At 34.2% G+C, this 72,089-nt stretch overlaps 3 protein-coding genes across 3 annotated transcripts; 1 reads left to right on the top strand and 2 right to left on the bottom strand.

Annotated features, from left to right (window-relative positions):
* Window positions 1–6,269: 6,269 nt before the first annotated feature.
* Window positions 6,270–7,937, bottom strand: LOC114262896 (NAC domain-containing protein 104). The gene is made up of 3 exons (XM_028203323.2): window positions 7,394–7,937; window positions 6,651–6,931; window positions 6,270–6,547 (listed from the first exon to the last, which is right to left on the bottom strand). The coding sequence occupies exons 1-3, from the start codon at window positions 7,554–7,556 to the stop codon at window positions 6,413–6,415; spliced, it is 579 nt and encodes a 192-aa protein (XP_028059124.1). The 5' UTR covers window positions 7,557–7,937; the 3' UTR covers window positions 6,270–6,412.
* A 21,122-nt stretch (window positions 7,938–29,059) lies between these two features.
* Window positions 29,060–29,859, top strand: LOC145813624 (L-type lectin-domain containing receptor kinase S.4-like). The gene is made up of 2 exons (XM_082909305.1): window positions 29,060–29,648; window positions 29,756–29,859. The coding sequence occupies exons 1-2, from the start codon at window positions 29,060–29,062 to the stop codon at window positions 29,857–29,859; spliced, it is 693 nt and encodes a 230-aa protein (XP_082765431.1).
* A 6,058-nt stretch (window positions 29,860–35,917) lies between these two features.
* Window positions 35,918–58,327, bottom strand: ARC5 (P-loop containing nucleoside triphosphate hydrolases superfamily protein). Its single transcript, XM_028203321.2, has 17 exons — window positions 57,837–58,327; window positions 55,531–55,695; window positions 55,309–55,431; window positions 54,829–55,050; window positions 41,675–41,808; window positions 41,477–41,569; window positions 41,180–41,243; window positions 40,865–40,913; window positions 40,550–40,632; window positions 39,128–39,285; window positions 38,954–39,014; window positions 38,276–38,338; window positions 38,026–38,126; window positions 37,730–37,787; window positions 36,866–37,213; window positions 36,322–36,486; window positions 35,918–36,235 (listed from the first exon to the last, which is right to left on the bottom strand). Exons 1-17 carry the CDS (start codon window positions 58,314–58,316, stop codon window positions 36,161–36,163), a joined length of 2,442 nt encoding a protein of 813 aa, XP_028059122.2. The 5' UTR covers window positions 58,317–58,327; the 3' UTR covers window positions 35,918–36,160.
* Between the last annotated feature and the right edge of the window lie 13,762 nt (window positions 58,328–72,089).

The raw sequence follows: 72,089 nt of genomic DNA, 5'->3' as shown, positions 1-72,089 counted from the left end.
TTCTATCTCCTTTCAAAGCCCAATCCATCCTCGATTTTTGCACTCACATCCACTCATTTCTTTTGCTAAGCTTCCAAATCAAACCCCTTATCTCCTTTCTTCGTCCTTCTTCCACCTCAGTCAGCACCCTCAATTCAGATTGTAAATCCATAGAAGTTGCCAAAAAATAAAGCGAGTAAAGTAAATTTATTTTAGATGTGGTTCACATTTATTTATTAAATTTAAATCTATATCATACATTTTAATTTTTAGTGACTTGCTTAAACTGCATATCATTTTCCAAAATTTAACATTACAGTCTTAAGCATTTAAATCTTATCCCATTCAAATAGTGTTCGTTTACTCGTATCTAATATTGTCTACATGTTAATGATTGAAGTAAGATATTGTTTTGAAATTAATTTTACACAACATATTGACCAAAACAGGACCTAGAACACTTGTTCAATGCATATAATGACATTGATATAGATATAGAAAGGTTATATTTATATCATGAATTTATATATGAATTTAGAAAGAAAAATAAAAAATATAAATAAAATATAATTATATTTTATTTTTTCTTTTTAAATTCTTATTAAAATTCATGATTAAAACACAAAAAGATAAGATTTAAAACACAAAAATACTATAAAAATTTTGCCTGCATGACTAATTTGAGATCATTGTTCTTACATTTATCCTTTCAGAAAAGATTAACAAGAAGCAACTTGGAATGATTAGACAGTTTAGACATGTCATATTCCACTGGTAAGAGAGAGTGAGAGGTTTGGCTTTCTCTCCACTTTCCAAGTCCATTATATAGAGCACTTCACAATCATTCCACATCAACACCAAGTACCTTTTGTATGATCTAATGTAGTATAATTGGAGTGGAAAAATAAAAAAAAATATATTATCCAAGTGATTTATAGAATCAAGTTGTATACATGATCAAGATTAAGGTTATTTATGAGTTTTGAAAAAAATGTCTTTTTGAATCTATAAAAAGAGGTCAGATTCATTGTTTAATTTTTTTTTTTAATCTGATCGTGTGGTGGAGAGAAATTTTGGAATAAAGAAAATCTCTTACCCTATAAAACATATACCTTATACATCAATTGTATTTTAGTTCAATTTTTTATTACACAATTAACCATCATTTCATAAAAGGTGGATTTACATAATTATATAGACTGTATTTCATTTGGTTGTACAGTTTTAATTATTTTTTCTACAAATGAAACACACAAAGCTCCAATGATTTAACTTTTTAATCACATCATCATGAAAGAGTAAACAAGACATCTAATACTGCAAATATTCAATTGATCAAAACTCATTTAGGTTTTGAATTTTAAGATCCAAAACATAGGACCTAAATAGTTCATTTGAATATGTTCTGTATTTACACTGGTGTGAGTGAGTGGTTGCATCACACATGACCCAATGCTTCTCTAAGCATACGCCCATATAAAAAATAAATAAAAATAAAATATTTAGTTCCTTGCGTTGTGACACAAGACAACAACAACTACCAAATACACAGCCCCCCTCTCAAAATCTCATCAAATGTACAAAAAAGAAAGCCAAAAGAATAATGTTAGGTATCATGAAAAAAATATTATAAAATATTTTTTGTCATTAAATTATACATATAAAAAAACACCACACGCTAATCAAAAAATAAATTTTTTCTATAAAATAATTCATAATATTTTTTTTTTATGATCCCTAATATTATTTAAGCTAAAAAAAACCCGCTACTTTGTAGATAGCAAAGGAAAGGAATTAATGCTCAAATGCTCCCCAACATACAGTGCTCAATGGGCTCCACACACTTCTCGAAGGGCCTCACCACCCCTATCCCATCCTTATTCTCTCCCCTCAATCCCTACACGTGAGAATCACCCAAATTGAAAACATTAATCATGAAAATTGTATTTGGATTATAAATTTAAATAAAATTTTTATTTTTTTTTGGTTTTTTTGAAAAATGTGAATGAAATTTAAGTTTATTTATTTATTTTTGGATAAATTACACAAACACCCCCTGAAATTTATATTTATTACAGTTTTCTCTCTCATTTTTTAGAAATCACATCTCTTCTGAGGTATAAAGTTTCATTAAAAATCCCCCCCTTAGCCCTTTTAATTTTTTTAAATACCAATTTTACCATCATTTGGTAAATTACATTGACACCCCTCACATTTTAGAAATTACAATCCTCTCCCTAAGGTTTAAAGTAATATTACCAATTGACCCATCGGTTAGTATTAGTTGGAAAAAAAATTAATTGAAAAAAAAAATTTAATTGGAAAAAAATTAATTGAAAACAAAATTTGTTAGTAAAATTTTTAAATTTTTGTTTAAAAACCAACGTAAACTCATTTTTTGAATTTACGTTTTTTTCTCAAATTTACAAACTGAGACAACCATTTATAAACCAAAAAAATTATCAAACAAGTTTTTATGACAGTTTTTAAAATTTTTGTGAATATAAATTGAAAACTGAAAACGAAATGGTTACCAAACAAGCTTCAGATGGTAAAAATGTCGTAAAATTAACAAATAATTAAATAAATTACCAACATAAGAAATGACTTATCAAAAGATTCTTAGATTATGCATGGTTTGATTTTTAGAAATTTTTTAAAAAAATTAAAAATTAATTTGGTTAAGAAATAAAAAATAAAAAAATAATTTTTATTTCGTTTAAAAAATAATTTTTTTTTATTTTTTATTTCTTAACCAAATTAATTTTTAATTTTTAAATTTTTTTTTTCTAAAAATCAAACCGTATATAGCCTAAGAATCTTTTGATAAGACATTTTTTACGTTGGTAACTTATTTAATTATTTGTTGATTTTATGATATTTTTACCATCTGAGACTTGTTTGGTAACCATTTCGTTTTCAGTTTTCAATTTATATTTACAAAAATTTTAAAAACTGTATATAGCTTAAGAATCTTTTGATACGTCATTTCTTACGTTGGTAACCTATTTAATTATTTGTTGATTTTATGATATTTTTACCATCTGAGACCTGTTTGGTAGGTGTGTTTGGTAACGTTTACGTTTTCAGTTTATATTTACAAAAATTTTATAAACTGGTTTTTGTTTATTTTTTGTTTATTTTAAAAAAAATATAAACTACAAACGCGTTTGGTAATTGACAAAATATTTTAAAAATATTTAAAATATAAAAAACAATGAGAAATGGCAAGTGGAAGTGACGGCGGAAGACGGTGGTGGAAAGTGGTGACGGTGGATGGTGGGTAGCTGGTGGTGGTGGGTAGTGGCGAGTGGGTGGTGGTGGTGGTGGTTGGGTGGGTGATGGTGGCGGGTGGTGGTGGTGGGTGGTTGGTGGTGGTGGCAGGTGGGTGGCGGATGGCCGGTGGTAGAGGGTGGTAGCGGGTGAGTGGGTGACAGTGACGGGTGGTGGGTGGTAGCGAGTGGGTGGTGGTGGTGATGGGTGGTTGGTGGTGGTGGCAAGTGAGTGGCGGATAGCGGGTGGGGGGTGGTGGCAGGTAGGTGGCGGGTGGTGGTGGTGGGTGGGTGGGTGACGGTGGCCGGTAGTGGGTGGTAGCGAGTGGGTGGTGATGGTGGTAGTGGCGGGTGGTGGTGGCAGGTAGGTGGCGGATGGCGGGTGGGTGGTGGTAGTGGTGGTGGGTGGGTGGGTGACGGTTGCGAGTGGTGGGTGGTAGCGAGTGGGTGGTGGTGGTGGTGGGTGGTGGTGGCAGGTGAGTGGCGGATGGCGGATGGCGGGTGGTAGCGGCTGGGTGGGTGGGTGACGATGGCAGGTGGTAAGTAGTAGTGAGTGGGTGGTTGTAACAGTGGTAGTGGTAAGTGGTGGGTAGTGGTGGCAAGTGGGTGGCAGATGACGGGTGGGGGTGGCGGCGGGTGGTGGTGGTGGTTGGGTGGGTGACGGTGGTAGGTGGTGGGTGGTAGCAAGTGGGTGGTGGGTGGTAGTGGCAGGTGGGTGGCGGGTGGGTGGTGGGTGATGGTGGTGATGGTGTCGGTGACTGCGGCGGCGGCGAGGAGTGGGTGGTGGTGGCGAGTGGGTGGCAGGTGGGTGGTGGTGGTGGCGGGTGGTGGCAGGTGCGTGGTGAATGGTGAGTAGTAGTGAGTGGGTGGTTGTGGCGGTGGTAGTGGTAGGTGGTGGGTAGTGGTGGCAAGTGGGTGGCGGATGGCGGGTGGGGGTGGTGGTGGTGGTGGTTGGGTGAGTGACAGTGGCGGGTGGTAGGTGGTAGCGAGTGGGTGGTGGGTGGTAGTGGCAGGTGGGTAGCGGGTGGGTGGTGGGTGATGGTGGTGGTGGTGATGGTGACGGCGGCGGCAATGAGGGGTAGGTGGTGGTAGCGAGTGGGTGGCAGGTGGGTGGTGGCTGGTGGGTGGTGGCGGTGGGTGGTGGCTGGTGGTGGCAGGTGGATGGTGAGTGGTGGTGGCAGGTGGTAGGTGGTGGGTGGTGGTGCCGGAAGACGGTGGTGGAAAATGGTGGCGGGTGGTGGCTAGTGTTGGGTGATTAAAAAAAAAAAACTCAAAACTCAAAACGGAAAAACATTTTTTGTGTTTTCATTTTTTGGCCAAATTTATAAACTGAGACCACTGATTTATAAATCAAAAATTTTACCAAACAAGTTTTTATTTGAGTTTTTTAAATTTTTGTAAATATAAACAGAAAACTGAAAACGTAAGTGTTACCAAACGGCACCTAACTATTTCGTTTTCAGTTTTCAATTTATATTTACAAAAATTTTAAAAACTGTCATAAAAACTTGTTTGATAATTTTTTTAGTTTATAAATGGTTTTCTTAGTTTGTAAATTTGAAAAAAAACGTAAATTCAAAAAATGAATTTACGTTGGTTTTTAAATAAAAATTTAAAAATTTTATTAACAATTTTTTTTTCCAATTAATTTTTTTTTTCAATTAATTTTTTTCTAATTAATATTTTTTTTCAATGAATTTTTTTTCTAACTAATACTAACTGAGGGGGCAATTGGTAATGCTACTTTAAACCTTTGGGAGGGGATTGTAATTTCTAAAATGTGAGGGGTATCAATGTAATTTATCCAATGAGGGTAAAATTGGTATTCAAAAAAATTAAAAGGGCTGAAAGGAAAATCTGTAATGAAACTTTAAACCTTAGGGAAGAGATATAATTTTTAAAAAATGAGAAAAAAAATTATAATAAATATAAAATTCAAGAGGTATCAATATAATTTATTATTTATTTTTTATTTTCAAATTCCTATCTAAATGCATGATGTAAACATAGCCCACGTACACACAATTTTCACAGAAGAAAGGTCCGGCGACTGACACTTGTAATAGGCATAAGGCATAGGATCTTCTCTAAAGCTTCGTTTGGGAAGCAAAAGTTGTGGTTTTTTTTGGTTACTTTAATCATAAAAAATAAAATAGATTTTTTAGTTCAATAAGATAAAATATTACATCTAATTCATAATTATTACGTTTATTCTCTCACAAAAAAATTAAAAAGCCTAGAGTCCTTTCCAAACTAAACTTTTTAACTCCAAATTAAAATAATTAAAAAAATCAAAAAATTAAAAAGCCAACTCACTTTCCAAACGAATGCTAAAGAGAGGCCCATCGATCAATTGTCTTTTACCTTTTGTCTTGTGCATTGTAGCTACACATGATTTTTAACTTTACAAGAATAAGATTATGTGGTTATAAATGATAAAAACAGGTACATTTTTTAGAGACAAAGATCCCAACTAAAGCACAAAACCGTTCAGTTTTCTCCCATTTTGATTCACCCAATATCCTTCTCTGTCTCTGTGTGTGTGTGTGTTGGGGGGGGGGGGGTGTACACCTCATCATCCGTTTTTAAATTTCACTCTTCTCTTATTTTAGTGTATTTTTAAATTTTATATAATTTAATAATTATAAGTGCAATAAAAGAGAAGGATAAAGAAATTTAAAGAGAGCTTCAGACTGTGGTAGGCTTGCATGGTGTTGCCTTCTCTTGTTTTTCAAGTGTAAACATTTTGCCTTCAAAGTGCATGTAATCTCTATGTGAGATCAATAATCCAAGATTTCCAAAACATAAATTGCCCAATTGAAGTGCCAATATTTTATGTTACAACATTTTGCTAGTAACAACAATAGTGGCATGTTTGGAAATAGATTATTTTACTTATTTTTTGGTTATTTTAGTTTGCCTAAAAATGTTGTGTTTAGGATGATAGTTGATTTTTTTTTAATTGATTCGATGGTAGGAGAAAAAAAAAAGTGAAATAATTATGATTTGAATATGAAATTTTATCTTATTGGCTATTTCAACTTATTTTGTTTTTATTGACTATTTTAACCCAAACCACACCTCCCAAACAGGCCAGTGTAATGCTACATATGAATAATATTGGAGAGCATTACAAAAGCCTAACTAGATATTGGATCTAATTAATTTGGCAAACTAATTTCATCAAGATCATCCAACGACAAGAAAACTTCATCTAAGCACGAAAGCTCCGTTCCATCGTCATCGTCGTCGCAATTTCGCTCGTACACTCGACACACTACCCATTTACTATAATCCTGAAATTTACAACAACAAAAAAAAGTACAAAAAAACATCATATTCAACTCAAATTTCACATTTCTTCCAGACCGATATGTTAGATCAAATTAAGTTACTCACCACTTTTGGATTTCCTCGTCTTTTCGATGAAATTGATTTACTACTACTAGTAGAACCGCTATCGGATAGCCTGTACTCTTGCATTATCCAATTAGTTTTGCCTCCAGCCGGTGATTCACCAATGTAGAACACATAGTGTTTCTTCATACCAACTTTCTTGCTAGCACTATTGAAAATAGGTTCATCAACACCTAATGGCTTCCAATACCCATTGCTGGTAATCCGGTTCTGCGTCTTCCGGCTAAAGAAGTACCACTGGTTCCCCTCTGCCATAGCTTTACCTACAAAACTCAAACATACATATACACATGTACGTATCATTTTAATGTCATGAAATTAAAATTTTTATAATTTTTTAAAGAAAATATCAGTAAGGATGAATGCACTGCTGGCATCATTTTTTGTGAAATTTTGTGTGTTCGTGTCACTTCTATTTGTGTACATAAATCAATAAACACATGTTTGTGATTAACAACTTTAATAGAAATGATATTTGTTTGTGTTTATACAATAAAACACTATGTCTATCACTTTTATTTGTGTACATAAAACATTAAACACTTCTTTTGTGATTAACAACTTTACTATAGAAATGCTATTTGTACTTATTTATATAATAAACACTATATGTATTTTTTAAATTAATCATATTTAAAATTTATTGAGAAGTGTCATAACATATGAAAAAAAAAGTCAATAAAATATTTCAATGATATATAACAATATTGTAACTAAACACGTACCATCTAGTTCCCAAGGATCATAAGGATAGAGATCGAGATCAGGGATGACATCAGGATGGCACGGTAAGAGAGCGGCCTTGCGATGAAGGAAATGGACGACGAGCTCTTCATCGGTGGGATAGAATCGAAAGCCCGGTGGGAGGTTGGCATTGTTATCACCCATATATATGTATAATATGAAGAAGAAGAAGAAGAAAGAAAGAAAGAAGAATAATGTTGGGTTGGAAATGGTGTTCTTTTGAAGGTTTGGTTATGGGATGATATTTATAGAGTGAGGGGGAGAGGGGAAATTATAGAATAATTTGGGAGTATTAGGTATCTATATTTTCTAGCCAATCATCATTGAATATGTGCTATCATATTTTTCAATCAGCCAACACAATATCCTACTTATTCACTTTTTTCACCAATCACAATACTATAAAATATTTATATTTTAAGATTACTGAATAATTAGCCGAAGGAGAAAGAAGTGACGTGAGATGGAAGGTGTGTTTTGATCACTCCCATTCACGAACATGTGAGCGAGTTTTGATTTATAGGTAGTGTTGGGTGCATCTACTACGATCGGTAAATATAGAAATCCATCGTAAAATTAGATATAAAATGTTAATGAATGAATAAGATTTTTTTGAAAGGTATATTCTATTGGCAAATTTTACTAAATTTTTATGTGTATAAATAAGTATAAAGGGTAAATTAAACTAAATTTCCAAGATTTTAAAACAAATATTTAATGTAGGCGTTTGAATATAAATATAAAATATATATTTTACTGATAAAATGATTGACAGTAAAAGGACAAAAAATATTATATGAATTTAAAATTTTAATAAAGTATAATATAATTATATTATGTTTGTACAACTTATTTTAAAGAAATTTTGAGTAAAACAAAAAATATACATATACCGTGATGTGTGGGTCATCATCACACTTCATGCTTATATCATCACAAGTTGCCATGAGTCATGGTTGTGGAATGCGGGTGATTATTTAATATTTTTAAAATATGGATATGTGGTATTTCATAAAGTTTTAATTGATAAAAAGGGGTAGAGATTCATAATTTATATCAGGAATAACATGAAACTAAATAATTAGTGATTAACTTGAAATATCATCACATAATATTTCAAAATTATTAAATAATTTCCGTTGTTGAAAGATTGGGTAAAGTTTCATATGACCCACTCTTTGGAGGGCCCAAAGTATCATAATTAAATCAATAATATCACATTTATTATATATTTTTCAATATTTTATTTTTTATTTGATACGATACATTAGATATTGATGAATAAGAAAAGTTGTGAATATGCCTTTTTTATTTGTAAAGATGGAAGTGAATTATTGTAATTATATTATAAAAAAAAAGGTAATTTTTTTGATTTTTTACCATAAAAAGGATAAAAAAAATGATTGTATGCTGTAGATGAAGATTTATTACGTTTTGGACCATACCTATAATTAATTTAATCCACACAATTTGAATTTTGGGTAAGTTTTTGTTTTATTTTTTCTTATTCTGGTTTGTAGTGTTGCAGTTAAATTCTCTAACAATTGATGTATTATTATTATTATTATTTCATTTTTAGTTTGACTCATTTTGTTTCCATGCTTAAGCTTATTTTGAAAAGCAAGTTAAAAATTAATTTTTTTATTTTCATTTAAAAAAATATGTAAAAAAATAAAGAGACGAATTGACTTTAAAAAATCAAAAAGTCAAAAAAATTAACTTTTAATTTAGTTGCGACCTTATTATAATCACCAGTTTGGTTTATAATCAATGGATAACCCCCATAGAACTATCATAATATAAAACTCTTTAAATGAAGATATGGATTAATTTTTAGTTAAACTACAAAATATTACTGTTTTAATGAAAAACGATATATAAGTCTACTTTGTAGATCTATTTTTTAGATTTAATGATGTATAAGTGATATAATTGATTGATGATTAAAGAATCTATGAATAATTATTATTTTTAATATTCTAATTAATTGTCACATTACTAAATTTAAAATTTTAATCTAATTTTTAGTCTTAAATAGTAGGGCTTATTTCAAAACCTTATCTCCTATAAGCCACTCATTTTTTTTTTTGTATAAATGATAATAGAATGGGTTGATTTAGTGGAGTATCACTGTAACTTTTCGGCTTGAGTTTAATTGTAGATTAGAATTTATTAAATGATATTCACAATTATACGGGATAAACTATTAATAAGTCATAATAGTTAGATTTTAATTTTTATTAAGTCTTGTTAAAAATAAATTTTAAAAAAATCATCGTTAAAAATATTTTTTTGTGATGATTTTTTACATATATTGCTAAAAATTGATAATTAGTGACTTTTTTGTTACGATTTTTATAAATTGTTGCTAAACCTTACAATTAGTGACGCTTTTCTTTGACAAAATTTTGAAACTGTCACTGAAAGTTAAAAATTAGTAACATCTTTTGTGACAATTAAAACTTATAATTAGTGTCATTTTTTGTGATAAAATTTTCAAACTGTCGCTGAAAATTAACAATTAGTGACTTTTTTAATAGTATTTAATGAAAAAATCATTAATTCTTATAGGACCTATTGGACAATAAGTCCATTTATTAGGATCTACATATAACTCTCCCAATTATAAATTGTGAAAATTAGTGCTCTAGGGGGAAAAAAAAAAAAAAAACTAGAAGTCTAAAAAAAAATAAATGGTAAACTACCAATATGTCATAGTTTGACTTAATTCCCATTAAGTTCTATTGAAAATACGTCCTAATAAAATTGTCACTAAAAATAATTTTTTGTGACGATTTTTTTATATAATCGTTACAAAAAATTGACAATTAGTAATTTTTGACACGATTTTTATAAATTATTGTTAAAATTTACAATTAGTGACGTTTTTCTGTGGCAAAATTCTCAAACTATTGTTGAAAGTTAAAAATTAGTGACTTTTTTGTATTTTTTTAAACTGCCGCTAAAACTTATAATTAGTGACATTTTTTGTGATGATTTTCAAATAGTCGCTGAAAATTAAAAATTATTGACATTTTTTAATAGTAATTGATGAAAAATGCCATTAATTCTGATGGGTCGTTTCACACACCAAAAATAAATACTAAACTATACCAAATTTCATAGAATAATGGTAAGTCCTACCCATAGGGACAAACCAAAAATTAAACTAATTTAATTGTTAAATTCCTAAATTAATTTTGATGAAAGAAATGGTTGTTCATAACCTAATAACAATTAAATTAAACAAAGTGAATAAACTGACAATTATAATTAAAGATGACGTTATTGATTTTTGGAAAAAACCTAAGGTAATGAATTCACCCTAGTTACATAAATAAAGTTTAATTTGAGACTCAATTTTATTACTGTAGACACCCCATTTTTGATCGCCTTTAAGACTTGGGCGCCACTGATTGTTTACTTGGTGGTGAAAGTTGTGCAGTGTAAATGTTCGATTTCTTTGGCAAAGAGAGAGTCAAATCCCAACCTCACACCCCAGTTGTGGACCAAAACTATTTTGACCAAAGATTTTAGACATTAAAACCCTTTCTTTCAAAACATTTTTGAAAAAGAAAAAAAAAAGTTTCTACACTGTTCCGAGGCTCGCATTTCGTTAAATGTTGCGTTTTTCGATAAACCGAGTAAGGACAAAGAGGAAATGCATGAAAGAGAGGTGAAATGTTTTTGAAAAAATCTTTAAAACACCATATTTAGGGGTTTGAAGTTGAAGAAAATGGGAGGAGAGGGAAGAAACCAAGTTGGGGGAGAAGCTGGGCATGAATCGTTAAGAAAAAGTCGAGTAGCCCTCGCTAAGTCAGGCCTATTCATTTGCACACTTGGATTTTAGTTATGAGGCCACCAATGTTGGAAAGTGGACTTCCGGGGCTTCATTTTTCACTTAAGAATCTCTTAAAGCTGAGTTCGGATGGGGAAGATATGGCTGGTTGAAATTAGGCATGAATCCAGTTGGACCGAAACTGAGCAGTCTTCAATAAAAGTGGGATATCTCTTAGCACACTTGGAATTTTGATGTGAGGCTGCCACCATTGGAAACAAGACTTCCGGGGCTTCCGTTTAGGCTCAAGAATGACCTAAAAAGGAGTCCAGATGAAGAAGTTATGCCTGATTAAAGTCGGGGCCAGAACCAGTTGTTGCTGTCGGCCTCTAGGGGAGTGTGCCGGCCACAAATGGAGCTTGCCGGCCATAGGTCGGCCAAAAGTGACCATTATCGGCCAACATTAGTAGCTGGTCGGCCAACAATGTGGCCGGTCGGCCACAAATGCCCAGAAAGCTCAGAATTTGCAGATATTTCTCCTCCAGCTGTCCTACACTGCTCCAGATATTTCTAAATCAGATATTTTCGACCAAGGCTTGTATTTTTTCTATATATGGAGGCCATATCTCTCATATTGGAAGGTTGGAGAATTTTGGGAGCTTCTCTCTCTAAAAAGCTCTCTCTCTCTAGAATTCTCTCTCTCTCTCCTCTTGTTTTAGGCTTGAAAGCTAGAATTCTCATACAACCCCTTAACCAAATTGGACCATCTTGGAGCTGAGGCATCTTGGGACCTATTTTGGGCTATTGAAGGGTTATTTGAGCCAAGGAAGTGGCTGTTTAAGTGTTGTGCTTCAAAGGTATAAATCTTACCTCTTGTAAGCTCTTTGTACATAGTTGTTTTGCCATCTTTCTATGCTGTTTTGAGCTTAGTTTTCAATTACAAAAAGTTCTGATTTTTGGGCCTAAACATGTTAGTTTAAATCCATTTTGTGCTAAGGGGTTGTATCCCCCTTCTTGTTGCCTCTTTGTATGTGCCTTTGCATAATCTCTTAGCATGTAAAAGTCAAACTTTTTAGGCCTATTTACCAATGAAATTTAGAGTTATTTCAATGGTAAAAAGTGTGTTTTGAGGTATAAAATAAGAGGGGGTGGCCTCCCTTCCTTGTCTCTCTCTTCCATGCCTAGTTGGCATTACAAAGTAGCATGTTTTTGTGGCTTGTGTTAGGTTATTTCAAGCATGTTTTAGGCCTTATTTTAACATGTCTAACCTTTGTTTTTGGTTGGTTAGAGCTCTTGTTGCTTGCTTCTTGCACTTGTAGTGTAATTATGCTTACTAGTCTAATATGCCTAATGAGTTAGCCTATTATTTTAGCTTATGTTAGCTTGATTCCAGCATATTTTAGCTACTGTTTTGACATGATTTAAATCTGTTTTGGGTCGATTAAGTCCTTCGAGGCTTGGTTTGCATGGCTATAGTGTAACGGTCTTCACTAGTCCATTGCTTTGAGGTCTTGAGCATGAAGTGTTTGAGTTATTTGCATGTTATTGCCTCATTTTGCATGTAATTTCAGCACCATAACCTTTGTCATGTGCGCATGTATTTTACTCTTTCATTGCTTTTGAGAGTTGTACTTTGAGCCTTGCTTGCGAGCTGACATATGAGCATGTTTTTCTTGCCTTCTATGCTTGAATCTCAGCATGTTTAGCCACTGTTTTGACATGTTTAAGCTTTGTCCAGAGCTAGTTTGATCATTTGAGCTTGATATTGCATGTCTCTAGTGTAGTGCTCTTCACTAGCTTTGATGTTTTTAGCTTTGAACATGTTGTGCATGTGTTGCTTGCATGTTGTAGTCTTATTTTTCATGCCATTTCAGCACTGAAAAATCTGAAACCTCCCTCATTTCTTCATTTTTCTATTTGTCTTGAGGGTTGGTTAACCTTATGATTGTGTTTAAGCTTGAGATAGAGCTTGTGCTCAATGGTTTTAACTCTCTTTTGAGGGTTTCCACTAGTCAAAGGCATGATCTCTCTCATATCTTAAACCATCCTTTGGTTGGCCTCTCTTTCATTAGAGGACAATCACATTGGATTTAATCGGTTAAAGGATTAATCGGTAACGTAAAATGTGTAAATAAAATGAGCAAAGTAAAACATGAACAAGATAAGTATTTGTGTTGCATTGCATGTGTTTGGATCGGACGTTAATCCAAACACAAGAAATGTGGGACGTTTCATACTCAAAGTGATGAAACGTGTCACATTTTTTGGTCGTTATCACCCTTGATCATGCATAATAGGGTGGTGACCCTTTGAGTCTTATGTGTGCATTCATTAACCTTGTTCAAGCTTGACTCTTTGGCCATCATGCATGAAAATGCTTGATTGGTGGCTTGAGAGCCAAGTGCCACACTCCTTTAAGCTTGAGAAATGATGAGGGGGTATTAGTACACACATTTTCTATAGCGATCCCGGTTTTTCCTTTTCTTGTTTAGTTGTATTCCGGACTCGGTTCCGTGGATGTGTTATGGTCATATTCTCATTTCTATCCTGTACTCTTTCTATTTGAGTCTTGGGTTGTGTTGGGCAGGTTGGAAACAGGTTGGTTGTGTTTAGAAACCAAAGGTTGATGCCCAGATTTTGGCCTTCACGCTCGAGCGGGCCTTTTGTTGTTGCTTTTCCGCTCGAGCGGGTGTTTTGACGCTCGAGCGTAATTATTCATCTCTCAGCATTTTGTTCTGCAGGTCATCGGACGCTTGAGCGTCCACTTTCACGCTCGAGCGGGGACCATTGTCTGTAAAACTTCTGGTAGTGTGCATTCGGCGCTCGAGCGGCGCTTTTGACGCTCGAGCGTAAGTCTGTGTTTAACGCTCGAGCGGGGAATCCCACGCTCGAACGGACCTGTTTTTATATCAGTTCGGGATTTCACTTTTTGGATCACTTTTTGGCATTCTCTCTCTCTCTACCTTTTCAAAACCTCCATTTGAGAGCTTCTCACTCTAGACTTCAACTTCTCTCTAAGGTTTGATCTAGTTTGAGTGATCCTCTTCCTTAATTGCTTTGCAAAAAGTGTAGGGTTTGGCTTGCTCTTCATTTTGATCCGAAAACTATTGGGTTTGGAGCACCTTCGAAATCCTTCATCTTCTCCATTTGGTCTGTCCATTTGAGGTAGGGATAACTATTCATTTTTATGATCTTTAACATAGATGTTGGGCATTTTGTATAAATAGTTTGATTTGGGAAGTTAGGGTTCAAGATTTGAAATATTGAAAAGAGGGGTTTTGTTCCTTTTGAACTATATATGTGTATATGGGTCTTAACATGAGGTTGTGAATGTTTATTAATGATATTTGGACCATTGGGTCAATATTGGAAAAGAAATGAGAAAATGCCATATTTGGGTTTTATTGGGTCATTAGTGTAATTAATGACTTTCGTTGTGAAATATGAAATTGGGATGGAAATGATGAAACTGGCTTAAGATGAGATCGAATGGTGGAGTTGAATATATTAATCGCTCATTTTTTTGAAAATGTTGATAATTTATCGGTTGATGCATTTATTATCTGTTTAGAAATAATTGTTTTGGGCTATCAGTGGAGGATAGTCTTGATTGTTGTAGACACTGCATGATGATTAGGTGAATTAAAACTAATCGATTGAATATGTCATTGAATATTACGGTTGGAATAATACATCAAATACGTGTATTGATTGATCATGTATATGATAATTATTTATATACATTGTATTGTGTGGGAGGAGATATGGGATGTACTTCATGGTTCGGGAGGAGATAAGGGATGGACTCCTAAACCGGATATTATTTGGGAGGAGATAGGGGATGGACTCCATTGATACAGCAAATATGTGTATCTATTGTGAAGTATAGAAGTGTTTTAATATGACATTGATACAGCAAATATGTGTATCTATTGTGAAGTATGGAAGTGCTTTAATATGAGTCGTAGCCTCTTTAAATTGTTGGCTAGGTTCTAAGCCATGTTATGACTTGAAAATTTGATAAGTAAAGGAAAATGGAATTAAATGTGGACATATTTGTCGTGGAATTAAATTGTGTTGTGCGTTGGTTTTTATGAGTTAAACATTTATCAAATACTAATGTTTTAGTTATTGCTCATATTATGTTTAACATATCTCTACTGGACGTTGGCTCACCCTATATGGGACATCATTTTCAGGTGCAGGTGATATGCCGCCTCCAAGGATGTAGCTTGGAAGGTTGTAGAAGCTGAAGGCTTCCCTTTTGTGATTATTTTGAGTACTACATGTATATCAAGCCAAGGGCTTATTTTGTGTAAAGAGTTAGAACTCTATTTTTGTTGAACCCAAGTGTTGACTTGGAAAGTTGTAAGCCTGTAGGGCATTTACTTTTGTTGTCAACATGTAATATTTCTTGTAAGAATACTCTGATGTTGGTAATATGATATCTCTTTTTGTATCATGAATGTATGATTATGGGTTTATTTTGAGGTTTTATTGGGTCATTAGTGTAATTAATGACTTTCGTTGTGAAATATGAAATTGGGATGGAAATGATGAAATTGGCTTAAGATGAGATCAAATGGTGGAGTTAGATATATTAATCGCTCATTTTTTTGAAAATGTTGATAATTTATCTGTTGATGCATTTATTATCTGTTTAGAAATAATTGTTTTGGGTTATCGGTGGAGGATAGTCTTGATTGTTGTAGACACTGCATGATGATTAGGTGAGTTAAAACTAATCGATTGAATATGTCATTGAATATGACGGTTGGAATAATACATCAAATACGTGTATTGATTGATCATGTATATGATAATTATTTATATACACTGTATTGTGTGGGACGATATAGGGGATGTACTCCACGGTTCGGGAGGAGATAGGGGATGGACTTCTAAACCGGATATTATTTGGGAGGAGATAGGGGATGGACTCTATTGATACAACAAATATGTGTATCTATTGTGAAGTATGAAAGTGTTTTAATATGACATTCATACAGCAAATATGTGTATCTATTGTGAAGTATGGAAGTGCTTTAATATGAGCCGTAGCATTTTTAAATTGTTGGTCAGGTTTTGAGCCATGTTATGACTTGAAAATTTGATAAGTAAAAGAAAGTGGAATGAAATGTAGACATATCTGTCGTGGAATTAAATTGTGTTGTGCGTTGGTTTTTATGAGTTAAACATTTATCAAATGCTAATGTTTTAGTTATTGCTCATATTATGTTTAGCATATCTCTACTGGGCGTTGGCTTACCCTATATGGGACATCATTTTCAGGTGCAGGTGATATGCCGCCTCCAAGGATGTAGCTTGAAAGGTTGTAGAAGCTGAAGGCTTCCCTTTTGTGATTATTTTGAGTATTACATGTATATCAAGCCAATGGCTTATTTTGTGTAAAGAGTTAGAACTCTATTTTTGTTGAACCCAAGTGTTGACTTGGAAAGTTGTAAGCCTGTAAGGCATTTACTTTTGTTGTCAACATGTAATATTTCTTGTAAGAATACTCTGATGTTGGTAATATGATATCTCTTTTTGTATCATGAATGTATGATTATGGGTTTATTTTGAGGACGTTACATTTCCTTGCAAATACATTACTTTGCCTCTGTTACTCTCTGTTGCAGGAAAAACAGAATTTTGGAAAAAGGTTTGGCCGACCGGCCACTTGAGGTAGCTGACCGACCAGTGTTTGTGGCCGATCGGCCACCAGTCCATTTTTGTGCAAAGTGTTCCTGTCTTGGAGCAAAAGCAGTCTGGAATGTGGGTTCGATGTTCAGTAATCAAGGCGAGTGCAAAAAGAGGCAACTTGTGGAAAGACGATGGATTTTCGGGAGAAAGCAATCGAGGATGCATGTCTCCCTCGCCCGCGAGGCCACTTTATCGCTTTATTAGCTAGTTGTAGCTAATTATCACATGTATTGTAATTAATTAGTTCAATTCATTTTTGTAATATTTTAATTAGTTTAGCATAACTAGTTATTCAAATGGTTTGTAATATTCTAATTAGCTTAGCATAGTTAATTAATTTCGTTTTGTAATAATTAGCTTAGCTTAGATTAACTTAGCTTATTTATTCGAACCCTTCTTCGAGAGGGCATAATGTTATAATAAGCGTGCGTGTATGTGTGTGCATTGTGAGAATCCGAATATAAAAATTAAGTAAATAATTAAATAATAATATTACAATCTCAAATATTTTGGTGGTAAATTCTAAGGTGCAAATTAAATATTATTGGAGGATCTTTTAATTAATTTTAAACTTAAAATAAATTTATGGTGAACGTATTTAATTCAGAGGCAAGATTTATTATTTAAAAAAAAAAATAGAGGGTAAGTTTGTAAGTATATTTTGTTATATTAATAGTTATATTTTATTTAAATTAATGGGTTAGAAAATAAAATAATATAAAGAGATAATAAACTAGAGCCTTTTTGTGTAGATACATATGTAATCCTAGGTTGCCTCATACTATTCATAACAGCATCAGGAGCCACCACGGGAGAGAGAGAGATTGAGAGAAAAGAAGAAGAAAAAAAAAAGGGGTTGCAAAGAAGGATGGATTTTTGGGTGTGTACTAGGTCTTTATCTTTCTTTTTCCTTAAGGTTTTGTTCTTTATCCTTACTCTATGATTATTTAGTTCATTGATGGAGAGGTTGTAGGTGTATGTATTGCGTATATAGATATCCTATTAAGAAACTTGAGGAGCTAAATTTATGTGTAAAGATTGGGTGTAATGTTTAGTCCAAAAATTCTACACAGAATCACAAACTTTAAAAATCAAGAAAACATATCAAACAGATGAATTTTGGATTGAAATTTTTACATTAGATCAATTACATATTGAATTGCATATATGAATTTTTTCATAATTTTTGGGAGTCAAAATCTATATAAATTGATGCATTCAAATCTGTCCAGAAAACTAGTTTTAAACAGTACATTCGGGAGTGTAATTCTTTTTGGGTATAAATCCAAAAATTATCAAATTAGTGTCATTAGAACCGGTTACGAGTCTAGTTTCGTATGTTTTTGGCCTTGCATTGATTTCTCGTGTATATTAAGAGAACCGTCAATTTCTTTAAAGTGCTACAGAAAACAACCTGTTTGGATATAATAAATTGTAGATAATTATTTTGATAAGCAAATCAAATGAAACCAATTGGATTTGAAACTTAGGATATATTAGATCATATCTGGAGGTTTTTGGAATTTTTTGAATAGCGTCGAGTGGGTTTTGTAATTTTCAAAGTTAGCGAATAGATTGGGAAAACTTGTTTAAAACTCTGTTTTATCTTAAAGTTATTTTTAGTTAAGTTTCGATTGAAACCCATGTCTTGGGTGATTTTAGACCTTGAAGAACATGAACTTAGGTAATATTTAAGAGTAGTGGTGAATTGGGTGGAGCCGTGTTAGTGCGTTTTAATTTGGGGGTACTTAGTTTATTATTCCTTTTAGTATGTTTGAATTAGTAGTGACGCGCAGTTTTTATACTTGGTTTAGGGCACTAGTTGGACTTTTATACTCTATTCGAGGATTATATTATTTCGTTTTCAGGTGAGTAGTTTCATGCTACATATTTTTATAAATGTTTCTCTACCCTGAACTATAGGAAAATTAAATTGTTGTTTCAAGACTAAACTGTTTTGATAAATTATTATATTATCAATGGAATCAAATTATTTTTGAAACATGTGTGAACTTGGCATACTGTAAACTATTTGTTTTGGTCTCATGTTTATAATGATGAACTACCATGTTTTGCGAAACTGATGTGTATTGATTATTGAGACCATGTGTGTATTTAGTCCAGGGAAATTATTCCACTGTGTGTGGTGACTCTGGCCACTAGGGAATAGATTTGGGTTGGGCCGTGATGACTCTAGTGCTCAACGATTGTAAGGAAAAGACCTTTAAAAATAACTAGGTGACCTCCAATCGGATCGTCTTTGAGAAAAGGCTCAGGTGCCACCCTGAGGATGACTCTTAGTTCGGTATTGGATCCAACGGGGCTTATAGCCTTGAGAACTGTGTGGCATATTATTTGTTTTTATTGGTACCCAGAAAATTATTAGTGTTCATGTTATAATCTGTTTTAAGTGGAAAATGTCGTTTATCATGTTCGTGCGAGGCATGAGTATTTTAAGTGTTGAATTGTGGAACCTTCTTTTTGAAACAGATTGTATTTACCAAACTGTATGCCAATCTAGTTTCTGTGTTATATATATCTTATTTTGGAATTGAACCCTGTTTTCAAAACTGTATTTACTATCCATGTTGCTACTCACTGAGCTATCAGCTGACTTAGTTGTTTACCATTTCCAGGTGTTAGAAGGACTTAGAGTGGACTCATGGCGTAGCGGGGACTCAATTGCATGGACCTCTAGGGCATTTATTTAATTTGTTTTAGGTTGCTTTGTTGAGTTTCGTGCATACATTGTGGTTGGATTTTATTTAGAATTATTTTATTTTGTGGGTGGTTTGTGTCCCATTTAGTATATATATATTTTTAGGAAGTTGGTTATGACTTGTTTTTCACTTGTGGTATGTCACTGGATTGAGTGTTGATTTATTTATTTCTGGGCTATCATCACATTCATTCTTTATGGTTTTGGATTCATGTTTAGGCTTACGTGTGCCTTGGGCTAAGTCTCTGTGGGTCACGGCCGGTCATGCCCGGATTTGGGGTTTGACATGTATGTCTTCCAACTCCACATCTTTCTCCCTTTTACTTAACTGCTTTCGATGGTTAGTTTTAGGGCATGTTTTGATTAGCATACCTTATGCTTTGCACGCGTGCATCATTCATTTGTAGTGCATGCACCGGGCTCGGCGCATCATTCAAACTGCATCGTATTTCAACACTTATTTGAATACGTGTATCAAATCATTGCATTCATATGCCATCTTAAATAGCCGAGCCTGGTAATTGCATATTGCATGTGTTGCATTAGGCATCTTGTATAGTTAGGATCATGCATATTTCTAACTAGCTTTTGTTTTGGCTCGGAGTACACTGTAAGCTTTACGCTTTAGTATACTTGCGTTAGTGTGAGTGTTGCCATGATAGCATGTTTGCCATGAGGCTATTTGCTTAAGTGATTAACTGCATGAGTACCTATGGGTGAAGGCTTTGTTGCTTGAATTGGAACAATTTGATGATTGTGAGTTTTAAGCCCACTTTGCGAAATGGCAAAATCATGTTTTAAAGCCCACTTGAGGGTGACAAATCCGCGCTTTAGCCCACTTGCGAGTGGCACTTTCAAACCATTTTCGAAAACAAACATGAGTCGATTTCGTTCCAATTCTCGCAACTTAGTTTATACTTGCTCGTGTGCGTCACATAGTAAAGTTAGATTAATAACCGGATAAGAACACATGAAGTTTATAAAACAACATATCATGCTTAGTAGAGGCCGATCCTTTGATCGGACGAGCGGGGGTGCTCATTTTAGGACCTTCCCGTCTCGTACCCAAGTTCTCGAGCTGAGGCAACTTTGGTGATGACGGACACGTGGCCTTTGGCATGGGTCAGAGTTTCCTAAATTTTCTAAAAATAAAATATTTAGGTGGCGACTCTGTAATCTGGCAAAGCTCCCGAGCAGAGGCAACTTTGGTGATGACGGACACGTGGCCTTTGGCATGGGTCAGGGTTTCCTAAATTTTTCAAAAATAAAATATTTAGGTGGCGACTCTGTAATCTGGCAAAGCAGTCCAGTTTTTGGCATTATTTGATTCAAAATCGATTTTTCAAAATGATTTGCCGGATTGGACTCTTTGGTGTTTATCAGTCTTACATTGCACTTTGTAAGATTAGATTAAAAACTGTGACATGAGTTCGAACTGTAGTAAGACCAATTCGCGCCTCTCCAAAAGGGGGACGCGCGAAGAAAGTTGGGTCTATAGTTACGGTTCGAACTAAACAATACTTCGCAACTACAAATTCAAAGCATTTATCAAGAGAATTAACACGTTCAATGTATAGGTACGAACCATCTTAAGTAGTACCAATCGTTCGTTCTAAACTAGGGTAGCAACTCGACTCGTCCCTCATGATTAGTCTCATACCTTGAACATGAAAGAATAGAAAACCATTGTATGGAAAGGATTCAACAATCATAGAAAGCAGAATATTCAAACAAAATAATGAAAAATTATATTAAAAAACTTTTTGAGAACCATGCGATTGTTCAAACCATTACATAAAAGAAAACCAAAAAGAAAACCATGCGATTGTTCAAACTTTTTGAGGAGCCTAGCCACTCATGGAGGAGTAGGAAGAAGTGGAGGGAGAAGAAGCCAACATGGGAGACATTCTTCAAACTTCAAGTTCTTTTTCTTCCAAACCCTAGCCTCTCTCTTCCTTTGAAAATTATCAGAATTCTAATCCAGTTTTTTTTTTTTTTTTTTTTTTTTTTTTTTTTGTGGTCTTTTTATACCTCTACTATTTTCGTCAAATTCAAAATATCGGGCATGCTTCCCGAGGTAGGGCCGCTTGTGCAGGAAATTCTAATGGGCCTCCGCATGTGCAATTTTTTCAGGCTTTGTCTTGTTACGATGAATGAGCCGCACGTACAGGAAGCAATTTTTTTCTACAATTGCTGCATTTTTGCTCATTTTATGCTCCAACCGCATCCAACCTACTTGGCATTAAACATAGATAAAATATACAATTTGACTGACAAGTAAAGTTAAGAGATCCTAATTATCGACCTTAGTGTTGCACCATTTGGCCTCAATCAAATTCTTATAAGACTTATTAGATAACAAATTCACCTATTAACACTTGCACATAAATCCCCCCCCCCAAAAAAAAAAAAACATGTTTGTCCAAAAATGAGTACTATGGTCTGGCATCAAGCTGAAAAAAATGGTTTAAATTTTTTTTAGTGATTTTGTTAATTTATGTTAAAAAAATTTAATTTTCTAATTCATTTTGTATAGAATGATCTAAAAAGTAAAAATCAAAATTCTAAAAATGTCTACTAAAAAAAAGTCAACTCTTTTTAGCTATTTCTTTTTCTTTAGTGATTTTTTTTAATTTTTAATTTTTACGTTTTTTTAGTCGAGTATAACTTAAAATGTAAAGTTATTTTTAAAAAGTTACTTAAAAAAAATCCATTAAAAAAGTAAAATCTCAAACCACCAACGCACAAAATAATTTTTTTAACAATTAGATATCTAATAAAATATATATTTTTCTCTAAATTAATCATGTAGCAACACACTTCTATGAATATAATGAATTTATGATCATTTTTTAAAATTATTTTATCATGTTCAAACTTTTCTTATCTTAGATTTTAGTTAATTGATTCGTTAAATTTATCATTTTAAAATGAAAATGTATCATATTTTGAAACGTATATTTCAAAACACAATTTGTTAGAAAAGTGTAGAGATTGAGAAGTGTAAGCTAATATCGGTTAGGGATAAGTGTTTTTTTGATAACACTGGGCAAAAATGAGCATAATTTGGAAACATATTCTATACTAGTACAATAATTCTAGGTACACAACCAATCATAGAAAAGTGTATAGTTTAAAAAGTCAAAAAAATAAAAAAATTACACAATTTTAAGAGAGAATTATAATTTAGTGACTCTTTCACAAAATAATTATAAATTTATAAAAATGTTAATAACTTTAATTATTAATATTCATAAAGTTGATCATTTATTTGATTTTTAAAAAAAAAAAAAATAATTACACTGAATTGTAATTTTTTTATAAATTTTAAGACAATCATTAAAGACCCAAAAAAAAAAAAAATGTAAATTACAGTTTGCCCTTTTATGTTTGGTCATTTTCTCATTTTGGACCTTCATATTTTAATTTTTTTTTCTAATTTACTCCACAAGCTAACTTATGTCCAAAATTAGACAAAAAATGGCACATTGGTAACCACATGACATAAAAGGATTGTATTATATATAACTCACATCTTTCACACAAACCAATCCCAATATAATACTATATTTTTCATGTCATATGGTAGCAAACGTGACATTTTTTGTCTAATTCTGAATATAAGTTAGTTTTAGGAATAAATTGAAAAATTTGAAATATTAAGGGTCAAAGTAAAATAAAAAATAAAAAATTAAACTTCAAGAACTAAAATGGAAAAATGATCAAACATAAAGCGAGCAAAGTGTAATTTAGTCATTATTATTATTATTTATTTATTTATTTTTAAAATTTTAAAAGTTAATCCCAAACTTATCGTGAGCATGTATGAAATGCAAGAAGTTACTTGATACTTTTTGGAGCGATACTTCACACTATTTATTATTTGACACTTTCCCTTCTTTTTTTTTTGAACGATGTCAAGTGGTCTTCTCAAAATCAAATAAAAATTACTAATGTTATATTTAGTTGGAAGATTTGAGAGAAGATTTAGAAAGGAAAAGAGAAAATGTGTGTGAAACTAAATGAAATATATGTATATTTTATTTATATTTTACTTATCTTTTTCTTTTTCTTTTCCAATCTCTTCTCAAATCTCCAAACTAACACAGACATAAATCCCAGTACTTCGACCAATAAATATCGAATTAGGCCAAATACCACACTGCCTTGTCCCAAGACCAGTAAATGATTTTTCATGGAAGGTCATAGTGGAGAAATAATGAGAAAAAGACTAGGAAGTTGAAAAACAGGACAACGACTTCATAGCATGAGGCCAAGTTTCTGCAGAAACCCCACATTTCTCACTAAGGAAACCTACTGGTTGGTGGGGTTGCAGTAGGACAGGTACCCAAAAAAGAAACCCTAGGAGAGGAAGCTGCTTCTCTTCTCTTCTCTTCTCTCCTCTCCTCTCATCATGTCCTATTACCACCATTTTACATTGGTACATTGTAACAAAAAGACCCTTCTCCACTTTGCAATACATACTCATTGTGGTATATATATGTCCCTGTCATGGCCAAAACCGATTTGTATTCTACTTTTACAAATTTGTACTGTACCCTGAAGGGTTGTTTGGTACGGCTTATTTAATCTGTTTATAGTTTGTTTGTTGTTTTTATTTTGGTATTCCGTACTTGACTGTTTAGTGCAAAATAATATAAAAGTTGATAATCAAAGCATAAAAGTCAAAAACACCATTCCTCAATTTCCAAATAAGCAATTTTTTTTTTTCCTCCCATCTTATTTAACTTATTTCTACCTATCAATACTTAAACTGCACTAAACAGTCAGACATAAACTCTAAAAATAAGAAAAAGCATTAAGTGAGCTCTACCAAATAGCGCAATTGTACCTCTTCTTTTATAAGACCACTTCTTTCTCTCTCTTCTTATATAATAAGACTTACAATTGACATGTTGATTTGATTTTTTAATAAAAAATAGATAAATAATATTTACACTATTAAAACAACATTATTAAAATATAACATTTTTTATACTACTCATTATAAAAAATTGGCTTTAACTAACACTTTTACAATGCATTAATTGAAATGCGCATAGCAATATTATACAACCAATGTCAAACTACTTATGATCCTAGATTCACCAAAACTATATGCATCTAAGTTCAAATGTGAAATCAATTGAAGAAATGTCAATTAGACAATGTCAAATCGAACTTTTCATGCACTATGTTCATAAAGGAAAGATCCTATTAGTGTCAATCACACTCCTAGTGTATGACATGGCACCTTCTAACAAACTCTTTAATAATTTACTTCTAACAGTTAGCTTTGTCACCGACTATATGTATAAAAGCAAGGACCCTAGTTGAAATCCATGAATGAAGAATAAAATATGCTTTCATGTATTAAATAATGTAAAACACAAGAAAATGTTTCTACTGCAAACAAAAGAAAGTAATAATTACATTGTCGCGTATTGAGAAATTTTCTTTACAAGATTATTTTTTAATTCAAGATTGGAAGAAATTCACAACAAAAAAATAATAATAATTAGAAAAGTGACAAAAATTTAACTTATGTTTCATTCATTTCTTCCCCCCCTTCCTTTCAAAAATCCATCCTCAAATCTTAAATTAAAACATAATCTAAGAATTTTCATAATGCAATGTTGTCAGCAATCCATTCATTTGTCAATTTTGCATTATGAATTTTTTTTTGTGAAAAATTTGTGAGTTCTTAAACTTACTTATAATGATATCTAGAGTTATTAAACGAACCAATCTATTCAAACTTAATTTTTCTGTTCGTTATATAAACAAAAGCTTGGACACAATTTTAAACTCATTAAGTTTTTAAACCTAACTTAAACGACTTACTAGTCAGATCAAAAAATTATATGCACTATAAAAAATCAAACTACTCGAGCTTAACTCGTTAAAAACCTATTTGTGATCAACTAGTTATGTAAACAAGATAAACTTACACATAATTTTAAGTTAATTAAGTTATCAAACAAAACTTAAATAATTTATTATTTGACTTGAATCCACTCATTTTTTACCCTAATTATATCCTATATAGTTGGTGGGTCACCTTTAAAAAGCACGGGTTATGGTTTAAGTATGAACCAAAATGTGCACTTAAGGTGTTTTAAGAGCCGTAATAGCCTTGGTTTTGGGTAAAGATAGATGTTAAGTGTGACAGTGACGAGTTATGTAACTGTGTGGATTGCGGTGTTCACTTTTTTAATTCTTTGAGGTTAAAAACCACATACTTTTTATCCCAACTTTTTCATCATTTTGTTTTTAGTACCTTTTTTGCCAACCATTTGGCAACTTGTCAACCTTGTGAAAGCAATGCTAATCCTCATCACCTTTTTGCCTAACCATTTGCTAAACTTTTCTACTTTGTGAAAAGCAATGGTCTAATCTTATATTTATCTAATAATAAGTCCACTAATAGAAATTAAAGTTTAGGTTATCCAACAAAGAAGAGATACCAAAAAGGAAGTTGAAAATTACACACTAGCAAATCTATAGTAAGTTATAAATTTGAACGTCTTAAATTCGACTCTCTCACTTATTAGATATTCGAAGTTTACTCGGTAAAAAAATGTGGAAAATTTTGTAATTTAAAAAAAAAAAAAAGGGCAAAAACAAAAAATGAAAGTTGAAATGACAAAAGGATTGTGGCTTGTGCTTTCAATTGTGAGATGTAGAGGTGTCCCATCTTATGACATATATTTGGGCACAGCTAACCAATGTTTTGTTTTCATTTGGATGAATGAAAGCAATGGTATGTTAAGGTGGTATGTCACTGTCTCAGCATAAACAGATGGTTGCAAGGGCTACTTTCATAGTCCAGCAGAAGTCTACCATCAGTTTTAGTAGAGAAGCCAATCATTATGTCTTTGTATATATATCGAGTAAAAAAAAGGTTGGCGGGGAACGTCTACTGTGTAACAATTCTCTCTGAATGTAATCATATAAAGGGACCCGACAACGTAAGGTACCACACAAGAGGGATCCTGACTCTAGGCTCATTAAGGATATAGCAGCAAGGACTGATGGCCCAAGATTAACAAGCATGAGTCTTGCACCCGAGCGTCACCAAGCCAATAGACTTGAACCCATGTCCTCCTGGTTATCAGACCACTTGAGAGTGAACCTCCAATCATCAGACTATCAACCTCATCCTTGGGTAATATACATATAATATGTACACAAAATACCATCTACAAACTTATCTATATGTACTCGAACATAAATAGATGAATATACAAATTACAACGCATTGATGATATTCTTTTTTTTTTTTTGATAAATAAAAGCATTGATGATATTCTTAATAAGGATATTAGCTACCAAAGTTTCAATGAGGTAGAATCAGTTAGCATTGCTCTTGGCACTATCAGATTATCAGTTATTTCCAAAAATTAGATAAGCCAAACATTTTGTATATGTCAAGACAAACTAAATCAAATCAAACCAAACCCTTTTGTCCCATCAGCAACATGAAATCATTTTCTTCTATTTTGCTCTATCAAAAGCTATATGCTCAACTATATTATTTTGCTCTATCAAAAGCTATATGCTCAACTACAATATCATATGTCAATTTAGATCTTCCCCCTCTCCTAAACGTTTTCATTATTCATGAGTCTATCACATTTTCTTACTGTCATCATCAATCTTTGTTGTATATGAACAAACCATTTTATTATGTTCTTTCTTCAACTTAATTCCATTTTTCAATTCTCATGTACAACTACCAGCAATAAAACAATGATAGTTTTTTGAACCCTTTTAAAAAGGCCTACAAAAGATTCCTTCATTGTGTGATTAGAGCAATTTTCCAACTAAAGTATGAGCAAGACAAATTATCCAAAAGATAGATTGATTATCAAGTATGACTAAGACAATTATCCAAAGATAGATTAGTTATCAAGTCAAATTTTGATAGGAAGATAGATTAGTTATCAAGTCAAAGTATGAGTAAGCCTAGTGCTATTAAACAATTGAGATAATTCATGCAATTTAGCCTTAAAGCATCACTTGTTGCAGCATATTGTTTGGATCAATGCACTAACTTCCTAAATAAATTAAAAATTTAAAGACTTCTCAACTAGGTTAACACAAATGCTGTTGGAAGAGTAATCCATAATGCAAGAATTTGCAAACGAATAATTTTCTTGCAAGCCAAACGGAAGCCACAACATTTCTACGTTGTATATTAATCTCCACCATTTAAAAACTAGAAAAACAAGTGGTAAAGAAAAGAAGAGCAATTTTTCTTTGCATAGTTTGCAGTGCAATAACAATACTGCGTTTATGTAATAAGCATATATAGATAACAATAACAACACATCATTCCAGATGCAAACTCTCAACTTGGCTCTAAATAACTATTTCCAGTTCATATCCTTCGCGGTGTTCCATGATGTATTATGCAACTTGTAGTCCAAAAGCTAAACATTAACTTTCTTAACACTTTCTGAAGCACAGTACTGTTTTGAAATTCCCTAAAAGATATAATAATCCCAATGATTTATTTGAAAAACATTAACTAAATCAGAATTATTCCCTGGCTTATAATGCATGAAAGCCGATGAATAATCAAAACATGAACAAAACTGTAATCCCAATACGATTACATCAGCTAGTACATAGGTTTTGATTTATAATGAGTAAGATAATCTATTTTACAGGCTTGCTATGATTCAGATATCAACTTGCTTTCTCATCTCTAGATTCCAAGTAAATAAATTAGGCATTTAGTACCTTGATTCCACAGAAACATCTCTCCATTTGCATTTATTTAATGTAAACAAAGTTCTAATATTAATGGGATTTCCTCTGTTAAGCCATCAGAAAATCTAGTTTTGTAGGCACACTGTTTCCTCCACTTGCTTGAAAAACCAAGTAATGGAAATGCCATGCCAGGGTTAATATGGGGAAGACAAAAAGCCCACATAAACAACTTCAAATATGCAAGGAAGCTATCAAGTTATATTGGAATATAATGACGAGAAATACAACAGAGCTACTAATTTTAGAATTATTAATGGCTTATGTTTATCAAAATCAAACTAAAAATGTTAAATTTTCTAATAACTTAAACTAATGTCATAACAACATCAAGCTTCAAAGTAATAGGAAGAATAGTACAAGCCTTCATCAATGAAAGAACTTTCATTTTGTAGATGTCAATTAAAGAACATAAAACTATTATAGGCTGCCCTTCACAGCAAGTTTTGCTCAAGTTTCAAAATCTACGGAACTCAATTCCTAAATCTAGAGTTTCCTTCTGCACCCTTTTCTTTTTCGTCCATAAATCCAAGATCCAAACATGGCCTTCATATAAAAATAGGCATGCACATAGTCAGCTGTTAGGGAAGTGAACCTCATATATCCTCACTAGTGTTCCTAGTTTAAAAAACCTCTCATGGCATCCCTATGGCTAAAACTCACTTCACAAACATGGCAGCATTTTGCTTGTGCCCGCAACTTCTACTCCTACAGTTTGTCAGCTCAGAGATTAGTTTCACATACAATGGTTTTATCCTAGCAAATCCGAGCCTGGATGGAGCTTCCTATGTAAGGTCTGATGGAACAAAGCTTTTTGGACATGCACTCTATCAATCTCCTCTACGCTTCAAGGAAAGCAGACCTAACGATAGCAACAACAAATCTTCTGTTGTCACCTTCAGTACTAACTTTGTATTCTCTATCAACCCCAAGTATCCTGAACTTGGAGGCCATGGCCTTGCCTTCCTTCTATTCTCCACCAAAGAACCCAAGGGTTGTCTTCCAAACCAGTACTTGGGCCTGCCAAATGACACTAGCAATGCAGAATTCAATACAAGAGTATTGGCAATCGAGTTTGATGTTGTCCAAAATGTGGAGCTCTTTGAAATCAACAATAACCATGTAGGAATAGACTTATCCAGCTTGATCTCCAACATTTCTCTGCTTATTACTTACCCGGAAGCAACAACCACAACTCCTCCATTATCCTCAAGAGTGGACACCTCATTCAAGCATGGATTGAATATAACAGCCACGAGAAGTTGATGAACGTTACAATATCTCCTATTGGCGTTCTGAGGCCAACTCGGCCTTTGATTTCTTTCCCTATTGACCTCTCATGGGTGTTAAATGAATACATGTATGTAGGCTTCTCTGCTTCAACAGGTTTGCTTTCAGCTGCTCATAATGTGCTGGGGTGGAACTTAAGGATCGGGGAAATGGCACCTGACTTAGATCCTTCAAAGCTCTGATCTCACAAGGTAGTGCATAGCAAGGGATTCACCGCAGGTATCACTATAGCTAGTGTGGCTTTGGTCTTGTTGGTTATATCTCATGCAAGTCACGTCCTAAATCGATTTTAAAATGGGGAAGAGATCTTGGAAGATTGGGAAGTGGAATATGGAGCTCGTAGATTCAAATATTCTGAGCTCTTTGCCACCACAAGGTGGTTTGGAGAAAGAAACCTTATAGGTTCTGGAGGATTTGGGAGAGTCTACAAGGGAGTAATCCCTAGTACTGGGCTAGAAGTGGCAATAAAGCAGATTGCTCATGATTCCCGGCAGGGTATGAGAGAATTTGTAGCAGAAATAATGAGTATGGGACAGCTTAGGCACTGGAACCTGGTGCAGAAGACGAGATGAGCTCCTCCTTGTTTACGACTACGTACCAAATGGAAGCCTCGATAAACTATTGCTCGCTAACCAGAACCAGAAGAAGAAAGTACTAACTTGGGAGCAAAGATATAAGATCCTCATTGGGATTGCACAAGCATTGCTGTACCTCCATGAAGAATGTGACCAGAGGGTAGTTCACAGAGATGTGAAGCCAAGCAATGTTCTAATAAATGCAGGACTCAATCCAAGGCTCAGTGATTTTGGCCTAGCAAGGACTTATGAACATGGAATCAATCCACAGACAACCCACATTGTGGGGACATGGGGTACCTGGGCCCCAAACTCACCAAGACAGGGAAGGCTACGACAAGAACAGATGTGCACGTTATGGTGCACTTGTGCTAGAGGTAGCTACCGGAGGGAGGCCAATTAAGCCCCAGAGGAATGTCGAGGAACTGGTTTTGGTTGATTGGGTTAGGGAACTACATTCTCAGGAAGCCATCTCTAAAGCCATTGATCCCGGATAGGAAGAGCACAACCCAGAGGAAGCCGAGCTTGTGGTCGGCCTTGTCTCACTTTGCTCTCATCTGAATCCGGATTACGGACCAAGTACGAGATGAGTTGTGCAGTGTAAAAATTGATGATTATTGAATGTTGTTATAAATTACAAATGGTGAGGGACTATATAGGAGATGTAGTGGAGTAGGTGGTAGTAGGTGGTAGTGGTAGGTGTAGGTGGTAGTGTGTAGTAGGTGGTAGTAGGTGGTGGTAGGTGTAGTAGGTGGAGTAGGTGATGGTAGATTTTAATAGCCCCCCGCAAACTCAAGGGGGATAGGAACTAACCAACTTGAGTTTGGAGAGAGTAACAAAACAAGAAAATAATCTGAAAAATAAAAAAATGGATAGGAGACACTGTATGGTCGTGTCAGACCGTTGTAGAAGACTGTATGGTTATGGCAGACCGATGTAGAAGACACTGGCTCGTGTTGGACCGATGTAGAAGACAGTTTATGGGGTCATGTCGGACCGTTGTAGCAGACAATGTTGTGATAGTTGTTGTGACAGTTTACGGAGTCTTGCTGGACCCTTGTAGAAACTAACCGAAATCAATGTCGGGACAGTTTACAGAGTCTTGTCGGACCCATGAAGGATCTAACCGGAATCAATGTCGGGACAGTTTACAGAGTCTTGTCGGACCCATGAAGGAGCTAGCCGGAATCAATGTCGGGACAGTTTACAGAGTCTTGTCGGACCCCTAAAAAGTTGCACCCTCAAAAGGTGTGCCCAATTTTTCAAAAGGCGTGCCCAATCCATAAAAAGGTGTGCCATCAAAAGGCGTGCCTATCAAAAGGAGCGCCCATGTTGTCGGCGAGCGCCGAGAGGCGCATGATGCGCGTGTCTGCCTCTTCGTCAGGGTCTTTATAAACTGAGGCGGAGGCTGTGCTTGAGGCAGAAGCGAAGACAAAAAAACCTAGGAAAAAACTTCTGAAAAACTCTTCATTTTCTGAGAGAGATATTCGTTTTCTGAGAGATTGCCTCTAAGAGCTGCAAATCTTGAAACACTCTGTAACCAACCCTTCCAAACATTATCAGTCTGAAATTGCTATTTCGCTGAAACACTCAGCAACCCAAAAAACATGGCCTCTTCTTCCCGTTCAGCTACCCAGAATATGGCCTCTTCATCCCGTGGTCTACTCACTCTCTTTCCCGACCTCAACGAGTCAACAAGAGAGATAACTGGTGCGGTGGCCCGTGAACCTCAACAAAACACCTCTGGTTTTGCTCCGTTGAACTTTCCGATGCGGTCGGTGGAGCAAAAAATAGCGGTGCAAACTGATATTGAGGCCAATCAGTATACTTTGAAGTCATGTGTGGAAACCATGACTGCGGTCACAAACTTGTCGCACCGGCTGTAGAGCAGGACAAATGAGGTGTAGCAGTTAAATGCCCAATTGGCTCTGCTCCAACGCATGTATAAGGATGCGCGAGCCGAGATAAGTGTGTTAAAGGCAGAAAACAAGGAGCTGAAGCGGAAGGCCACCGTGATGTTCCGATTTGGAGGTCCACCATATGCTGCAGTGGAGGAGCAGGGAGGAGTGATCATGCCCAGTGGAGTGGGAAACACGGAGGCAGCACCGTCAAGGGCCGCCCAGGACGGAGGCAAGAAGAAGAGACTGGCGGCAGAGTAGATAAGAAAAAATCCCGCCTGTGGATGTGTTTTTTTTTTTTTTTTTTTTTTTTTTTTGTTTTTTTTTTTTTGTGTAAAATTGTGATCGGGGTTGATCCCTGAGATGAATAAAATGAGTTTGGTGTGCAGTGCTTCTTCTTCTGCTGCTTCTTCCTCTTTTTTTTTTTTGTTTTTTTTGAAAAAAAAAGAAAATAATGGAAAAATAAAAAGGAAATGTGAGATTCAAAGTTGTGTGGTCGGGTCCACCACTAATGGAAAAGTAAGATGATGGGTGTGCAAACCAGGTGATGTTTCGGTGTCTTTTCAAAAGATGGAGTAAAATAAATATAAAATAAAAAAAGAAAAGAGGAAAGTGGAGTGGGGAACAGGAGTGTAATGAAAAAGAAAAAATATAGGTTGGAGAATCTGAGCATCGTGGGAAACAGGAGTGTGGGGAAAGAATAAAAAAGAAAAAATATAAGTTGGAGAGTGGGTCACATGGGAGAGAGAAAAACAACACACATATGCATGTGCTCACTCTTACCAAGTCTTCCTTCACAGAGAGGTCTTTTGAGTCCAGAATAGAGTGGCCAAACAAACAGGGCACTATACAGTGGCTCATCAAACCATGAGCTTTCTCATTGTTGTAGCCACACGTGTGTTTGCTCCACTTTGCTTTTTTTTTTTTTTTTTTTTTTAACTTTTATTTTTATGCCACAACGGATATGCTTCTGCGATCTCGGTTTAAGCAATCGAACCCCTCGACTCTCACAGTGGCCTGTTTGTGACCAGATTTCACCCAAACGCATGATCCTCCTTTGCGTGCGGACGAGGATGGAGATTTTGGCAGAATGGGTGCTTGCGGTAACGGACTAAACATGTTGTTGCCGAATTGCAAGTCTTGGATTATAGGGTTTGAATCCCTGCTGGGTGGAGATCCACAAAAAAATGGTGGCGATGAGGCCACTTGATTATTGGATTTTTCGGCACTGTAACTTCCCTTGGTTAGAATGATGTCAAGAAGTTCCATCCCTGCTTTGGACTCGTAAATCTCAGTTTGATGATTGAGATGCCATCTCGAAGGTCTGATTTGGTCGTTTATGGAGGGAGACGAGATCGCCGATGATGTGGAGGACGGTGTAGCTGGTGGCGGAAGGAGGAGCATCGGTGTAGCTGGAGGATCTCGAGTTGTACGAGGCCGAGGGAGGGAGGCAGACTGGGAGAGAGCTTCGGCAGACTGAAACAAGCTTGCTAAATTAATCGAACAGACTGAAACCCATGTCATCATCAGACTCCTCCGCTGGTTCTTCCTTCTCTTCCACAGCAGCAGCAGGAGCAGAACCAGAATCAGCAGCAGCTGCAACAGGAGCCACAGCAACAGCAAACTTGGTCGGATCCTCGAGGTACTCCTTAACTTTGTCTGCCTGGGGGAAGGAATATTCAGTTGCAACTGCAACAGCCAAAACATTTTTGTAGGCATTGAGTGTGTATCAGTGTGTATGTCTTGAGTGATGGCAACAGTGAGGTGCCGAGAGGGAGAGGGAGGTTTGAATTGGTTGAGATCCGGCGGGCGGTCAAGGCAAGGTTGCCGCCCGCCGGAAGGCGAAGAACACCAAGATCTTTAACCTATAGCTCTGATACCATGTAAAAATTGATGTATTATTGATTATTGAATGTTGTTATAAATTACAAATGGTGATGGACTATATAGGAGATGTAGTGGAGTAGGTGGTAGTGGTAGGTGTAGGTGGTAGTGTGTAGTAGGTGGTAGTAGGTGGTGGTAGGTGTAGTAGGTGGAGTAGGTGATGGTAGATTTTAACATGCAGTTCTCGTTAGGGGATGCTAATCTCCCTCAGCTGCCTCATGATCTTTATCTTGAAGCTGCCGGGGTAGTAACAGACTACTCGGACATTTATGCAGATGACTCTGATCCTTCCTGTGGTAGAGGGACTTCATCTACGAGTACCAGTTTCGCAATCTTTGACAAGAAGGTTTTTTCTAAGCAGGCTACAAGGGTTACATTCTAAATTCTAATCATACAAGTACAGATTTTGTTTTAAGGTTAGCTGCTTGTAGTGCAACTTCTATGTTGTTTCAAACTTAAAAGTGCTTACAGTGATTCAGCTTTTGTAAGTGTATTTTGGGAGTTAATTAGTTCAAAGAATCCTTTGGCTACAATTTATTTCTCAATCCACCTCCACAGTTTCTAAGTTTTAGAGTTACAAGAAAACAGGTTAATTTTTTGTGGAAACATTCATTAATTTTTCTGTTCTTTGTTTTCTGTTTTCCTAATAAAGTGCTAGAGTTACTAAAAGCGCAAAGTTTCTGATTTCGCATTATTCTCTAAAATAATTTCTTAAGAGAACGCATCTCTGGATAGCATAATTCCCTTAATATAAAAGGGACAGCTGGTGATTAAACCTAATAGGGAGTTCACAAATTCTGCTGTAAATGATGTTCAAGGATCATTGTTAAGAAGCAAAATCTCAAAAAAAAGATTTGATGGAAGAATGAAGATGAGTTGCAGGTTCTGCAAATGTTGTGGACGAGAATACCTGCAGAACCACCCTTAAAAGGACATGTTAATGAGTAGCAGCAGTAATATATTGTTTAAACTCACTGCTAAGAAGCATGGACACAGACATGGATACGGACACGTGACACGACACAACACGGACATGCCAACACGCTAATTTTCAAAAAATGAAGAACACGACACGTGAGAGACATGCATGAAATATATAATTTTATATGTTTATTATATGTTATATATATATGAATATATCAGTGAAAGATAATAAAAAATACAATATGACACTACTTCTTATAAATTTATATGATTTTTATTTTATTATTGTATCTTAAGTTGTTTTGTTCAAACTTATTAGTTTCAATTGTGTCTAATTGTGTGTTTAAGCGATAGACATGTGTGTCCTCCAAATGTTCTGAGAGTGCTTGGTCTTTAAAAAAAATTAAAAAATAAGACACATTTTGAAGAGTGTCAGACACGTGTCGGGGAAGTGTCCAAAGAGTGTCGGTGTCCGACACGGACACAACATAAATACGTCACCTTCTTAGAAATATCCGTGCTTCTTAGACTCACTGTATGGTTGGATTAGGTTGGCCAAATTTTGACTTGAAAAGGATCATGCTGGGACAATTTTGGTGGGAAAATGCAACACAAAAAAATTAATTGAAAAACTAGGAGAGAGAGAGAGAGAGAGAGATTTTCTATGATATTCCTATAGGTTCCACTAGTTGCCCCCTTCTACCCTCATTTGATGGGGAAAAATATCATACTGTTTTTAGTTCAAGTGAAACTTAAATTTGAAAGAGCTCATTTCAACAATAGAAAATAAAATGATGCAACTTATAGTGCATGTTCACTTTGGAAGAGACTATAAACCATCTTACGAGTCCAAGCCCCAATATTTCTTATTAAGTCTTTGAACTGCCATAAAACAACCCAAAAAACAAAAATTTAGCAAATATAAATCACATTGAAAACTGTAGTTCAAGTCAATAGAATTATGGCCAAGCAAACAGACACAAAAATATATTATTTTTAAACTAAGGTACAAGGTACAAGGTACAAGGAGTCTAATACTGCTACCAAAATAACTCTTCTTTCAAGGCAGCAAAATAGATAATTTGAGCAAAAGAAGAAATAAGTAAAGAATCATATCTCACACATTTCATTCTTATCTGTAGTTGGCATGATAAATGTCCATTTCACATCAACAAGTATTCAGTAGGATTCAGAGTCACTAGCTATGTCCTCGACATGACCTGATGCAAATTAAGCTGCTCATGAATCTGTCTGAATTTTTCTTTAAGCCTTTGTATCTGCAAATGGCAGCATCATTAACAAACCAAGAAGAAAGAAAATGGATAGTTCCATAGGGGTGAGGAGGGCACAGATAGATTAGTACCCGTTTCAGCTCAATTTCTGTTTCTCGTTTCTGTTGCCCCAACGAATGCCGCAGATTAGTAATGTCAAAAACATTGTCCATATCATCTTCAAATGCAGATTCTAAGTCCTCCCGAAGAAGTGCAGGCAACTTGTCTACAACCGGCATTAGAAGAAAGCAGTTGAACTGCAAAATATGGATGTTAAAAGGGATAAAAGAACAGAGGGATGGCCAAAAATTTGCAAAGTAGAATCAACAAATTATCCTCCCTCCCCCTCTAATAGTTGAATAGAAATTTTTGCAACACATCAATCAGTCAGGTACCATGGAACAAAGTTGTGTGGGAAAAGCAGGAAAAAGAAAGAAAAAAAGTAAATAAAAAGAGGAAGCATAATATCTGTAAATAATAAAAAATAAAAAATAAAAATAATGAGGAAAACCCTTCACTACTGTATCAACTAAATGGCACTTTCTACTCACCCTCACTAATCAGTTTAGGATGAATCCCATCTAATGAATCCTAAAAGATGCATACAGAAAAGAAGTACCATACGTTAGTGCATACCTTTAATTCTGCTGAAACCAGAAAATATTCTCTAATGCCATGGAATATCTGTTGTACCAAAGCATATACAATCCTTTCAGATGAAGGAGCAAGCCTCCTGTTCCAAAGCGTGCTATCTAAAAGGTCAGCTAGCCTCATCTCTGTTGTCTGCATACTGGTGCTGGAGTCGATGCCTGAGGCCAAATGACTGAGTTTTATATCTGACCTCTGCTTAGTGTCGTGCTTGTCATTGGCCATTGACCCAAATGATGACTCATGAGAAAGACCAGGGGATGCAGAATTGCCACCTGTAGTAGACTGCTCTGTTCCACCAAATGAGTCTAAGAAATGACGTAATCCAGCCCGATTCTGCCAATTGGACATAAAATCAAATATGGGCAAATCCACCACAAGTATCAGCCAAGAAAAGCAAATCATCAACATATGCATTGTTTTTTGAGATGATTCTTGAAAACATCCCATTACAATAAAAATCAATGGAAATTTTAATAGCTTCCTGAAATGCCTAGGAAGCAAAATATAAGGGTTTGAATCTAATGCCCAACATTAGATAATGAATGGTCCTTCTCAACAATAAAATTAGTTATATTTCCTATATCATTTTTAAGGCAAGTATATACTCTTAATAGGATCATCAGTCAGATTGCGGGGCTACAATTAATTGGTCCTAAAAATATCATACAGACCCCCTCCCCAAACTAAAAAATAAAAAATGAGTGAAAAAAATAAAGAAAGAATGATATTGGAATAAAATTGACACTATTTCTTAAATTCATTGAAAAGGCATAGCAGTGTCAATGTAAATGATCAAGAAATTGATAGACCCATTATAATTTCAAATGATTTAAAGTTGAGCATAATAACCTTATTGTGGAGGGACCAAGTCACATATCGTGTGGTGCTCATTAAATCCTCCAAACATCTAGCAACAAAATAATAGAAAATAAAGAGAGTAGATTATTGAGCATTACTGGCAAAAAGTTAGTTATTCAATTAGCTGAATAGAACTTTAGTTGTATCGAAGTAACATCTGTGAACATAGCCTCCAATATGGTGTAAATCATTTGAACAATTAATAGCCAGTGGAAAGGATTTCAAACAGAATTACTTTATAGAGAAATGGGATGGTAAGATGAACTGAATAAAGACAAGTGACTAACTTTTCACGGCATGATCGTTCAGTGGATTCTGCAAAATTGTTGAAAGCAGATGCAACACGCCTTAGAAATACGTCATGACCACTTAAAACTTCACCTTCTTTCTGTGGAAACAAATTACAGGGCAATGGATCAGTTGTCATAAGAGGGGAAAGCAAATCAAATAGGGTGAACTTTCAGGATCTATATCAATGTTAGAGATATCAATGTTAGAGATTTAGCCTAATAATCCACCAGATAAGAAAACCCATACCTGAAGAAGATAGACAGAGATGGGAAGCAATCTCTTCAAAATGTGCAAGAGTCTAAATCCCAACTGTAGAAATTGATTTCAATGAAGAAGAAGAAATTAGAAGGATAAGAAAAGGAATTGGTGCAATAAAATTACATGCTAAAAATAAAGAACAAAAATAGAGCAACGAACATAGCAATAAAAACATTGTAGTCCGATGGCATGCCCCAAAGTACGAGTTGTATTAGTTTATCAATGGAGAATGCATGATGCAGGCTTGTTCACAAGAAATCTGCATGGAAGTGGAAGTAGAAGAAAAAAAGATAAGGGTCGGCTTAGTCACTGAGAATTTGTCCACTCACAAAGTTCTAGGCTTCCAAGGGCATGTTTGACTCCTGGACATGATTTTGGTGGGATATGGAGATTGGTAATACTCTGGGATTACAGACAAGATTAATAATACCTATGATATTGGATGAGATTATATATACCAAAAAAGTACTTGTACTATGTTTGATTATGGTAGGATATAGCATGAGATGAGATTTTTTACTATTGGATGGAGTGGTGGCTAGACATAGGAATGCCAATACCATGAGGGTGTGGTATTGATAATTTCATCATTTTGTAGGATTAGCAATACCATTAGACTACCAATCCCTATTCCATGTACTTTAGAAGCCAAATTGAATTCATCACCTGATGAAGAAAAGGTTCAAATGTATCATGAGCCTTTGCAACAGCAATTACACAAGCTGTTCTAATTTCCGAGAGAAAGAGAGAGGATAAAATTAGAACAATGATATAAGAAGCAATATCAACTTTGATATAATTGGAACCAAGTTCTTGAAGAAGCCAGAGAACCATGGCTACCTAGAATAATTTGTTCCATCATGAATATCTTCAACTCCACATGCATTTACAATTTCTTCGCGTGTAATTGGAGGGCATTTGATTCCTCCAACAACAAAACGGAATTCAGCCATTGCACGGTGATATTGAGCACCCCCATAAAGACGCATTCCCGCATTCTATACACGATACAAAACAAGTTTTAATACACAGCACAGATCTCCAAAATTTCAAAGAAAATGGACAGCAGATATTTTAATCCATGATAGCCCTTTTGCATTCGCTGATAGGGTTCAGGCATGTAATCAATTGATCGGTAAAAAAAAAAGACATGAAAAGAAACATCAAAAAGAGAAATGTGAGCCAACTTCCTAAAAGCCACGCCTGAACAAGTGGAAGAGGAATCACCAAGTTAACAAATTGTGATTATATATCCAAGAAAGGCTACAAAATGCCACCCATTTCTACATTTATATCGAGAATTAAAAGATTTTTTAGCAACCCAAAAGATTTTCAAATTTATGTTTAATAAGGAGTACACCTTAGGTAGGTGAATGAATGCTTTAAACAGCAAAATTCTGAAAGAGTTTTGAGAAAAAATTTATGTAAAATGTGATCAAGTAACAAAAACTTGCTTAAAATGGCCTTTTGCCATTCATTACCTATAGAAATTTAGATGAGATTATTATTTGTAGTTTATCTATAGATCAGTTAGCAAGAAAAATATCAAAAACTACGCCATGAGAGAAGAAAACATGTTCTATTTATTTATTTTTTTACAAAAACATGTTATGTTGAACAAATGTGTAATAAATAAGAACAATCTATGAAGCACGGACACGGACACGCTAACACTTCAATTTTCAAAAATGCCGGACATGACACGCGAGGAACATGCATAAAATATATAATTTAATATATTTATTATATGTTACATATATGAATATATCATTCAAAGATAATAAAAATTGCGATATGACACTAATTCTATAAATTTATGCAGTTTTTGTTTTATTATTGTATCTTAAGTTGTTTTGTTTAAACTTATAATTAGTTTTACCTATATCTAATCGATAGACACGTGTTTAAGTGATAGACACATGTCCTCCAAGTGTCCAAAGAGTGTCTAGGTCTTTAAAAAAATATATATATAATATGATACATTTTGAAGAGTGTCAGACACGTGTCGGGAAAGTGTCCAAAGAGTGTTGGTATCCAACATGGACACGACAAGGACACAGACACGTCACCTTCTTAGAAGCGTCCATACTTCTTAGAGAACAATAATAACAATAATTAAAGAAATAAAAAATAAGAAAAAAATGTTCTAGATTATTTTCTAGGTACCATAGTTCATACAATGTGGAATGCACCAGACATACACAGGCATTAAATAAATCCAGCTTAGACAGACATCAATGACATGGCGAGATTAAAGCTTACAGGTATTAGCTTGTGTGGAAATTGAAGACCATCAGTGCCTATGAATGCCCCTCCATTAATCCTCTCATCTTGTAGTGCTTCCCCTGCAACCATAAGATACCAAAGCTAATGATGTTCTAACAAGGCAACCTAGATAAAATCGGGAAAATAAATCCTAAAAACAATACATATTTATAGTATAAATGAATTTTTTTTGGCGAGAAATCTATACCCCAAAAAAATAAAAAATAAAAAATAAATAAATAAAGTGACAAGTGAAACCACCACAAAACAGTGTCTACCATATTATAGGAAAGCAACATCATGATGATTTACCAAATTTATCTGGGGGTGCAACAACTGTCCCTTTCAGTAGCAGTGACAACTGAGTAATAAAGTAAACTTTAGTCAGAACACAACAATATTGAACTACTCTCAAAACCAAATCATTTAAAGATAAATTAATAAATAACTGAAAGAAATAGTCTCACAAAAACAATAAACTGTCTTCACTAATTCACATGAACAATGTCCATCTCAGTACTTGTATAATCTTCTGATGATCCTCATAAACTCACAGACCAAATGAGTAAATGGAATATTATTGAGTAAAGAACTGAGTAATAGAAAGTATGCCCATTTGAAAGAAACCTTGGTCAGAAACAGATCATGGAAAGCTCTTCCTTTCTCCTTCAATTTTACTTCATCAAAAGTGCTGGAGGGAGGGGAAAAAAGAAAAAACAAAACAATGGCATATAATCTAATCATAAAATGAAAATATTAGATGTTGAAAAAAACATAAATAACGGGTGCCAAGGTACCAACCCCTCCACCCTCCCTTTTTTCTCCTTCCTTCTTGTTTTCAGTAAATGTGCTTTTGAAGGTTATAAGTTATTTTCCACCTCAACCTCCTCAAAAACCATGAGTTTAATAAGTCAAAGTACAAACCTGAGTTCCACATTTATTTCATTTAGCTTTCTTGTTGTGCTCCTATATTCTTTTTCAAGAAGTGGAATGATCAATGGAACACTATCCATATACCTTGAAACAATATACATATCAAATTTTCAGTTACAAAATAGCAAAAAAACATTGAACTGAGACAACTGACTGTATTTCAATCAGAGTAGAATAAAAACTGCCTACCTTTTCTGTAGCAATTCCTCTAAGAACAGCCTGAGGCTGCTCACACCTATCCTACTTCTTTCCTGCTTTGAGAGTGGTCGACCCAACTTCTCCTCCAAGGAGGCTACATCTTCCATCTCTCTCAAAGAAATAGCCTGCAAGAAGAAGCACAGAATAAAAGTCATCAATTTCTGGAATGGATTTTCAAACATGATAGTGCAGAGAGAAGAGACAATCCATCTGTTAATGTACATTGCGACCTAGCATAAAAAACACATAATGTAAACCAAACCAAGCCTTAAGTTCCATCAAATGGGGTCGCCTACATGAATCCTTCTTCTCTACGTGGCCCTATCTAAGGCCATTTCATTAGTCAAATTAAATAGATTCATATCTCTATTTACAACGTTAGCCAACGTTAATCTAGGCCTACCCCGTCCCCTAACACTTCCATCTACTGTTACAGCATCGCATCTCTTCACTACTGCCTCTGTTGGTCTCCGTTGAATATGACCAAACCATCTCAATCGATTCTCTCTCAACTTATCTCATATCGGTGCTACTCCTACCCATTCCCGAATACACATATTCTTAATTCTGTCTTGTCTAGTCTTACCACACATCCACCTTAGCTTCTGTTGAATGTATAGATGATGAGAAGAAGAAGAAAAAGAAGAAGAATAACGAGAGAGAGTTGTTGTATTTCCCTTAATTCAAAAGCATAGGATTTTCCCCTTACACAACTATTTATACTAATAAGAATAATACATAAAGACCAAACTACCCCTAACACTTAACACTTCCCCTCAAGTTGGTGCAAAGGTGTTTTTCATGCCCAACTTGCAACAAATAGGGTGAAAGACTTTACTACTAAGACCCTTAGTAAAGACATCCGCCAATTGATCTTCAGACTTAACAAAAGACATACATATCATGCCCTTATTCAACTTCTCCTTAATGAAATGTCTGTCAATCTCAATATGCTTAGTCCGGTCAAATTGAACAGGATTGTGTGCAATACTAATAGCAGCCTTGTTGTCGCAATACAAAGTCATGGGACCACTCCAATCAAGCCCTATATCACTCAACAAAGATTGAAGCCACATTAGTTCACATGTTCCATGAGCCATAGCCCTGTATTCAGCTTTAGCACTAGATCTGAAAACCACCGCCTGCTTCTTACTATGCCATGTGACTAGATTTCCCCCTACAAAAGCACAATAACTGGAGGTAGAACATCGGTCATCTATAGAGCCTGCCCAATCTGCATCTGTGAACGCTTCCAACCTCAAGTGACCATGATTAGAGAACAAAATTCCTTTTCTAGGGACAGATTTAAGGTACCTCAAAATGTGATAGACTGCATCCAAATGAGTTGCACGAGGATCATGCATAAACTGACTCACTATCCCAATTGCATAGGCAATATCTGGACGAGTATGAAAGAGATATATCAGTCTTCCCACAAGTCATTGGTACCTTTCCTTCTCCACAGGCTCACCAACTCCACTACAAAAATGATGATTAGTCTCAATCGGTGAATCAGCTGGTCTGCAGCCCAACATGCCCATTTCCTTAAGAAGATCTAGAATGTACTTCCTTTGAGAAATGAAGATGCCTTTATCAGATCTAGCAACTTCAATCCCAAGAAAGTATCTCAATGGACCAAGTTCTTTTATCTCAAACTCCTTGGCTAATTGCATCTTGAGATGGGTCACCTCCTCCTAATCATTACCTGTCACAGCTATGTCATCCACATATACAATAAGCACTGTTACCCTATGTACATTGCTTTTGACAAATAAGGTATGATCCGCATTGCTTTGCTGTTACCCAAATCCCAACATTGCCTTTAGGAATCTACCAAACTAGGCTCTAGGAGATTGTTTCAAACCATACAGAGCCTTCTTTAATCTACAAACCTTTTTAACTGTAGTCTAAGATGAGAATCCTGGAGGTACATCCATATATACATCCTCCTCCAAATCCCCATAAAGAAAGGCATTCTTCATATCTAGTTGCTGTAGAGGCCATCCCAAATTAGCCGCATATGACAGAATAACTTGAATGGAGTTCATCTTTGCTACCGGGGCAAAAATTTCTTGATAATCTATTCCATATGTCTGGATAAATCCCTTGGCCACTAGTCTTGCTTTGTACCGTTCAATCGTCTCATCTGCATTGTGCTTAATGGTGAACACCCACTTACATCCGACTGATTTTTTCCCATTAGAGACATCAACTCCCATGTGTTATTTTTACTCAAAGCTTGCATCTCTTCTACCATAGCTACCTTCCACTTAGAATCATTGATGGCTTCTTTCCAACCCTGCGGAATACACACAGAAGAAAGAGACGAAACAAAAGCACGATATGGAGAAGACAACAAATCATATGACACGAATTTTGAAATAGGGTGTTAAGTACAGGCTCTAACTCCCTTTCTAAGAGCAATAAGACTCAAATCATCAGTAACAGGACCATCAACAATAGGTGAAGAAATGGATTGAGGATCATTACATGTAGAGTCAGTGGAAACTGGGTGTGGAACTGGTATAGGAGATAATGATTGACTTGGTAGCACAAGAGAAGCCAGCTTTTTCTGACACCGTGAATAAGTCTTAAGATCAGCTCTGTCCAAATGACCATCGATATCCGACTCCTCATCAACAGAACTTCTAGGCTCCCTCTAACCACAAATAACAGCCCGCTGAGTAGGAAGGAAAAAAGACAACTCATGCTGATATGACTCATCCGCAATCTCATCGATACCACTCTCCCCCTGAGGAGAAAACGGAGGACCAGAAAAAAAAGACTCAGATTCACGAAAGGTGACATCCATACTGACATACAGCTTATGAGAGTGAGGGTCATAGCATTTGTAGCCTTTCTGAGTAGCAGAATAACCAAGAAAGACACACCAGACAGCCTTAGGATAAAGTTTCCCACGAGTACGAGGTTGAATATGAACAAAACAGACACTACAAAAAACCAGGGGCGAAAGGGAGGAAGTGAGATAAGTCACAAGAAGAAGCTCAAGAGAAATTTGGAAGTGGAGGACACTGAAGGGCATACGGTTAATAAGGTAAGTCGTGGTAAGAACAACATCTCCCAAAAAAACTTAGGAACGTTCATGGTAAACAAGAGAGAGCGAGCAACCTCAAGGAGGTGGCCATTCTTACGTTCAGCAATTTCATTATGTTCAGGAGTGCCAACACAACTAGTCTGATAAAGAATGTCATGCTCCTCGAGGTATGCTCGGAAAGCGCCATCAACATATTCAGTCCCATTATCACTCTTAAAAATTTTGATAGTAGCATTGAAAAGATTGGATACCATTTTATGAAAACTTTTGAAGCACGAGAAAACCTCATTTTTAGTACAAAGTAAATAAAGCCAAGTCACACGGGAATAACAATCAATAAATGTGACAAACCACCGATAACTAGAGGTCGAAACCACAGGGGAAGGACTCCAAACATCGGCATGTATAAGCATAAAAGGAAAAGAACTTCTTTTATTAATTGAAGGATAACAAGTACGTTTATGCTTAGCAAGTTTACAAGCATCACAAACAAAGGTATTCCTAGGACAATCACGAACTAATAAAGGAAAAAGTTTCTCTAAAATGCTAAAGGAAGAATGCCCTAAACGGCGATGCCACTGTTGAAGGAGACGAGGGGAGGAGCCAGAAGTGCATTGAAGAGCCTGAAAAGACAGAGGTGAGGCAGGAATGGCATCCAGAAAATACAGTCCACTTTGTGCTCTACCACTACCAATCATTTTCTCCGTAGCCAGTTCCTGAAAGACACAATGAGTTGGAAAAAAGGTTACAGAGCCATTGAGAGCAGTAGTAAGGCTACTAACAAAAAGTTAGTTGAGAAATTAGGAACATGAAATGAAAGCAAAAGTAAAGAGGTGCAATGAACAGAACCCTTGTCGGAGATAGAAGATAAAGTGCCATCAGCCACTCTAACCTTATCTCGCCTAGAACTAGGTGAATAAGAATGAAAAAAACTAAAAGTACCCGTCATGTGATCGGTAGCACCAAAATCAATGATCCAATGAGACGATGAAGAGGCACTGAGTGCGCTAGCAAAAATAACTGTGTGGGTAAAGTTAGAAGAGGCAAAAGAGGAAGGAGCTAAGGCAGATGAAGAATCAAGTCGAGCCATCAAGCGTCTGAGAGTGTGAAGCTCATCCTGGGAAATAGAACCAGCATCATTCGAGGCACTAGTTGTTAGGGGTGGGCATAGGGTTATCCGACCCGCCCAACCCGTCCTACCCTACCCGAACCGTAGACCTTTGGGCGGTTTCGCAAACACGTTAGGGTCGGATGCGGTTTGGATTATGGCTGGATTTCGGGCTGTGGCGCGGGTTGCGGGTTTGAACTAAACCCGCCCAACCCACTCGCTTACACAGATTTTTTTTTTTTTTTTTATATAAAATCTGAACCGTTGATCTTCATCTTTATTCTTTAGTATAACAAACAAAAACCCTAACAATTCATTCTCACACATTTGCGCAGCTAAAGAGAGCTGAGCTCCTTCTCTCATCTCATATCAGTCTCTCTCTCTCTCTCTCTCTCTCTCTCTCTCGTTTTTTATCGCCGATCGACCTCTGGTTTCTGTCTGCTCATCGCCGATCGACCTCTGGTTTCTGTCTGCTCATCGCCGATCGACCGATCGACCTCTGGTTTGTCATCGCCGATCGACCTCTGGTTTGTCATCGCCAATTAACCGATCGACCTCTGGTCTGTCTGCTCATCCCTAACTTTGCTTTCTCATCACCGATTGACCTCTGTTTTTTTTTATTATTATTATTATTTTTTTTTATATGCAATCATATGTGAATATGCTGAATTTGTTGATGTTGAATCTATTTTTTTTTTTTTATAGATTCATAGGTATGTTTTTCTCTTTGAATATGTTTTTTTTTATGCAATCAGTCTACTCACAGGTAAGACTTTTTTTTTTTTTTTTATCACACCGATAGATCTGTTTATGTTGAATTTGTAATTAGATCTGTAATTAAATCTGCAATTAGATCTATCGATTTGTAATTAGATCTGTAATTAGATCTATTTATGTTGAATTTGTAATTAGATCTGTCTATTTGTAATTACATCTGTAATTAGATTTGTTTATGTTGAATTTCTATTTGGAATTATTGAAATTGAATTTCTATGTGCAGGGTTCATCAACTAAATGCATGGAATTGAAATTTTTAGAACTTTATTTTATTTTACAACAATTTCTTTTTTTCCCCCTTGCATTTTGGTTGAATGTAATAGTTAATGAAGTTTGAATGATTTTATTTTAATTTTGGATGAATGTATATGTAACAGTTAAGCTTAGGATTTTGAATGACTTTATTTTAATTTTGTATTATTGGGTGGTAGTAGTAGTAGATGAAGAATGTTGAGAAAGTAGTTGAAGAATGAGATTGATGATTTACTATAAGATTGTAAATGATTTTACTTTAATCGTATTGTTGGGTAGTAGATTAATTTTGAAAGATTTTAGGATTTTGAATGATTTTAGGATTTTAAATGATTTGTTTGTGTTAGGAATTGATTTTGAAGCATTTTAGAAAATTGATTTTGAATGATTTGTAAGTTTTAATGATTTAATTATTAATGTTGAAGCATTTTAGAAAATTGGAAGAAAATGACCTGAAATAAATATTTACAAAATGGAGAAAAAAAAATTCAAAAACTAATTATTAAAGGGAAAAATTCAAAAATACAAGATGGGGAAAAATTCAAACCGTAAACCACCCGCAACCGCCTGCACATCCGCAAACTCTATCCGTACAAACCGCAAACCGCACTACGGGCGGTTACGGTTTGAATTTTCCCCAAACTGCAAAGGTGCGGGCAGGTTAAAACCGACCCGCAAACCGCACAAAACCGATCCGCGAGCACCCCTACTAGCAGTAGTCTCAGAAACATGTGCTTGAGGATGAACACCACCACCACGACCACGGCCTCGAGTAGGTCAGCCATGCAATTTCCAACAGTGTTCTTTATCATGTCTATCTTTCCCACAATACTCACACTTCAACCGGTCTCGATCAACCAATGGACCCTTACCACCACATTGAGGCGGATAGGGCAGAGTATCACGTGACTTGGGGCTGACAAACATCGTTGACCAATCCGAAACAAGAGCATGCACCATAGCACTATGACGACTCTCCTCCTGCTGAACCAGGGCATAAGCCTCACGCAATGTAGGAAACAAAGAGCGACCCAACACCTGAACCCGTATCTGATCATACTCCAAATTCAGATCAGCAAGAAAGTCTTACACCCGCTCCTTCTCCACAGCCTGTTGAAACATAGTGGCATCCATGGAGCAAACTGGCTGGAAACTCTGGTAGAAATCTAGCTCCTACCACAAACCACTCAACTCAGCATAGTAGGCTGCCAGAGAGCGATCCTTCTAATCCAAACCCCTAATCTTCTTATGCAATTCATAGGCTTGTGCATCATTCCCCTGTTGAGAACACATCTGAGAGGCAACTATCCAGATCTTGTGAGCAGTATCCATCAAGAGAAAAGTTTGACTAACGGTAGGCTCCATAGAATTGATGAGCTAGGTCATAACTAAAGCATTCTCAGAAATCTATTGAGCAGATAAAGCACTATCCTCAGTAGGTGGCTAGGTATTACCAATAATATAGCTTGTTAACCGCCGGGCGGCAATGGCAAGACTACAAGAGCGGGACCAAATCAAGTAATTGGTACCATTGAGCTTGACCGGACTAATCTGGAGAGATGGACTATCACCAAGAGTCATACCACGACTCAATCCACTCTCCTCCTTGCCCTTACCCTCATTGGCAGCCATGAGATGAGAGAAAGATGGTGCAGAAACACAAGCAGGAGATCAAACAAATCCAGAAAACACTGAACCAGCACAGCAACTGACCTTTTAAGGCTAAAAAAGGGCAAGATTATCCCTGAACATAGTAACAGATCACAGTGGATTTAGCGTCTGCTAGTTTGCTGGAAAGACCCTTCGACGAAGATGAGGTGAGACAAGCTGTATTTGAGTGCAACAGAGATAAGGCTTCAGGCCTAGATGGTTTTTCAATGACAGTATTTTAGGATTGATGGGAAATTGTAAAAAGGGATCATATTAGGGTATTTACTGAGTTCTTTAAGAGTGGGCAGGTTAATTTGTGCACCAATGCATCTTTCATTTGTCTAATTCCCAAGAAGGAGAAGTCGATCAAGATTGGGGATTTTAGACCCATTAGCTTGGTCACATCTCTTTATAAGATTTTAGCTAAAGTGCTTTCTAGGAGACTAAGAGTTGTCTTGGGGAGAACTATTTCTTCGGCACAAAGTGCGTTTATGCAGAGTTGGCAGATTTTGGATGTAGTCTTAGTGGCTAACGAGGTTGTGGAGGAGTATAGGGGACTACGTAAAGAGAGTATTGTATTTAAGGTAGATTTTGAGAAGGCATATGACCATATTGATTGGGGCTTTGGGATTTTATTTTGGAAATGAAAGGGTTTGGCATTAGATGGAGGAAGTGGTTTGGGGGTGCTTGTCATCATGCAATATGGCTATCATTGTGAATGGCAAGGCGGGGGATTTTTTCCAAGCATCCAGGGGTCTAAGACAGGGTAATCCTTTATCACCATTTTTGTTTATTTTAGTTGCTGATGTGTTGGGTAGGATTATTGATTTAGCTAAGGATAAGGGTGTCATTGAGGGGTTTGTTGTGGGAAGGGATAGGATAGGTGTTACTCACTTACAATTTGCGGATGATACTATTTTTTTCTCATCTAAGGAGGAAAATAAGGTAGGGAGTTTGCTAAAGATTTTGAGAATTTTTGAAATAGTGTCGGGCCTCAAGGTCAATCTTAGCAAAAGCAGTGTTGTGGGTATTAATTTGGACAATAGTCATGTGCATAGGGTGGCGGCTATGTTGGGATGTTCAATTGATTCCTTTCCCCTCAAATATCTGGGGCTTCGGTTAGAAGGAGATCCTAGATTGGTGTCTTTTTGGGAACCTATTCTTGTCAAAATTAGGAAAAGATTGGAGGGATGGAAGCGAGCTTTGTTGTCTAAGGGTGGAAGGTATACGTTGGTACAATCCGTATTAGGATCTGTTCCTATTTATTTCTTGTCCCTTTTCAAGACTCCGGTTAACATTGCAAGAAAGATTGAGAAACTGATGAGGGATTTTTTTTGGGAAGGGTGTAAGGAGGGTACAGGAGTTCATTTGGTTAGGTGGGAGATTGTTTCTCTTTCTAGGGCAAAAGGTGGCATGGCTATAGGAAATATCGTTGCTAGGAATATTGTTTTCTTAGGCAAGTGATTGTAGAGATTTCCTCTTGAAAGTGAGTCGTTATGGTGTTCAGTTATTAAAAGCAAGCATGAAGTTCAATCCAATGGTATGGATTCTAACGTGGTTAATAGAAACAATTGTCGTTCTCCGTGGAAACCCATTTCTCGTTTGTATCCTCTTGTATCTAATTTTATTTTCATTTAGAGTATGGAATGGGGAGAATGTTCGGTTTTGGAAGGATGTTTGGTTAGGGGATATTTCGTTTGCTAGATCTTTTCCCCTTCTTTACAGGTTGGCTCGTTCTCCAAATGTGTCTATAGCGTCGGTGGCTTGCTCGTCTATGGCACCCATCTCCTGGAATTTTGATCTCATTAGAAACTTGAATGATAGGGAGGCAAGGGAGTTAGCATCTTTGTTAGTAGTGCTCGAGGGGGTTTCTTTTTCTTCGTCTTCCGATAGTAGGGTGTGGAATCTTGTCTCTTCAGGAGTCTTTTCATGCAAATCCTTTTTTTATAAGATTATTGATAATCCCTCGGTTCCCTTGTTCCCTTTTCATAAGAAAATTTAGAAAGCGGATATCCCTCATAAAGTGAAGTTTTTCATGTGGTCTTTGGCTCAAAAGGGTGTTACAACTAATGATGTTCTCCAGCGGAGAAGGCCTAATCACTCTCCATGCCCCCAATGGTGTGTGACGTGCAAGAGAAATTTGGAGGTAGCAGATCATCTTTTTCTTCATTGCCCGGTGGCTGCTGTATTATGGCAACGTCTTTTTAGGTTATGTGATGTGCAGTGGGTTGCTCCACAGAAGTGTATGCATATGCTTCTTATTCGGTTTGACGGGTTTAGGAGTACCAAGAGAGGCCAAACAATGTGGATAGGCATTGTTTTTGCTATTTTCTGGGTTATATAGTTGGAGAGAAATGTTCGAATTTTTGAAGGCAAGGAAGTAAGTGTAGAGGCTTTGTGGGATAGGGTGGAATATTTGGCCTCTTTTTGGGTATTTGTATCTCCTTCTTTTAAAAGAGTCCCTTTGTTTTTTATCTCTAGGGATTGAGCTGCTGTTTACCATCCTTTGGGTTACGAGTTTTGCGATTTTGTTTTGTTTTGTTCTTTCTTCTTCTCTTTTTCTTTCTTTGTATGAGGCCTTCTTGTCCTCTTTCTTTTTCCCGTTTTAATAAAATTTTGTTGTTACTCAAAAAAAAAAAAAAAAAAAATCACCTACAAGCCCAAAAAATTGAAGCAGACCATCCAAAATGTAGAACAAAGCCCAGGTAGGGCCAAAATATTTCAAACCAGGGACAGTAAACCCTATAAGGGTTCTTGTCGGCTCCCACAATTATGAGAAGATGGGACAAAACCAAGCCAAAAGGGTTCAAACAGCAACTTTCGAAAAATCACCCAAAATTGACGAAAAATCAAAAAAATTAGAAAAAGCAATCAAGAATGATCAAACCATCAAAAAGAGATTACAGGGTTAATACCCATTAAATTTCGAGCATGTTAATAATTTTTTTTTTTTTTTTTTTAACTGCTGCTGCGATAGACGTACCCTAAAGAAAAAGAGAAATTATCTTCAAGGAGGAAGATATTACTCTAATACCATGTTGAATGTATAGATGATGAGAAGAAGAAGAAAAAGAATAATGAGAGAGAGCTGCTGTATTTCTCTTAATTCAAAAGCATAGGGTTTCCCCCTTACACACAACTATTTATACTAATAAGAATAATACATAAAGACTAAACTACCCTTAACACTTAACAGTATCCTCATCTCAACCACACTCATCTTATCTACATGTTTCTTGATTGCCCAACACTTCGTCCCATACGACATTGTTGGTCTAATAGCCGTTCGATAGAACTTACCTCTTAGTCTAGTGAGTATTCGTTTATTGCATAATACCCCAGATGCACTTCTCCACTTACACCATCCCGCCTTAATCCTATGGGCCACATCTGCATCAATCTCTCCCGTTGTTGGGATAATCGACCCTAAATAACGAAAATGTTCGCTCTTAGGCAATTCTTGGTTCGCAATTTTCACTTCTCCTTTGTTTTCATTGCTACTGCTACTAAATTTACCCTCCATGTACTCTGTCTTAGTTTTACTTATTCGGAATCCTTTAGATTTGAGATCTTTTCTCTAAATCTCCAACTTTGTGTTAACTCCTTCTCTAGTCTCATCCACTAACACAATATCGTCTGCAAAAAACATGCACCATGGCATGTCATCCTGAATATTTCTCGTCAACTCATCCATAACTAAAGCAAAAAGATAAGGACTTAAGGTAGATCCTTGGTGTAACCCTACAGTGATAGGAAATTCATTTGTCTCTCTAGCTGGTGACCACTATTAGATCGCCAGCTAGAGAGACAAATGAATTTCCTATCACTGTAGGGTTACACCAAGGATCTACCTTAAGTCCTTATCTTTTTGCTTTAATTATGGATGAGTTGACAAGAAATATTCAGGATGACACTAATGTATGAAGGGGTGGTGACCACTATTAGATCGCCAGCTAGAGAGACAAATGAATTTCCTATGACTGTAGGGTTATACCAAGGATCTACCTTAAGTCCTTATCTTTTTATTTTAGTTATGAATGAGTTGACGAGAAATATTTAGGATGACGTGCCAGGATTGTTAACAACTCTGCCGGTCCCAAGTCTGGGTTAAGGAGGAGAGTTATGTGTTAGGTAGCCAACAGCCAACACGTAAAAAAACCGCTCGGATCCCTTATAAAAAACACACAATGTAATCTTAAAAAACTAACAAAGTGTCTTTCATTAGGAATGTAATTATGTAATAATAATAACTATCATACGCCCCAGCCAACCGGCCCAAATAACTGGAAAAAAGTAAGTCTACCAACATGACCCAAAATGCTTAAGCCCAAGTAACTTTTCCAGGCCACCCATGCAAATTTTTCCGCTGTGGAATGGGGTCATTACAAACTCAAAACTCCCACCCTTTATACCCTCATCCTCACGAGGGGTCTATAATTATTCAAAATACCACTATTAGCTTGTGGTCAGCCTAAAATAGTGATCCACATGGTTGTGTGTACGGGTCGACTCTGATACCATTTATCACACTCCACAGTTTGCTGGCCTAAGTAACCTAAAGAAAGTGGTTCTACCAACATTACCAAAATGCTTAAGCCCAAGTTACTTAATACCAAGCTAGCACCTTATATAACGAAGATCACTCAAGCAAACTTTCTATGTGGGGCAAGATCATTAAACTCCGCCGGGGTTGTTAACAACTCCGCCGGTCCCAAACCCGTGTAAAGGAGGAGGGTTGTGTGTTAGGTAGCCGACAGCCAACACGTAAAAAAGTCGCTCGAATCCCTTATGACAATTAGCCGACCCCATTTGATGAGACTTAAGGCTTGGTTTGGTTTGGTTTGGTTATACTATAAAATCCAAATGTCAGGCCATGGTGTTGCAATAAGGTTGCTTCATTGCAATCTGGGTGTCACAAGTTCAAAACACGAAACAAGCTCTCTACACACACGGGTAAGATTGCGTAAATCTTCCCTCCCTAGCCCCCACAGGAGCCACGTGCAGTGAGCTACCCTCTTAGAAGAGGTAGATACTACTTTTATTTGCACTGCAAACTCATAATGTCTATTATGGTTCCTTTTCCTTTATTGATAAGTAAATTAAATTTATTTGAAAAGGTCCCTAAGGTGACTGGAAGTATATAACTAAACAAAAAAAAAACTCAATTCCCAAATATCTATACCACTCTCAAGACTCAAACCTACATAAATGGGTACACTATTCCTATGATCCGACTATACAATAAGCTCAAAAACATGCTCTTCACTTCATGCATTGGAGCCTCTATGCCATCAAAGGGCTCACCATTTCTTTCAACCCATAAGGCCGCATCACACATGGGAGCTGCCAACCAAGCCTTCCTTCTTCTCTTGCCAACATTGCACCAACTCTAACAAGGGCATAAGTCAAACATAAAAGGTCTGTTTGGTGCAACTTTTTGTAAGCTAAAAACTAATAAAAGAAAATATAAAGCACCTTTCCTCTAGCTGTCAGATAATCAGCTTTTCTCAACTTATTTAAGCTATTTCCACATAATAAGCTCTAAGCAAAAACTACATCAAACATTTTGGCACAGACTCCCTAAATAAAAAAAGCTATAGCAACTCATATAAACTTGCACCAAACAGCCCCAAAACGAGGGAATGCTAATGAAATAGAAAACAAAGTCAACATGCGGTAACATACCTCTCCACAAACCCAACAATGAATAATAAGGTACTTCCCTAATTTCCAAGCTTCCAATTGTTTTCTCATTTTAATCAAGTCATCAACTGTCAGTATCTTCCAATGTGCTACCTCCCACCCAAAAAATGCCACCTTGGAAGGAACATTAACATGTTGAATCCCTTTTCTCAACAACTCCTTATAGAAAGGTATGAGCTCAAACCTCCCAACCATGGAAGGAGTTCATCTAACCCCATGATCTCCCTTCCCTGAAGTATCCTCTCTAGTCTTTATACAAACTCAAGAAAATCCAACAACCTCAAAATAAATTATGGATCAGTTTGTGAAAAACCACGTTCCCCAAGTACGGACACAAACACATAACACAACACCGACACGACAACAACACAGAATACAAATATAGAATATAATCATGGTTTCCACAGTTTACGAAGAGAGGAAGTGGTGAACACCTATACTTTATGAAAACTAAGTCTATTTTGTATGTTATAATTTACAAACTTACAGACAATCACATTGAATACAAAGTATGGAATTGTAAAATTTCATCAGTATTACCTTCATCCTTAGAAAGCAACATAGAAGGTAAGATAAAGCCCTAATGGTAGAAGGTTAAACCTGTTTAAATTCTTCATTTGATTGATAAACTGATTCATGTCCAGGACCAACTCTTCCCGAAGGCACAGATGTGAAAAAGGGTGAGTCTCCCAACATGAAGCCATCAAGTGTACTTGCAGGTGGTGAAAGAAAAACTTCCACATCCGAAGCACGTGCAAACTGAGGTATTTTTGTATCAAGCTTTGTTGAGACTATCACAGTCCTTGACAGCTCAGGATCGATCTGCATATGATTAATGCGGAAAGCAAACCGTTCACAACAAATACCAAATATTCAAAAGAATCCAAACATCATAAGATGCAGTTTTCACCAGTTTGGCATGAAAAATATATGGCTTTCATTTTGTTATAGGTAGGTACACTGATGGGGGAAAGTAATGATTTGTGTTTCTCCTCAAAAGAAAACCTTCTATACAACTTGCAACTAAGTACCTGCAAGTAAATTTAATAAAAATGGCTCTAGTACTAGAAAAACACATACTTGCATTACCACCCTCCGTGTTGTTGCATTTATCCAGTCATTACAATCTTCAAGGCATAATATGATAAACTCCTTATGCTGCATTTTAGCTCGTACTAGAGAATCCACTGCTCGAGCTTGGCCCTGCCATATATAAGGACGCAACATTCACTACCATGATGAATGATGAAGTAAAAAATGGAAATATATTACTGATTCATTGGTGTGAGATTTGACCCGTACCTGTAAAGATCGATTTTTTCGACCAGAAGCAGGAGCAATAAGTCCAGGAGTGTCTATAATGGTGAGGTTTGGACAATATTTATATTCTACTCTAATTATTATTTCCTTAGCAGAGAATTGACATGGCTCATGCTCCAACCTCATGTTTTCAGCTTCAATGTATGCCTACATAAAGTCACGGGTGAAGAAATAATATTTGAATCACCATTCTCAAATTGGAATCAAAGTACCTGTTAACAAACATAACCTCTGGTAATTGGAAATTTTCAAATTGTGATATGTCCATGACCTTGTTCACTGGACATTCTTCCATCTAACCCTCACTAGGGTGAGGCAGTTTCAAATAAATTAATTAAATCATGAATAAAAAACAATTCAAACTCCAGATTTCATAAAACACTGGACACAAATATAAGGAACCCCAGGAATGAAATCATGAGCTTGAATATGGGGAAAGCAATGCAGGTTACGAAAAAACGGTACAATTAGTGAACTGTTTCAAATTAAGGCCAAGTTTGGCATCTCCCAAAAAAGACAAAAAGTTACTCAAAAAGTTATCACTATTCACAAAAAAAAAATATTAAAAAATTAATTTTACACACAAAAATACAACTCATCAAACACAACAAGTCAGATCTGTGCTGCGGTTCAAAAGGAAAATTGCACAGTTGGGGTGCAATTTTAACACACTATTGTTCGGCTCGTGGAGGCCCATCACGGGTCCCATTTTGATAATCTGAACTATTCAATGTGTAGAACTCGTCGAGAACTATATGTCTGTAAAAAATCACATTGATCAAATATCAATAACTACATGATCAAATTAGTTTTGTATAAAAAAAAAGGAGGGTATTATAGTTAACGGTTGAAAAAAATCAAATCGGATCAGATAGCTATCGATATCCGATCAACGTGATTTTTTACAGGGATATAGTACTCAACAAGTGCTACACATTGAACGGTTTAGATTATCAAAACGAGACCGGTAATGGCCCCCACCAGCCGAAAAGCACCGTCCAGTGAAATGCCTGTAAAGTAGACAATTACTTCTTACCATCTATTCAACTTGCGCATGAAGGACAGCCGTACAACCCAAAAAATAAATCTTCTCATACACACTAATTTATACAAATTTTTAATACACATTTTTCCATACAAAGTCAAAAAGTTAACTCAAACAAACATATTTTTTTCCTCAACTTTTTAGTCCAAAAAGTCAAAAAGTGCACTTATTTAAGACACCCCAAACAACCCCTAAATAATTCAAGAAAGTTGTTACAAATAACAAGATCATGAGATCATTCATACCACATATAATAATCAAATGATTTCAAACCATACAGGTAAAAGATTTTCTTTAATTTCTAGTCAATCCCCCCACCAAATGCAGTGTAAGTATAGAGCTATAAACACATTGTCACACAATTGCCAAATCTTGAACGCTATAGCCATTGACTAACAAAAGGAAAAAGTAGAGCCAGGCTGAGGGTAATCCTAATCCTAACATGGATCATTCTGGTACATGGAACGTAAACAAAAACATGGTGTGCCACATGCTCTAAAATATGGTGCAATAGGGATAGACTAGTAGAGATTACACCATAACAATTTAACTTACTTCTAGAGATCCAATAAAATATAATTTTCATTATTCTAATAACACATTTTTACAAGCATTATGACCTTTTTTTTTTTTTTTGAGGTTTTGCCATGTAAAAACTTCATTCACATGTTAAACATTTTGTAGACTGAAGTCCATTGTTAAACATTTTGTCTAATTTAAAAGCGAGTGTGAAACAGTGCCAAACATAAGTGGTTATATGTTCATTTTCAAATTCCAATAGGATAAATCGTACATGGAACGAAACACAGGAGTAAAAGTGCATTTTACCTCCAAAACAAATGTCGAAAATATCTGTATTTCACACACTTATTAGTTAAGCCTATCGGTGTACTTCGGTCCACAAACCACATAGGCTATGTGGTTATTTTCAAATGAGAGGAGGACAATCCACACATAGGCCAAACCACAACAAATAAAATGAAATTTGCCCTTTTTTTACTCCTAACAAACTTCACCAAATATATTGCAAATTTTTTTTGGGTAAATTGCTAAATTTCCAGTAAAAGCATATCATATTTCAGAAATTTGAAAACATATAATTCACTGGGTATTAACATTGGGGTAATCATTATACCAAATGGGTTAACACATTCCCTACTAAATTAATTCACCAATGTACATACATATACACAAGCATTATATATATATATATATGAATGTATAGTTAGTGAGAGAATGCTGCCTGGATTTCTTGGAGGGACTTTTGTTGGGGGAGGAAGGGTTCGGAATCGGAGAGGAGGTGACAGAGAGGAGAGTGAGAGTCGGGATTGTACTTCATGTGGAGGGTGATAGGGCGGCGCGTCTTGGTTCCGCCGCCGACGTGGTTGAACTGGAACCCCATTAGGGCTTCTACGAGGGCGCTCTTGCCGTCTGTCTGGTGGCCCACCACCAGCACCGCCGGCGCCTCGAATGGGGTCTCGAATTCCTGAGCTAGACCGTGAAGCTCGTTGTACGCTTCATATAGTCTTCCTCGCTCTTCGTCTGCTCCGTTGGGAGACCCTTTTTCACCTCCCTCCTCCATTACGAATGAGTGAATGAGTGAGTGAGTGAACTGAGCGAGCGAGAGAGAGAGAGAGAGAGAGAGAGAGAGCGAGACGCTTTGTTGGTTTGTTGGATTGGAAAGTCTTATCTCCAAAACTTGGGGTTCTGAAAATTGGGACATTTGGGCGGTGGCTTGTTGCGTTGCGGACAAAGACCTAAGTTGGGTTACAGCCCACAAATTTGACAAAGCCCGGTTCGATTGAAACATGCATATAGGGAAAAATTTTGTGGTGGTCTATGGGCAAGCTCACATGGTGTTCTAATTATTTAATTAGTTTGATTTTAGTTTTTTAAATTTAATTTTTTAAAAATTAAATTTTTTATTTTCATATTTTTTATTTTTATTAAATATTTTTAAAATTTTAAATAATTTTTGTACTTTGTTGGATACAGCTTACTTAAATATATCTAAATAATAAAATATTTGTGAAAAAATTAATAAATATAAAAAATGTACTGAATTTTTATTTTTTTATTTATTTTCACAAATATTATATTTTTTAAGGATATTTATGTTAGGTGTGTCTAAAAATTAAAAAAAAAAAATTGCTTAAAATATTAAAATAATTTAGTGAAAACAAATAGAGTGAATTATTAATTTCTAAAAAATGAATTCTAAAAATTGAAACCAAACAGAGTAATTATTAAAAAAAAAAATTTTTTTTTTTGGTGACATGGTGTTCTAATTTAATGTTATTAGTTGAAATTGTAGGATTTAATATTTTTTGTTAAGATACTGAGAGACAACTTGATAACTGTCAAGTGGCAAGTGATGTGAAGTATTGTTCCTAAACCATTAAATAACCTCTTGTATGGACAGTTTGATGATTTAAGGTGTAATGTTTCGGTTCGTTGGAATTGAGAGAAAATTTAGTATCGAATCAATTTTTTTTATTTTGTTAATTGAGGAACCGAAATAGGTCATATATTTGATTTTATCAGTTTGCTGTAAATAAGAGATTCACATGAAAATTTAAAGAGTTTTATAAAAAGTTATAGAATTTCACATTGGGAATAAAAATGAAGAAAAATGGTGAAATTTAGTGTATAAATGCCTTTATGCATAGTTTTTATTTCAAAACGTGTACTATTAGTCACTTATCTTCTTATACTGAAGAGAAATATTTAAATATAACAATTCGGTCAATTCGATTTGTATTATTGTAAAAAAATTTAAAATTGAAACAAACCATTCATTATGAAAAATATACTATATGAAACAATATGAAACAACAAACCAAAAATCAAAATTTCAATTTGCCTCAATTCAATTTTATTGATTTTTCTTACCGACCATTTGTATATACGTTAATTTGTGGTTTCTTTGTTGAAGTGTGAAAGCAAGCCTAAAAAACCCTCAAATTGTTACAAATCTACGAAAATATTGAATAGCTTTAAGAAAATGATAAATTATTGAAAACAAAGGAAGATAAATAAGTTTTTTGGGAATATATATTTAGTTTTTGAAGAATTTTTAAGAATTAATCTTTAGAATTATTTAAGATTATTTGTTCAATAATTTATACAATTCTCTCTTCTCCTTTTTTGCATTCTCTTTTTCTTCTTCACTCCTTTTCATCAATTTATCAATAATATTCATATTTTAGGCAAGAATCAAATAGTAAACACTACCATTTCATTAATCAAGAATACCATTGCAAGTACCTTATTGGTTAAGGCTAATGCCATTTCAACTATCATTATGTTTGGGAATAATTTTTTAGTGATTTTTTTTATTAAAAAAAAAATTATACTTTTATATTCTACTTAACTATTAGATGAACAAGAAAAATAAAAAATAAATTTTGTAAACAAGTCCACTAAAAAAATTTCAAAAAAAAAAAAAGTAGTGAACTTTCTTTGAATTTTTTATTTTTTTTTATTACCAATCTCACCCATGCAAACTCGCATCATCCCAGCTTGGGATCCATATTACACTCAAGCCATGTTTGTTTGGGCGGACTGGATTAGCATTTCCATGACTAATAGTCCTAGGACTACGAATTCGTTGGATTATGTATCCTATCTTAACTAATAGTCAAGTTTAAAATAATTAGTCTCTACTTCAATTGTTTAACCAAACATCGGATTAATAATTTTATTGGACTATTAGTCTAATCCCAAGCTCATGTCCACCCAAACAAACATGACCTCAATGTGTATCACATTTGTATAAGAGTAATGATATATAAATAAAAATGTATACATAATTTTTATATATAATAATGTGATATAATGTGAATTTTTTATTTTAAGATAAATAATTATAAAAATAAACTTATTTAAAAAATAATATTACAACATTATTTCTTATAATAAAATTTGTATAAATTTTATATATAAATAGAAATTTTTTTAAAAAAATCTCAAGAACCGTCACACGCCATTATGAAGTTTCATGCACCTTGATCAGTGGGCTCACTTCAAAGTCACACTAATCCAAGGTTTTTAAAATCAGAATACTATGTTAGACCATTGTAGGTATTTATAGGATCGGATTGTAGAAGCGGATCAAGAATCGTAAGATCCTATAGAAAAAAATAAATTATGTACGGGGAGGAAAATAATTCTCCTCGTATAATCCTGTTGACCAAGTCCACGCTCCTCCGTACGACGTCGCTTTATCACCTGAAAACACAAACGTGAGCTAGCCGGCGGGTGTGTGCCGGAAACCTCTCCGATGCCTAAGTCAGTAAGCTTGACAAATAGACAAAGTTTTATGCTCTCAGAAAGAATTGTGTTCAATTACCTCCTCCAAGGTGATGTTCATGGGCTTTTATAAATTTCCCGTGGCACAATCCTGGTAGGACTTGTATTTCTCCATGCCGAGTCCTCCTAGGATTCATACTCCAAAGGATAATGCTTATCCTTTAACACCCTCCCCCACTGCTTAAACCAAGTGGGATGGTTTTCTCCATGGCCGAACCTCCATGTGACCGAAGTAAAATTGGCTATGCCGAGCCACAAAGGGCCAAACTGTCCTTAGCTCGGTTTTCTCCTCTAACTTCTTACCTCGGCTGCCCCTGTTCAACCTTGGTGTGTTTAGATCAAACTTCCAAGTAACAAGTTCTGACCGACCTAACCATAGTATGTCACGACCGGACTAAATGCAAGGTCGGACTTTACTTCAAACTGCCACCGGACTAATTCTGAAACCGGCCTAACCTCCAAGTTGCCTCCGGACTAGAGTACATTTACAATCCTCTAACCGAAGTAACTTTATCATTTGTGAGCCGAAGTAATTTCACCTCCGTGGGCCGGAGTAACTTTGTCTCCCCAAGGCCGGAATAACCTTGTTCTCCTGGGCCGGAGTATCTTTTACGGCCTTTTTACTTAGTCCTTCGCGTTTTGGGCCTCAAAGCCCAACTCGCAGCTCGGCCCAATTTTTTCCCAAAAATTACCCTCTCAAATTACATAATAATTTAATTTAAATAAATATTTCTTAAAAAGTAGATACAAAATGAGTCTATATTTTATTAAAAAGAAATGAAGATATTGTAAAAAATATAATACTCCATGTAAAATATACTTATAATATTATACAATAGAAAACTCAATGGTAAAAGTTTTGTATTTCATCAAAAAAGAAAGTGAAGAAGAAGAATTCTATAACAAAATATTTTACAATCTATAATCATGCATAAAAAGCGAATAAAAAAATATTTAACAAAGTTGGATATGAAAATAGATTAAGAACTCAAAAGAGCAGCTTAACCAAATAATAAGATTTGTCCTTAGCATCCCTGGTGGAGCGAATTCGAGTCACAAAAATAATCTCTTCAAAAATTGGGATAAAATTGCAATCATTTTACCCTCTTTAGATTCCGCTAAAGTTAAGTTTGTTTTTTTGACTAGTTATGTCACGACCTGCTCCCCGTACCCAAAGGTTAGGTATCGTGATGGCCAGTAACTGAGATTACCTCCGACCAATTCTTAAACAAATTAATAAACGCGAGCGGAAGGAATATTTAAGTAAGGGTACCAAAATAATTATCGGAACTTCTATTTTTATTACAAAATTTATTGACAAAAAAAGTCGATATTTACATATAAACATATCCATAAAAGTGTTGTGTGTGTCTATTCCGCAGCCCTGCATCTAAGACTTTCCAAAAGCTATTTTTGAATTGCATTGTTTCCTGAAAATTGGAAAACAACTATAAGCACATGGCAGAGTGAGAAATATTATATCAAGAGTATAAGGGACACAAAACAACTATGGATAGTTATGTAACTAAAATATTTAAGACAACCTAGTCTGAATAAATAATCATTTAAGTAGCAAAACTGAGATTATGTAATAAATAACCATAACCACGGTACCGAACAGAACAGAACAGAGGTCACAGGAGTGACAATCAGAACAAAAATACAAATTCAAGAGGTGGCTCGTACGGATTATAGAGGTGGCTCTCACAATAGTGTAGCACTTATTTCCGCACAGAATACAGGTCAATAGATCCATGACAATAGAGGGCCACAAAGTGACCAAACAGAAGCCAATGGTTATTTAAGTCTCCCAAGGCACGGGACTCTCGTAGTGGTACTAACAAAACATAATTATTTATAAGGTTATAGTCAAATATTCTTTAAAATATAAACAAGCATATCCATGGGTTTCATTTTAATAAATAGCGTTCAGAAATTAATCCACGTAACTGAAATATTTATAAAATATAACTTGTATTAATATAATTAATAAAATACAACTTGTATAAAATAAATTATGGTAAGTTAAAACATACGAAAAATATATTATGGTGATTCAAAGTATAATATAACTCACTTTAATATTGACCCTTAGCCTTTCTTTTACTAACACAACCTTCCCATTTACGTATCTCTCCCTCTCTTTTCCTTTTCTTTCCTTTCTCACTGATTCTAGTGATTCCATGGCTCTTGATCAGTTCTTCCCCATTATAGGAAAGTAAGAGTGCTCTGTGGCTGATACGTGGTAGACCTTGCCGATTCTACCATCCCTTTCTATAATTCACCCAGATTGCTTCATTAAAACCGTAGATTAGTTCTTATCTAAATAAATTTTTTAAGATAATTACATTTTGGCCCAGATTCTTAATATAATTATATAAATAAATCAATCCCTAATTAAATTACACTCTATCCTATACCAACAGAAAATTAATTATTTATTTTACTACCACAACCATTATTATTATTATTATCATTATTATTATTATTGTTATCAATATTATTATTTATTTATTTATTATCTTTAATTTTAATTTGGCCCAACTAGTATTATAATTCCATATTTCTGTTAATTTGGTCCCAAATAATAATCCCTAATTAATCCCATATTTGATAATCCAATGCCAAATTATATTCTGTATTTATTATTTATTTAATAATATATTATCACATACAACCATAATACCAGTATAAAATTTAAAGGACAACTTAAATTTTCGGGTTGTTACAAGTTAATTTTCTTAAATTACCGCAATATTTGAATGTTTGTTTCTTAGTTTGTTTTTCTTAGTCTTTTTTATTCAATACTACTTAATTTTTATTATTTATTTGGACCACATAAATTGGTATTTAGACAATAAATATAAAATTTACAATAAAATATGTCATAAAATACAAAACAAGGCTTGTAAATTAGAAATAGGATCGGATTCGGATCGGGATTCCACGACCCTATAAGATCCCATTACCAGGATCGAAAGATTCTATCCATAAGGAATTTTTTACACAATTCGGATTGATTGTACTCAAATAGATCGTAAAATCGTAGGATCATAAGATCCGAATTGGGATTCTGATAACCATGCACCAATCCTTAGGAATCTTGGAAAACACCATCTATACTATATATATAAACAAATGTGGTAGAGTATGAGAATTTTCTAAACTCTTAATACTAAATTTTTATGGATTCACTCTCCTACGTGTCACTTCTCAAGTCTCCCCCCCCCCACTTTTCCTAATTTTTAATCATTTGTCAATTATCTAAATCTCAAAAGCCAAAAGGATTATATATATTTAAATATGAACAACAAAGAGGTAGAGATAAAAATATAAAATAAAAAGATAACTATTCAAATTTCAACTACAAAATAATATAAAGAGTCAAATAAAAAATAAAAAAAATAACTAAATAAAAAATATTACGAGTCAATTAATTATAAAAATAAAAAGTTAACTATTTATATATGAACAATTAAAAAAAATTAAATAAAAAAATATTATGAGTCAAATAATTTTTAAAATAAAAAGGTAATTATATATATATATATGAATAACAAATAAATATAGATGAAAAAATATACAAAAATAAAAATAAAACTATTTAATGAAAATTCAAATAAAAGATAACAAAATATTTAAATAAAAAAAAGAATAAGATTGGGATATAAATATCCCAAAAAGATGATAATTTTTTTTAACGATTTATATTTATCTTTTGGTAGTTTGTTATAAAATTTCTATATATTTCAACTTAATCTTTTTAAAGTTTATCTTCATGTGGAACTTAATATTTTATCTTTTAAAATCATCAATTACTTATTCATACAAATTTTAAACATGATAGAATTCCATATATATCTTTTGTTTAACCATAATCTTTTTAATATAAAAACAAGTTCCTGCCAAAGAAACCATGGATAGAAAATTGGGGAGAAAACAATCAACATGGAGTATGAGAATTCTCTAAACTCTTAATGCTAAATTCTTATGGATTCACTCTCCTACGTGTCACTTCTCAAGTCTCCCCTCCCACTTTTCTTAATTTTTAATCATTTGTCAATTATCTAAATCTCAAAAGTCAAAAGGATTATATATATTTAAATAAAATGATAAATATTAAAATATGAATAAAAAAGTGGTAGAGATAAAAATATAAAATAAAAAAAATAAAAAGATAACTATTCAAATTTCAACTACAAAATAATATAAAGAGTCAAATAAAAGATAAAAAAATAACTAAATAAAAAAATATTACGAGTCAATTAATTATAAAAATAAAAAGTTAACTATTTATATATGAACAATTAAAAAAAATTTAAATAAAAAAAATATTATGAGCCAAATGATTTTTAAAATAAAATGGTAATTATGTATATATGAATAACAAATAAATATAGATGAAAAAATACACAAAAATAAAAATATAACTATTTAATGAAAATTCAAATAAACGATAACAAAATATTTAAATAAAAAAAAAGAATAAGATTGGGATATAAATATCCCAAAAAGATGATAAATTTTTTAACGATCTATATTTATCTATTGTTAGTTTGTTATAGAATTTCTATATATTTCAACTTAATCTTTTTAAAGTTTATCTTTAAGTGGAACTTAATATTTTATCTTTTAAAATCATCAATTACTTATCCATACAAATTTTAAACATGATAGAATTCCATATATATCTTTTGTTTAAGCATAATCTTTTTAATATAAAAATAAATTCCTGCAAAAGAAATCATGAATAGAAAATTGTGGAGAAAACAATCAACATTGAACCATTTCTGATCCCTTTTCGGGGCATGAGTTTTTGCATTTGTAAGAAAGTGAGTTCATATAAATGGATATTATTATTTTTAAATTTTTTTTTTGTTACAATATGTATTTTTCCTTATTTCTTTCTTTTTGTTAATAATGTGTCATTTAATTGAGATTTTATTCTTTTTTTATATTTATAAAAGCAATGCAATTATCAATTTGTAACTCTTCCACTTATTGATTATTTGTGTTTAATTTTTTTTTGGTGTAGATGTTAGATTGAAAATGAAGAACACATCAAAATTTATTGGATATGGGTTATACTTTAATGGCATGATTGGGTGGATTAGAGGATGAGATTGAGATTATTAATTCGTGGGTCCAATTATCCTATGTTTGTTTTAACATTTTGGTTTAGGATTATTAATCCAATGGATAATTAATCCAACAAATTTGTAAGATTATTAGTAATGGGGTAGGGGTGGGATTATTAATCCAATAGATATTAATCCAATTGGATAGTGAATACCACACTAATTTAATAGGATTATTAATACTTCACTATTAATCTTGTGAATCAAACATGACCTAAGTGTATTCATCAGTTGATTTTTTATTGTTGATTATCCTATTGAAATAATTCATGATTAAATTTATTTTTAGTAACTCATTTCCTTTGAGAACTAAACCACAAATTTCTTCTTTGTTTAAATTATTTATTTATTTATTTAGATTCAGAGTTTGAGCAAATGGAAAATATCTCATATTTAAAATGTTATTTTTTTTTTGAATAATTTAAATATTTATATTCTTTGTGTTTGTCAATTCAAGTATAATGCATTTTCAAACATTTTTAAATTTTTTTTTATAATCATTCCAAACCTATTTGTGTTTAATGAATCAATATAACGAAAAAACAAATAGCATATAAAAAAATTTAACTACTAACTAAATATAGTGGGAATTAAAATTAATTTTATTTTAATTTATTATATTATATGAGATGATTAATGTAATATCTACCATTGATTAAGCAAAATTAGTGTTACTTAAATTTAATATATTAGTCATTTTGATTAATTATAATATGTCTTTATTACTCTATTTTTGGTTGTTTGAAGTAATTCTTAGATAAATTAGCTATTATATATGTGATGATTTACTAATGTATGATAGTTTTTTAAAATTTTCAATAATGTGAAATATTAAATATTTTTAATGATGTGAAGTAAGATTTATATATACAAACCAAATAAAAATGTTAAGAAATATAAAAAAATAGCAAGTTATTTTTCTAATAATTATTGACTTTTTAAAAACCTGTGCATCGCACGGGTGACCACTAGTTTTTCTAGAAAAACATGTTAGGGAATGGGAAGGCTTTTCTCCGGTTTAAATTGGATTGGAGGTTGTTGGGTTTCCACAAACTCGTCATAAAGTCCACATTGATGATCCAAATCGTTTAATATATAAGCTTGTTTTCATCCTTACCAAAAATCATATTGATATGATCAAGCAGCTATCCATATCCGATCAATGTGATTTTTTGCATCGATGAAATACTCAACAAGTCTACACATTGAATGGTTTGGATCATCAATGTGGGCTCCATGGTGGACCCACGGAAGCTTAACAATACCCTCCACTTTACATATCTTCCTTCACCTACGAGGTATATCATACGTACCCTATCATAATTTTATCATAATATTTCGTAACATCAATTACAAAATGTGTATCATAGCCATAAATTAACAAAATAAAATGTCCAAAATTTTGTGATTAATGTTATAAAAAATTATAATTTGATTACGATAGTTTTTTTTATATCAATTTGTGATGAGATTATATATTTTGTGATTAATTTTACAAAATTTTATGATAAAATTTCGTGGGTTTAGAATAGGCTTTCCCAACATGTTAAATCAATCTATATAACAATGGAAGACTTCATTTGAAAACGTCTTTCAAATTAATGGTCCAAATCTGTCTAATTTAAAAGCAATGGCTCAGATTTATTTTAAAAAATATCTCTCTCACAAACTATCTTCAATGGTCCAGATTTGTCTAATTTAAAAACAATGGCTGAGATTCAAAAGAGATTCAATGGTTTAGATTTATCTAAGAAATAATTCAATGGTCTAGATTTGTTTAATTATCAACTCTTACCAACCACTGCACTTCACATCATATGTATGTATAAACAAAGCTTTGAAGAAGGAAGCTTTGAAGAAGGAACAAGCTCTGAAGAAGGAAGAACAAAGCTCTGAAGAAAGCTCTCTCAATAAGGAAGAACAAAGCACTCTTATCTCCTCACATTCTTTTTATCTCTGCTTTTTTCTTCTTCTTTTTTTCCAGTTCATAGCTCTGTTTTTTTTTTTCATCATCCCGTCATCCCTACCCATCCAACTTTTCAGTCTTTATATCACGATTATACCTTCAGTTTGAGAGAGTTTTTCCCTGGCTTCACCCATTGCTTTTTTCTGAAGCAAAAAAAAAAAAAATTATGTGCTGTGTTTTTTTTTTTTTGTTAGTTCTTTCTTTGCTTCTATTTTTTCAATTAAATGAGTTAATGTTAACATTAATTGGATTGAGGTTTTCTTTAATAATCAATAGGGTTTTAGCACCCATTTCTCTCTCTATCAAATGGGTTGAGCTTTCAACACCCATTTCATGTAAAATTCATTTTTATTTCATCTTAATGGGTTGAGCTTCCAAAAAAAAATCTAAGTTAGTGTTAACATTAATTGGGTTAAGGTTCTCTTTAACATTAACAGCCACTTTTCTCTCTCTCTCTCTCTCTCTCTCAAATGGGAGTTAAGGAAAAATGAATTTCATGTTAAGAATCATTTTTATTTCATCTTAGTCAAATGGGTTGAGACTCTCTTTAATTATCAATGGTCATATTTTTATTCACCAAACATGAAAATAGATTTGTATACATTTTTAGTGTTGAGGGATAGTCTTAATTAATGTTAACATTTATTGGTTTGATAAAATGACGGTTTGTCATAATTTTTTATTTTTGTGATTTTTATTTTGTTCTTTTTCAATTTTTTGTTTGATTTCTGATTGTGTTTTGTTGTTACTTGCATATTGTTGTTTCTCGACTAGTTAGTACTTTGATCTCTGTTTTTTGGATTTTCTCTCTCTCTTTTTTTTTTTGGTTTGGTTGTTGATTGTTGAGAGAGAGAGGAAAATGAAGCTTGAATCTTTATGCATTGTTGTTTGGTATCTGAGAAAAAGGAATGAAAAGGAAATTGAAAGTTTTGAACTTTCTTTACCATTCCACTGCTTATAAAACTTATAATTAAAAATAAATAAATAAATAGAACTTTTGAATGGAAAGTATGGGAAAATAGGTTTCACGTTTCAAATAAGGGTTAACGAAAAATGGGTTTCATGTTAACAATCATTTTTATTTCATCTTAATGGGTTGAGGTCCCAAAAAAACTCTGAGTTAATGTTCACATTAATTGGATTGAGGTTCTCTTTAATAATTAATGAGGTTTTAACATCCACTTCTCTCTCTCTCTTTATATCTATCTATCTATCAAATGGGGGTTAAGGAAAAATAGATTTCATGTTAAGAATCATTTTGTTTTATCTTAGTCAAATGGGTTGTGGCTCTCTTTAATTATTAATGGTCATATTTTTACTCACCAAACATAAAAATAGATTCGTATACATTTTTAGTGTTGAGGAGTTTTAATAATTGATGGGGTTTTAACACCCACTTCTCTCTCTCTCTCTCAATCTCAAATGGGGTTTAAGAAAAACTGAGTTTCATGTTAATAATCATTTTTGTTTCATCTTAATCAAATGGGTTAAGGTTCTCATTAATCATCAATGGTCATATTCTTACTCATCAAACATGAAAATATATTCGTATATAGTGTTGAGGAGTGCTCTTACTAATTGTGTTTTTCTTTTTATCCTTCTTTCTCAAATTTCTTTAATTTTGCTTCTCAAGCAGATACTCAGGTTAGGAAGTCTCTCCCTTGCAATTCTTTATTAGTTTCTCACTTTCTTTCTTGAATTGCAGTGGGTTAATGAATTTTCTGGGTTAATGAATGAACTCTCTCAGATTTCTTTAATGTTTTGGAATTTTCATGTTTGGTCTTGGAATTTTCAATAATTAGATTAAACATTAAGCTTTTAATGTTTGGTTTAGAAAGTGTCTAATATAGTGTGTATAGTTATGTATCTTGGTATATAACTGTTAAATTTCTAGAGATTATGTGGCATGTTTGTTATGAATAATTGGAATGTATGATGAATTATGTGAATACTTATTCATTTATTATTATTATTTTTTAATAATGATATACAAGTCTATTTTTTATACTTATTTTATAGACTCAGTGATGTGTCAAAAAGAAGATTGGTTGATAATTAGATAATATTTAATTATTAGCCAATCTTCTTCTTGACATATCACTGGACCTATAAAGTAGCTATTCTTTTCTTTTTGTATTTTGCAAAGATTTTGTTGCAGTTTAATTTTGTAATATGATAGGTCCATTTTTCCTTTCTTTTTCCTCTTAGGTTGCATTTGGATTTAGGATTTGAAGGGAATTTGTTGACTGAAAGGAAAAGGGAACATTAAAAAGTTAACCCTTTTTATTTGATGACCTTTTTTTTTTTTTTACTTTTTTTTTTAGTGAACTGTTTTTAATTTGGTTTTTTATTGAACTGCTTTTTAAAAAAGTTTAAGCTTCTCTCTCTCTTAAAAAAGTCCAGTTTATTTAGCTTTTTAAATTTTGTTTTTGGACTTTTTCAAAAAAAAAAAATTACTTTTTAGATGTTTATCAGGACTTTTGAAAAAACTTAAACTTATTTTAAAAATTTGTTTTAATATTTTTTTTATGATTTTTATGAGAGTATTACTCGGAGTAAATAAGCTACTGTGTAGTATAATTTTTTATGATGTGTATTGAAAAAGACATTTATAATTATATAGATAAGGTAAAAGATATTTGTAATTATCCAGTTATAGTGTGGTGAGACCTTTTATAAATTTTTATTGCAGTTTTTTACTTATTTTTGTTCACATTTTAAAATGCAAAATTAGTAATTAAATTTCTATATTGAAGTTTTGCTAAAATTTTATTCATAAGTAGTATAATTTATATTTTTTTATAATTTACTCTCTTTTTTTCTTTTTCTTTTTTTGTGGTATACATTAGTTGTCAGTAGAAAAAGTGGGCAATACAATCAATAAGAATTAACTGTTGTCAATGCATAATTGCTATATAGAATCAACCACAAAATCACGTATTGCAATAGTTTTACATTTTGGCCAATAGAGAAAAATGATGAAGATTTCTATAAGAGTATTTAATTTTTCTTCTATCCTTTTTAATATATATTGAAGACATTAAAAAATTGTAATTTTTCTTCTATCCTGTATAGCTCAATTTCCCCATCTGTAATATTCATGCACAGGTGAACTTCTTAAAGTAAGTTATTAACTAAAATATGGTATGAGGTTATTAATTATGTAATGATTAATTTTTCTGTATGGCAAGTATTAAACCTCACTCTGCCTTCTTACAGTTACATTTCATGTCAACAATCATTTTTATTTCATCTTAATCAACTTGGTCAAGGTTCTCATTAATCATCAATGGTCATATTCTTACTCATCAAACATGAAAATAGATTCGTATATAGTGTTGAGAAGTGCTCTTACTAATTGTGTTTTTCTTTTATCCTTCTGTCCTAGATTTCTTTAATTTTGCTTTTCAAGCAGATACTAAGGTTAGGAAGTCTCTCCCTTGCAATTCTTTATTAGTTCCTCACTTTCTTTCTTGAATTGCAGTGGGTTAATAAATGTTTTAGGTTAATGAATAAACTCTCTCAGATTTCTTTAATGCTTTGGAATTTTCACGTTTAGTCTTGGAATTTTCAATAATTAGATTAAACATTAAGCTTTTAATGTTTGGTTTAGAAAGTGTCTAATATAGGTCTCGTTTGGGAAGTGGCTATTTTAGTAGGCCATTTGGCTTTTTGGCTATTTTAGTAGGCTATTTTAGTTTTGTGTTTGGGAAGATGAGATGAATTTTTAGTTGAGTTGTTGTATTGGAAAGTGTGTTGAAATGATATTTAAATTTAAAATGACAGATTTATCCCTAACTTTTTATTTTTAAAATTGATATAAATGCTGTAACACTGTCCAGCTGTGACAGTGTAGGCTGTGCCTACACTGTCCGGGCAGCAGCCTATTTTTTTTTTTTTTTTTGAAAATCAGTAAAAAGGTGCTACAGTGCTGGCTTTTGGGCTAATTTTCCAAAAGAGGCTATAATAGCCTCAACCTCTGATTGCCAAACACCCCCATAGTGTGTATAGTTATGTATCTTAGTATATAATTATTAAATTTCTAGAGATTATGTGGCATGTTTGTTATGAATAATTGGAA

This window comes from Camellia sinensis, chromosome 2, assembly GCF_055761805.1.
Source record: "Camellia sinensis isolate YWXY chromosome 2, ASM5576180v1, whole genome shotgun sequence".
Classification (NCBI taxonomy): domain Eukaryota; kingdom Viridiplantae; phylum Streptophyta; class Magnoliopsida; order Ericales; family Theaceae; genus Camellia; species Camellia sinensis.
The sequence above is the reverse complement of the archived record's forward strand: the minus strand, read 5'-3'. Positions and strand labels throughout refer to the sequence as shown.

Bases quoted from the DNA above. Each gene is read 5' to 3' on its own strand.
- LOC114262896 (XM_028203323.2), bottom strand. From the start codon at position 7,556: ATGGGTGATAACAATGCCAACCTCCCACCGGGCTTTCGATTCTATCCC. The intron at 6,932-7,393 runs GTACGTGTTTAG...TGAGTTTTGTAG, and splicing joins TGATCCTTGGGAACTAGATG to GTAAAGCTATGGCAGAGGGG. The intron at 6,548-6,650 runs GTGAGTAACTTA...TGTAAATTTCAG, and splicing joins GACGAGGAAATCCAAAAGTG to GATTATAGTAAATGGGTAGT.
- LOC145813624 (XM_082909305.1), top strand. From the start codon at position 29,060: ATGGCAGCATTTTGCTTGTGCCCGCAACTTCTACTCCTACAGTTTGTC. The intron at 29,649-29,755 runs GTTGATGAACGT...ACATGTATGTAG, and splicing joins GAATATAACAGCCACGAGAA to GCTTCTCTGCTTCAACAGGT.
- ARC5 (XM_028203321.2), bottom strand. From the start codon at position 58,316: ATGTCCCAATTTTCAGAACCCCAAGTTTTGGAGATAAGACTTTCCAAT. The intron at 41,570-41,674 runs GTAGGCAGTTTT...TATTGTTTCAAG, and splicing joins GAGGAATTGCTACAGAAAAG to GTATATGGATAGTGTTCCAT. The intron at 37,788-38,025 runs GTTAGTCACTTG...TTTTGTTGCTAG, and splicing joins GAACGATCATGCCGTGAAAA to ATGTTTGGAGGATTTAATGA.